At 39.1% G+C, this 60,948-nt stretch overlaps 2 protein-coding genes across 3 annotated transcripts in view; both read right to left on the bottom strand.

Annotated features, from left to right (window-relative positions):
• Positions 1-2,366: 2,366 nt before the first annotated feature.
• Positions 2,367-45,038, bottom strand: LOC119737353 (rho GTPase-activating protein 44-like). 2 transcript variants are annotated; one of them, XM_038211644.1, is made up of 15 exons: positions 44,417-45,038; positions 36,059-36,098; positions 33,803-33,904; positions 25,681-25,757; positions 25,062-25,173; positions 22,808-22,884; positions 21,802-21,907; positions 19,709-19,777; positions 18,169-18,426; positions 16,632-16,692; positions 14,835-14,916; positions 14,322-14,519; positions 13,515-13,594; positions 11,759-12,011; positions 2,367-3,621 (listed from the first exon to the last, which is right to left on the bottom strand). In XM_038211644.1, the coding sequence occupies exons 1-15, from the start codon at positions 44,470-44,472 to the stop codon at positions 3,093-3,095; spliced, it is 2,100 nt and encodes a 699-aa protein (XP_038067572.1). In that variant the 5' UTR covers positions 44,473-45,038; the 3' UTR covers positions 2,367-3,092. The 2 variants fall into 2 exon arrangements, with proteins under 2 accessions (XP_038067572.1, XP_038067573.1); XM_038211645.1 differs by lacking the exon at positions 2,367-3,621 and adding an exon at positions 9,110-9,528.
• Positions 45,039-51,298: 6,260 nt separating this feature from the next.
• The window catches only part of LOC119738862 (CMP-N-acetylneuraminate-poly-alpha-2,8-sialyltransferase-like), a 15,490-nt gene continuing 5,840 nt past the window's right edge, over positions 51,299-60,948 (bottom strand). The window contains exons 2-7 of the mRNA XM_038213835.1: positions 59,769-59,891; positions 58,227-58,377; positions 55,821-55,936; positions 54,428-54,517; positions 52,880-53,130; positions 51,299-51,726 (exon numbers count right to left, since the gene is read on the bottom strand). Of these exons, the coding sequence (XP_038069763.1) occupies positions 51,509-51,726; positions 52,880-53,130; positions 54,428-54,517; positions 55,821-55,936; positions 58,227-58,377; positions 59,769-59,891 (949 nt within the window). The 3' untranslated portion in view covers positions 51,299-51,508. The remainder of the gene's footprint in view (positions 51,727-52,879; positions 53,131-54,427; positions 54,518-55,820; positions 55,937-58,226; positions 58,378-59,768; positions 59,892-60,948) is intronic.

The raw sequence follows: 60,948 nt of genomic DNA, 5'->3' as shown, positions 1-60,948 counted from the left end.
TTTTATGACCAAAGAAAAAAAAAATCAGGAATACTCTTAATTCTCAAATTTAGATAGGGAACTACAGCAATCAAAATTGACAATTAATTTCTTGGCAAATCAGGCACATTGGGGGGGGGGGGGAGGGGATAAGTTTACAGTTTTACAACCCAAATATAAGGGTCTTTTTTGTTAAACACCGCAGTTCCTGCCTGCATTGTGAATTAACCTTATTGATTTCCATAGTCTTACTATATATGAAGGAATATTATCAAAGAATGTCTATAGTTGGGCGTGCCCAACTGTGTTACTGCAGTTTGGACTGACCCAGCTATAGTTACAATAATTGAGATGTAACATTTGTAAGTTAAAAAGGGTAATCATGATATACACATGGATCTATTTTTGCACATTGTGTTCTAACAGCTAATACCGAAGGTTGCAGCTGCTTCGTTTGACACCAAACATCTGACTGATACTTTCCTGAAAATAAAACTTTTGAGAGAGTGGTGTATTTGTGCTATTGTGGGAATTGTTTGTTTGAATCTTTGAACAGGGTGTTCCCCCCAACATAGTTGTGCAAGCAGATATCCTTTAATTTCTCAAAAACTACTTAACATGAGTATTTCATCTTGATGGAGCATATTAATTATACTCTTGTGCATAATCAGTGAAAGTGCCATGGAAATCCGTTTTGCGCAAACCAGAGATCTAACAGGCTATGGGTTTTTCACCCATTCCAGTGGGATTTTACACAGTTAGTGATATCAGTGCATCAGATTGTCATGGGCCTTTTCACTCCAATGTAAATTAAGTTGTAAATCCCATCCCATTGGAATGGGTGAAAAACACACAGCCTTTTATAATCTGTTAGATCTCTGGTTTGCATGAACGGATTTCCAGGACATTTTTACTGAATACACACAAGAGTATAGTTAATATGCTCCATTAAGGTGAAATACTCATATTAAGTAGTTTTTGAGAAAATGAAGGATATCTGCTCGCACAACTTTTTTTTTTTTAGGACACCCTGTATTTATAACAAAATTAATAATTTAGAACTATCAAGTAAAATGGGAATGAAATTGGTACATGATTGAGATTATAACATAATTGGGTGCAACGGTGTTCGACTCGTGTGCTGTGATACATGGGTTCGGATCCTGACGGGGAACATGGTGCTTGTGCACTTGGGCAAGGCACTTTACTACGATTGCCTCTCTCCACCCGGGTGTAGTAAATGGGTACCTGGTAGGAAGAAATTCCTTCAATGCTTCAGTGCCGTAATGGCAGCCGTGCTAAAGCCAGGGTAATATTGGAGAGCCAGGAGCGTCACTTCGTGACGGACATTAGTGAAACACAAGAAGCCAATATTATTATAATAATTGCATTTCACACAGCGAATGCCTCAATACAACACTTTCTTTGGAATTTTATATGAAGTTGATGGAATTACCTTTACCAGGGGCTAACGTTTTATTTGTCTACAGTTATAAATCAAATCTACACAGGTCAATCGTACGTCATCCAGTCACGTGACAATCTCTGATGACGACTTTCCTTTTTCAATGTTCATCCCTTGTTACTTGTCACACGACTAGTCATTTGACCTGTGACTGATAAAATAGCGATTAAATCGATTACAACTTTGCATTTTTCCATGGAATTTAAGGAATGCTTATAATACTTAACCCTTTGTGTCATCAGCAGTATAACTCACATCAAGATTTTCAACAATATTTCATTCTTTAACTTTAAACTCGCATGAGTCTGCACATTTGGTACAAAAGGTATGTGCGATGGGAAACTTTTTTATCAACAACCATGCTCTTTTCATGACGCACAAATACTGTTCCAATTTTGTTTAAGTTTACATAATATGCTCATTAATTTACATTTAGTACATAAGGTGTTTTTCTATATCTCCCAAGCTAATCACTTAATTCAAAACTAATATAAAAAAATATGCCCATACAAGATATACAGTGTTTCCAGTACAACGCCACAGTAAATAATGGCCTATATACAAATCTAGATGCATAAACGCAGTACCAATTTTAAGTTCAAATTCCCACAGCCCAAATCTATTAATACACAAAAAAAAAGAAACAATCTCTAAGTACATTTGAAACAAATGGCGTCATTTATAAAGGCAATTGTATTATACTTTTGCACCAAAATGAACAATTTCATGGCATCTCAAAAATCATCATTTATGCACTGTGCCAAAAAATATCATCTTTCAAAAATTGGGGGAAAATGGAAATATTCTTGCTTTTACTTTATACAGCTTCTTTTTCCAAATTAACTGATACTCTCAAAGACGACATTAAACTTCCATTTTTTTTTTTCATTTTGCCACTCGGTGCGGAGTTAAATTTTTAAAAAAATGTAATTAAAAAATCATTCACAATTAAAGCCTATTTTGTGGACTTTTTTTTTTGAAAGGCTTGCCATACACACTGACTTTAAAATATTCAGATGATTATCAAAGCAGCAATCTTTATTGAATTTTTGGTCAAATCCGCCAACCACAATTTACAGGTCATTGTTGAGATGCTACCATGATTGTGGACAGGTTGCACGTACCAAAAGAGTAAGGTTTGCAACTCAAACTTAAAGGCATATAGGATCGTTTGCATTATCTCAAAAATAACCTACCAAATTATTATCATAAAACTTACTTAGCTTAAAGATCGTACTGGTATTAAACACCCCGTGAAATTATTCCGTCTGACTTGCTGTCATTCAGAAGAAGAAATGTGGGTGACTTCCTGAGATCAGTCAATTGACAGATGTTTGGAAATAATGAGTTCTATTGATGAAAGAGTGTTTAGTGATCAAACGATTGTTTTCTCGTGCGTAAAAAGTGTAATATGCCCTGAGCCTACACTTCAACAAGTTATGCTTTGACCATCATTCTTTGGATTTTGAATGGCGTTGTTAATGGAAATGAATAACATGCATGAAAAACAACTGATCCTATGTGCCTTTAAGAATGTGAGATGACACACATAATCCCACGCCAACATCTCAATTATGTTTCCAAATTGTGGTTGATAGATTAGCACATATCAGATATATTACAAAATGCGATATATATATATACATTTTTAAAACTGTGTGACTTCCTCCGGTATATCTTCGCTGTCGACACTCCCAATACGCTTTGGACTTTTCTGTGGTGGTGGGGGTGGTGGGGGCGATATAGTCGGCCGTGAAAGACTTGTGGATTTGGGTCGTAACGTTGGCGACGGCGGCACGTTATCGGTCGCCGACGAGATGGGCGGGGGCGAGCTCGTTGGACGAATCTCCCGTCCCTGGCTATTCTTTTTGGCGGGAACCGGCGGCCGGGCCGGCTTCTCCAAAATCGCCGGCTTCTCCGCTTTGACCGGTCTGTCCGGTTTCACAGGGGGTTTCTCCAGTTTGGAGGGTCTGTCTGGTCGCTCGGGGGTGACCCTCTCCGTGGAGTTGGTCGGCGTGTTGCCGTTGACGTTATTGACGCCGGGGTTGGATGTGGAAGGGGCTGGGGTATCTCTCGGTAGGGACGAGTAAGGTGAGGGAGTTGGCGACATGCTTGGAACCGGAGGAGCTGGGTTCTTCTTCACAGATTTGGGTCTGGGCAATGACGCTGACCTTATCCTGCAATATTAATAACCGACCAATGAATTTATCGATAGATTAATCAATATACCCAATTGTAAGCAAAGTTTTGTGCAATTTGCAACTCAATTACCCGGTCCTATCTGAAAATTGTTTCCCTTTTTTTTTCATCATCAGAGTTGCACTCAAGAAAACAGCAAGTCGAATCACAAGTCAGTCACTGGTCAAATCAACGGCAACACGGCATGAACATGCTTTTGTCGCGGTACACTTAGTATAGTACACGGCACTATTAAGCGCGTTGTATGACATACGATAAACATGGTAAAAATCTGTTTCACAAAGTGATGAAATAACTTTGGAACTGAATTTCTCAAAAACTAAGTAACTCAGATGCACACGGATTGCATACAATAAAGTTTAATCTCTAATTTAATAGCAAAAACGAAACAGCTTGAATTCTTACACAGGGAGTATATAGAATGAGCCTACAAAATAATGACCAACTTTAAATCGTTTTTTCTCGAAACACACAAAAATGTGATACGTCGGTTCAACCGATGAAATGATTGACTTATGATGACTTAAATGCAACTCTGCTCATACGAATCAATCACAGAACTCTGAAACAAAGCCAGCACATGTATACATGTTTTTCTTCACATGCCGAATTCACACAAGTGATAATTCATTCCTTGTTTTTTTCCTTTTCTTCTTTGAACCTCATTTGCATTACCAACATGGCCGAACGGACGATGGTATTAATATAGCCCTTGATCAATCGCCTTTAGCTGCCAAGCGACATGTCATTTGTTAATTAAACTTCCACAAGCAATTGCAGATGCATAACATATACCTTTCGCAATATGAAGCACTCATGAAATGCTGAAAAGATAGATTTTTACGCTGAAGACATCTTGCTTGTTAATAAACCACCACATATTGGCATGAGAAGCAGAAGGTAAAAAAGATGATTCAAAACAACGCCACCACATAGATCATTTGTTCTAATCAATCAATGGTGGCACATTATACTGTGATTTCAGGATAATATAATCTTGTTTTTCACAGCAAACCCACTGCAAAATGTTAGCCCTTACTCAAGCAAGCTTTCGTAAATCCTAAAAGACAAACCTCCTGTGAAGGAAACAACGGTAAATATTTTGAACATTAACAACTTTAAGTCCTTCACAGAGTAACTGTGGCAAGGCTTAATCTCCTTCAATCCTGCAAATTCCCCCGAAAACCTCCAGCAGCCAATTTCAGAAACCTTTACCCTATTGCAAAAGTCCACTTGCGCCACAACTTACTGCGTATTTTGCTGCAACATTTCAGTTATGACAATTTTACGAAAGTGTCACAGCGTTTAAGTCCACCACTTGCGCAACAAACTATGGCGTAACTTGCGCAATCACTTTAGGTGGCGTAAGTTGTGGCGTAGCGACTGAAAATGACCTATATTACCAGCAAATCATGATCGTCGTGGAGCCTGTTATTGTGCAACTTAGCAACGTTGATACAGCTTTGTGCTTGTAGTAAATGAATTGCGTATTTATTGTTGAGAGAGTTTTTAGAGTTGCCGCATGATTCTGAAGAAAGTCGGACAAAACTATGTTCAAAATGGCGGGCAGTTTGATGAGGTGATTCAATGAATGTTTCATGACAGAACAAAATCACACCCAAACAACCAAAGGAAATGCTGTTATTATCTGCGTCCAAAGATATTTAAATTATTTAAAACGTTGCACAGCTATGCCACGTTTCATGAAATCAGTCCTAAGTTTATTGCGCAGCTGCTCAAGTCCTGCACATGGCGTAAGTTGCGCACTGTTTTGTGAAATAGGCTGCCGGTGAATTTAGAAGGATCTAAAGCTAAAACTACAAAGTTTAGAGATTGTGATTGTACACGTGGGAAAGAATAAAAGTAAACAACTAATGCAGTCTTCAAACTGTCTGTACAAAAACAATTAACCAAAACAAAAACAATCATGAATTTAAAATGTGAAAATAATCCATATAAACTTATAAAGTGAATCCAAGTTCAACCTCAAGGCCACTTGGACAATCAATACTTGGACAATCTTAGCATAAGGCTGATGCTTGCTGAATGGGGAATGTGGCTGTCCAATGGTCTTACATGTAGATGAATCCTAAAAGGGGGTGTGTCATTTTCTGTGGTTGCTGATTGGCCGCTTCAGAAATCCAAAACAAACCCAAGAAAGAGTAAAGATAGAACAACGTATTTTTGGTGTGTAGTAAATCTTATATTGCATGGTGTTTTTGAAACTTTCCAGTAATGTGTCATGCACCAGTTGCCAGGCAGTTCCCAATGGTTCTAGAAATTATGAGTTAGTGCGTGTACAGAAAACCATATGTGGTTATGGAAACAAGCGGAACACACATGACAGCTACAATTTCTCCAAAATTCCAAGAAGTAATTATCAAACTAATGTAGCCCGAGCCTGTAATTTCAAAAGAAAATGCAAAGTTAGTCGCAGAATGCGAGAGTGCAATGTTAATTAAGCCAGCGGGTTCCTGTAATAGAACCCTGTGATAAAAATTATTTTTTTAGTAAAACCAGATATGTGCTAAAAATTAGATATGTGTCAGTATAGACCCAGTAACTGGGGCGCTAGAACTCCTGTTTTCACATTTTGTCTTTGGTCCGTACCAAAGACAAAATTCGAAAAAAAGGAGTCCTAGTGCCCCAGTTACTGTCTAGTGTCAGTACCGTGTGAGAAAAGAAGATAGATACAAAGCTGACAATAAAGACTTTTTAAAAGCCCAAATTTGATATCAATCGTGAAAAAAAACACACACAACACATCGTGTCTTTTGGGCTTAACTGATCTTTTGTAATGAGAACAAAAGAACACGCTGATGTTCTTGTAGTGATTGTTAGCGGTGGCACAGAAACTGATGAAGTGGTACATTGGTTAGTGTGTGAAGTACAGTGTTTGAGTCAAGTCCTTTTCCAAGTCCAGCAAGTAAATCAAAATCAAACACGGTACAAAAGTAATTATAAATCCTGGGGGGAACAAAAACAAGACTGTGGGACCTGCGAACTTGGGCTTTTTATTGGTAGTAAACCGAGAGTTCAGAGAAAATAAAACAGAAGGCCGTAAATGTCGATGATTTTTCAAAGGGCAATTCTTGCGTGAAGTCATGTCAGTAACAGCGCTCTCATGAGCTCAGCTAATAAACCTGAACATGTATTTTTACAATCTTATACATCCAGTGGCGCACCCAAGGGGGGGGGGGGGGACACCCCCCCCCCCCCCCGAGGTTTTCATTTTTTTTCTTTTTTTGTCAAATTTTTTTTTAATCCCACGATTTGACTGCGGTGTTATGTATGTGGCCTTTTTTCGAGTAGTATAATAAGGGTGTAAATGGCGCCACCAACGTCAAAATAGTCCCCCCCAAAAAAAAAATTTTTTTTTTTTTGCGGCCAAAAATGTTGGGCAACTTTTTTTGAAAAAATACAAATTTCAAAAAAAAAATTGTGCCCCACCAAGCTAAATCCTGGGTGCGCCACTGTATACATCTAGTAATGGTCAAGGAGATTACAGACTAGGAGTTTTGGATCATTTCTGTGAATCATTAATTAGATACATGGTTAATTGGCTCTGTCACGGACATTACACTTCCCTTAATGAAGCTGGAATTGCCAATAGGGACTTTTGCAAATATTTCTTCATTTATTCCAAAAGTTGAGTGTCTTAACACTCATTTTCCTACTCATTCAAAGTACCGAGCAATCAGCGCAGCTGAAATCCTCTTATAGTCACTGCCTCATACTTAGGGACTTGGAAAAGGACCGGACCACCGTTACTGCTGGACTACCTTGTTCATGCATCATCCTTAAGCTTATGGAAGCTACTATGCACTCTCCGCAGGCTAGTTTTAGGGGGGACTTTCGGAGGTGCCCGGACACCCCTTTCCACTCTCTATGGACAACAATACTTGGACAATCTTAGCATAAGGCTGATGCTTGCTGAATGGGGAATGTGGCTGTCCAATGGTCTTACATGTAGATGAATCCTAAAAGGGGGTGTGTCATTTTCTGTGGTTGCTGATTGGCTGCTTCAGAAATCCAAAACAAACCCAAGAAAGAGTAAAGATAGAACAACGTATTTTTGGTGTGTATTAAATCTTATATTGCATGTTGTTTTTGAAACTTTCCAGTGATGTGTCATGCCCCAGTCGCCAGGCAGTTCCCAATGGTTCTAGAAATTATGAGTTAGTGTGTGTACAGAAAACCATATGTGGTTATGGAAACAAGCGGAACACACATGACAGCTACAATTTCTCCAAAATTCCAAGAAGTAATTATCAAACTAATGTAGCCCGAGCCTGTAATTTCAAAAGAAAATGCAAAGTTAGTCGCAGAATGCGAGAGTGCAACGTTAATTAAGCCAGCAGGTTCCTGTAATAGTGTCATGTGATAAAAATTCTTTTTTTAGTAAAGCCAGATATGTTATAAAAATTAGATATGTGTCAGTATAGTCCCAGTAACTGGGGCGCTAGAACTCCTGTTTTCACATTTTGTCTTTGGTCCGTACCAAAGACAAAATTCGAAAAAAAGGAGTCCTAGTGCCCCAGTTACTGTCTAGTGTCAGTACCGTGTGAGAAAAGAAGATAGATACAAAGCTGACAATAAAGACTTTTTAAAAGCCCAAATTTGATATCAATCGTGAAAAAAAACACACACACAACACATCGTGTCTTTTAGGCTCAAGTGCTCTTTTGTAATGAGAACAAAAGAACATGTTCATGTTCTTGTAGTGATTGTTAGCGGTGGCACAGAAACTGATGAAGTGGTACATTGGTTAGTGTGTGAAGTACAGTGTTCGAGTCAAGTCCTTTTCCAAGTCCAGCAAGTAAATGAAAATCAAACACGGTACAAAAGTAATTATAAATTCTGGGGGGAACAAAAATCAAGACTGTGGGATCTGCGAACTTGGGCTTTTTATCGGTAGTAAACCGAGAGTTCAGAGAAAATAAAACAGAAGGCTGTAAATGTCGATGATTATTCAAAGGGCAATTCTTGTGTGAAGTCATGTCAGTAACAGCGCTCTCATGAGCTCAGTGAATAAACCTGAACATGTATTTTTAAAATCGTATACATCCAGTGGCGCACCCAAGGGGGACACACCCCCCCCCCCCCCAGGTTGTCATTTTTTTTATTTTTTTGTCAATTTTTTGTTTAATCCCACGATTTGTCTGCGGTGTTATGTATGTGGCCTTTTTCTCGAGTAGTGTAATAGGGGTGTAAATGGTGCCACCAACGTCAAAATAGTCCGTTCTCCCCCCCCCCCCCCCAAAAAAAAAACACTTTTTTTTTTTTTTGCGGCCAAAGATTTTGGGCAACTTTTTTTGAAAAAATACATATTTCTAAAAAAAAATTGTGCCCCCCCCCAAGCTAAATCCTGGGTGCGCCACTGTATACATCTAGTGATGGTCAAGGAGATTACAGACTAGGAGTTTTGGATCATTTCTGTGAATCATTAATTAGATATCATGATTAATTGGCTCTGTCACGGACATTACACTTCCCTTCACGAAGCTGGAATTGCCAATAGGGACTTTTGCAAATATGTCTTCATTTCTTCCAAAAGTTGAGTGTCTTAACACTCATTTTCCTACTCATGCAAAGTACCGAGCAATCAGCGCAGCTGAAATCCTCTTATAGTCACTGCCTCATACTTAGGGACTTGGAAAAGGACCGGACCACCGTTACTGCTGGACTACCTTGTTCATGCATCATCCTTAAGCTTATGGAAGCTACTATGCACTCTCCGCAGGCTAGTTTTAGGGGGGACTTTCGGAGGTACCCGGACACCCCTTTCCAGGGACCGAGTCCTTTCTAATCCCCCCAGCTCAATGCCTGGCGGGGCCGGGGCTCGCCGTTTCATGTGCTTCTGGCTCAGGGGCGAGGGCGATTTGCTACAGGCGTGAGGGGAAAAGACCACAAAATATTATGTGCCAAAGAATTTCTCCAGCTGCTTCCGAAACCAGTGTTCAGAGCTATGGCTACGTCTATCGTCAGCATGTGCCCATCTAAATGTAACTGTTGAAGACCCATGGCTCTAGACGAGCGACTGGACGGGGCCTAAGATTAATTTGTAGATTTTTTGGCAATAATGCAGCAATAATGAGATCACATTTCGACAATTAATTATGTGTAGCACATGTCGGCCTTAAATGGTTTTCACTAGTGACTACAAGCTGATATATTAGAATCAACACTACTAATACGCAACGTTTTACTTAGGGGTAAAAAAAAATTGTGTGTTTACGGTAACACAATCTACCTTGGGGGTTTTTAAGGCCGAACTGCTGACCTCAATATTTTTGGCCAAAAAATTTAAATGATGTATTTTTATTTTTTTTTAAATGTCTTCTCTGTGCAAGAATTTTGTGCCTTACTTGTCAATTAAACAATTCAACAGGTTCGTTGATCAAAATACTGTTAAACGTACGTATAAAGTAAGTAAAAAAGACGAACAAACATTAAAAAAAGTACAAAATGAAATTATTTCCTAACTACCTACCTGGATAATTTTTAGGGCGTTACCGTAAACACACAATTTGTTTTTCTCAGCTTTATCTACATTTGCATTTGCAATGTATTATGAAAAATTCTAAACTAGTTTTTACAACTTTCTTAAAAAATAGCTCTGAGCTTATGCCTTTCACTTGTGAGACTAAGACATATTGATTGTATTCGCTGTACAATTTTTTTTGCAGAAAGAAATAGGAAAGAGGTACGTAGCGCAGAACATTTCACCTGCATTTCAATCAAAGCATTTTAAGAACCTACGTTTGTCTCTGCAAAAAAAATCTAATTCTTAGCCGGAGTGGCACAAGTCTGTGTTAAATCTTGTATTTTATTTGGTGTTTTGGGGGGTTTTTCAACAAAAATCACAGCTGATTGAGGACTTCGTCCAAACATTGATGAAAATCTGTCCTCTACATACATGTTTGATGCAATCTAATCCCACATAACCAAAATAATTAGAACTAATTTTTGAAAAAGAGGTTAGCATTTTTCCCCCCAATTTTGAAGACAAAATTCTCCATCTCATCAATTTTTCCGCTGTTTAAAATCTGAAATAACACAATAAGGGCTGTTCAACGATAAGGCATCATTGTTGATTTGACTGAACCCCCCCCCCCCCCCCCCCCCCCCAGTTATAGAGTTCTCAATAAAACATATTTAATCACAGATCTTTTGAGATAAAAAAGTAAATTCAATGTTTTCACTATGGAAATGAAAATAAAATGAATACAAAATTTAGTGAAATTTTTTTTGAAATTGTAACTTCAGTCGCGTCAGATGCCTCTTAAAAACAACATAACAATACATTTCAATGTCACAAATTTCAAAATTCTCAAACATAGATTTTTTTCTTGGCGTTCAGATAAAAAGAGATATGCTTTCAATGTAAACCTGGCTGTAACTTTTGTAGTTTGCTCAGTTTAATTCAAAGCAGTGATAACCCTTCCAAGAACATGGTAGCAACATTCAATGCCAAAATAAAGGTTTTTGTAAGCAACTGCACACAACAGTACAATGGTTTATACAACATGGCTCTCATCTTTCTACAAACTATTGCCGCAGCATGCAAATTGCCATTTGTATGAAGTTAAAAGTCTGCAGGTAAGAACAATAAAAAAATGTAGTTATAAAAATGGTGTTAATAATCCTAACATTGAATTACAAACGTGCCCAAAAGTGTGCATGGGTTAGTCAGTCGAAGTTCAAGGGAGCTGAAAGACATCTGGGAGCCTCATTTTTACGAAAGTTTTTATTCCGCAACAATAACATGCCTCGGCCATAACCCTTTGGCATATGTTTGAAAGGAACCTTCCTGTTCCCTCCCAAATCCTTCAATGTGTAGCAAACAGTAGCACTTTCTTGCACTTTACCTTTCAAGGGGCATCAAGCACCATGTAATGTAATTGTGACTGGACTTGACCCTTCCCAATCCTTCAAAATCCTCCAAAACCATTTGGTGGATTTTGTAGGGTCTGTGGGGGTTAGGTGTACACAGAGGCATGCACTATATCAAGATGTCTTTAAGTTTCCCTTTTCATCCATCACTTTTGTTAAGAACAAATCCGAGGAGAAAATTACAAAAAGAAAGCACCAAAGAAATGACTGCATACTAACTTGTCGGTTAAGTGGTGCGTTAGCGGTGCCACGGTGGTTTCAGACTGCGGCGAGGTCGGCCCCGGCGCTGGACTGTGCTGGACAGGACTGGATTGCACCTGTGTGTCCGTGACGTCCGGACTGGGCTGGGAATTAGTGTCAGCCGGTGCGGGGGTAACGGAGACAGCGGGGAAACCGTCGGTCGCGTCCACGCCCGACTGAGTTGTCTCCGAGAATGAGTTGTTTTTTGAGCTTGTGATTGCGAAAGTAATTTCTGAAGGAACGAGAGGAGAAAGTTCGGGGTCAAATGTAGAAGGGTGCCTTTTTCGAAAAGTGGTTGAGTTATGGGTTCCGTGCACAAGTACCCCCTCAACCGTTACAAAGGGAGAGTTGGGGGAGACCACTGGGAGAGACATTGGAACGTATTACCGACAACGCTCGACGCTCACGCGAAGACGCTTCTGCTTTGTGCACATTCAGGATAAAACTAGTCATGCGTACTTTGCGTTATACGGTGCAAAACTGTGCGCGGTGTGTCCTGTCCACTGGGCTCTCAATACTGGTAAAAAAGCGCCCTCTCTTGTTTGTGCGCGGATTCGATACTGTCAAAATGTAAATGTGCATATGCAGTATTGCAGTATAAAGATAGGACTTGACACCTCAAGAGGTATTCTTTCATTTTTTTAAAAGAAATTCACCAATCAAAAGATAAGAAGTGAAAATTGTTTAGTTGGCTTAGTTTTCCTGTTGCCACGATGATGGTGAAAACATGCAGTGTGTCAGTGCCAGATATGTCACTCACATAGGGGAGAACGCCTAATTAAGCAGACGGTAACTGGAGGTTTAACCTGAGGTTTTACAAAGTTTTACTGGGTTCAACCTCGAGTTACTGCTGGTTTAATTTTGCATTCTTTCCTTACTGACGTTCAGAGCTTAACCTAATAACAAAGTCCATCACAACTCATCCAGTCTCAAGTCAAGTGACAAGCTACTTCAATGAACTGTGCCAAGGGCGCTGCTTTGCTGTTATGACTTGACATGTGACTGACTTGTGACTGACTTTTAATTTCAATAGTGATTGACTTGTGACTGACTTCTGACTGACCTCTGATTGATTTCTGACTGACTTGTGACTGACATCTGATTGACTTCTGACTAACTTGTTATTAACTTCTGACTGACTAGTGATTTGACTTTTGATTGACTTCGACTGACTTGTGACCGACTTCTGATTGACTTGTGACTGACTTCTGATTGATTTCTGATTGACTTGTGACTAACTTCTGACTGACTTCTGATTGACTTCTGATTGACTTGTGACTGACTTGTGACTGACTTGTGACTGACTTGTGACCGACTTGTGACTGACTAGTGACTGACTTCTGACTTACTTCTGACTGACTTCTGATTGACTTCTGATTGACTTGTGACTGACTTGTGACCGACTTGTGACTGACTTGTGACCGACTTGTGACTGACTAGTGACTGACTTATGACTTACTTCTGACTGACTTCTGACTGACTTCTGACTGACTTGTTATTGACTTGTGACTGAATTGTGTTTTAACTTTTGATTGACTTCCACTGACTTCTGATCGACTTCTGACTGATCTATGACTAACTTGTGACTGACTCATGATTTGACCAGTGATTTACTTGGTTAAGACTCTGCTTGACAACTGCAGTGTCGACCACAAGGTTTTCTCCTGAAACACACTTATCAACAGTCAGGAACTCCACAACTTTAAACAGTCAAAATTTTGGAAACGATTCTTACCTTCTGGGAAGAACCAGTCTGCATAATTGATGAAATACTCGATGATGGTGGCAGACACGCCTGTGCTTGTCATCGACAAACTGAAAGAAAAAAAGGAACCACACCGGAAATTGATTAAGTGTACTGATCAACTTTTGGAGAGAACAAAGTTGTATTTGAGCTGAAGTGATTTTAACCTCTAACCACATCAGACTATTACATAAACCATAAGGATCCTTAGGCCAAAAAAAAAGGTTCTGGCTTCTGGTATGCGCACGCGTCGCCATAGCCATGCGCGTCGGCAAAATTTTTAAAAAAAAATTTTCAATGTAAGATGATGTCTCAAACCCGCCAAACTCACTGGTTCAACTGGAATCCTGCTGCTGCACAATTTTAACGTGTTTTTAGATAGGGTTACAATTGAGTATAAGCTTTATGAGGCCTTTCTGGGCTCCCACAGAATAGTCGGGCACCATTTGCAGACAGTGTTGTATTTTTGTGATTGTGTGTGTGGAAGCCAGACATGTGTGTTGAAGCGATGGTCGTGTATCTTGAACCTGTAAACGCTTTTTAATTAGCGCAATATGTAAGAGAGCAGACTAATGACCAGCCTGGCAGCACAGGCACGATGTCGATGTCGCTGTATGGTCTGACGTTACCTTTTTCTCTGATTTTTGTCTTGACTATCCAAATTTCCCGAAGAATGTTCGTGTCGGTCAGTGTTCGTGTGAAGCCGCAGAAGAAGGGTTAATTAATCAGTCAAGGAAAAATCAGAGACACCTGTTGATTTTAATTTTAAAATTTTTTATTTTAGAAGCATTCACTCACCCTCCATCTTCCTCAGACCATAAGAGGTTGGGCCCGACCACCAGCGAAAGATTGCTTGCGTTCATCTTGTTGTACTCGCTCCTCTTGGCAACATTGCTCAGGAACTTGATGAGGTACCTGAAGTTGTTGTAGTTGGGTTTCGGGATTTTCTTGGCCACGGTCCACAGAGCTTGCAGCTTCTGGTCCTTGTCTTTGATTCTGGAATTAAACCAACAAAAATTTTCAAGATACTATAGGTTTCCACGGCTATTTTTTCAAAAGATTATCATTCAAATTGCCTGATTCGAATATTCAAATTAAAACGGAAAACATTCCAATATGAAAAGAATTAAAAAGAATTAATTCCAAACTACGAATCGCAGATTTGACTCGCTGAGGAATCTTAAATTCAACAACTTCAAGATGATTTTCCTCACAGGTTTAAAATTACAACTGTGAGAGGTAGACCACAAGGAAACTAAAACTACTCGCCACATAAACAGTTTAAAAAACATCTCATGTCTAGTTGCTTACGACATTGTCTGGATAAATTCCGGATACAGAGCAAATGTGAGCAAGGGTTCTGGGAGCTCCCTCAGATACTGCTTCAAGACACCTGCAACAATCAAGAGACAATCGTCAATGATTGAACCAAATTTAACATTACATTAGTATGAAAACGACACCTTTATGCAAAGAGTGATGAGTGTGAATGAGAAGAAATTGATGTACCGGTAGGTTTGAGGGGAAGTAGTGAGAATTACTACCTCCCAACGCGAAGCAGAGGGAGGTAGTCAAGCTGACCTACACCGAGGGACCAGTAATTCCAACTATTTTTCCAGAAATAAACCATGCCGTATTTGTTTTACTACACCTCATAAATAATTTAGTAGCCTCACTACCTTTTTAGTAGCTTCACTGCCTTATCGATAACGGCCTTCCTAGATTTTGCATCTTTATTCAGCACCAAAAAAAAATATTCAAGGTCTTCGTCAGTCATTGAAATAGGATGGCGCGTATTATTTTTACTTCCCGGACGCACGGCGGAATCGGCCAATGACATACTCCAAGTTGATCATGAATATTGATGAGGTGTAGTAATTCAAACTAATGTCTGCCAAGGGCAAAACGAATACCAATTGAAAATTGCTACAAACTTTCCCAATGATAAACTGTAAGTCAAAAAGACTGGTGCTGTACTTGTTAAAATTGTATACTTAATACCCCAGCTTGGTCAGTTACATATAGACGAATCCAGGCACCTGTTGGCCAATTTCATGGATCTGCTAAGCACAAAAATTTGCTTAGCACAAAAAAACCTCTGGCTCAGTAAAAGCAGGTTACCAGCCAAAACTTTATGTGATTTTCATGCTAAGCAAACAACAGTTGAGTACCAATCACAAGCAATATACATCACATGGAAATTTGGTTGGTAATCCTGTTTTTGCCAAGACAGACTTTTCATGCTAAGCAAATTTTTGTGCTTAGCAGCTCCAGGAAATTGCTTAGCACAAAAAAAACTCTGGCTCAGTAAAAGCAGGTTACCAGCCAAAACTCCATGTGATTTTCATGCTAAGCAAACAACAGCTGAATACCAATCACAAGCAATATACATCACATGACCATTTGGTGGGTAATCCTGTTTTTGCCAAGGAAGACTTTTCATGCTAAGCAAAATTTTTGTGCTTAGCAGCTCCAGGAAATTGCTTAGCACAAAAAAAACTCTGGCTCAGTAAAAGCAGGTTACCAGCCAAAACTCCACGTGATTTTCATGCTAAGCAAACAACAGCTGAATACCAATCACAAGCAATATACATCACATGGACATTTGGTTGGTAATCCTGTTTTTGCCAAGACAGACTTTTCATGCTAAGCAAATTTCTGTGCTTAGCGGCTCCAGGAAATTGGCCTCTGATCACTGTAGACTCACAGAGGCCCCCTTCAATGGTGGAACCATTGTGCTAGCTATTGTACAAAAGCAACTGCTCCATGACTGATTATCTGAACAATGGGCTCCGTGCGCTAAGAAAAGAGGGAGCCCTTTTACCTAGCAACGACGTCCCATGGGCGGGACATTTAGCTGGTTGACGCACGTACACCAGGGGATTTGTACTATGTACACGCAGTGGTACATGATACGGCCGCGCGTCGCGGCAAAATTGCAGTCAGGCAAGATGGCGTCGGTCGGTCCCCCCCCCCCCCCAACTGTGCTTTCTTTGCCGGTGAGGGGGTACCTGTGAACCGAGCGGATAGCTGGCATGATAGTCTCGCCACTGTAGGGGACCGTGGTGATAGAAGCGATGGCATGCCCCAAGGTACAAATGCACTAACCTGCTGCTGCGTGTTCTACACCAAATTCCATGTCTAGTTCAACATTTGTATCTAGTGCTGCCTGCAAAAAAAGAGACAAACAGAATACTGCTATGAAATTTACACAAATGCAAGTATCATTAACACACAACCCTTGGACCTTTTGGCTAGGATGCATCCTCAATCCTACAAATTCCTCCAACTGCCTCCATGCATCAATCCTCAAAAATCATCTACTACTTCTCCAATTTGTTCAGTGGGTGGGTGACCTCAGTCCTTCAAAATCCACCAACTCACTTTTTAACACATTAAAGCAGTGATGTCAGATCCTTTAAAACTACGCGATCCTATTTCTATGCACTCGCATTGAATTTTCGTTTGAGAACGCGCGCGGGTTGCAAGCGCTACCTGCATGGATTATGGAGGATTGAGGATACAGATGTTATCAAGCAGCAGTGCGGATGGCATCCAGTATAATATAATCCTCAATTACATGTATGCATGGCTCAACATAAACGAAGCAGGGTACAGTTTAAGACCGGGACACAATGCAAATAAATGGCACACAGCCTCAATCCTCTAAAATCCTCTTAAACGGTCCTCCGCAATCCTTCACAATGCATAAAATAAAACGGGACATTCAGGGTAGTTTAAATTTCAAGAAGTATCACGCATCGACAACATTTCCATCAGATTTGTATACGAATTGCTGTAGAAGTCGCTTGTAAGAAAAACAAATTCACGAGCTTGCTTGGTTGGAACTCAAACTCACAATCTTCTGTTTACTTTTTCAGATATCTAAACCCCGAGACAAGATAGGTTTGCGGTAGCACCATGTGAATAAATCTCTTTTGTGAGTATGTGTGGTTCTGAAAAGAACCGGAGCAGAACCACTCATACTCACAAAAGAGATTTATTCACATGGTGCTACCGCAAACTTATCTTGTCTCAGTATCTTTCCACCATGCAAACCTTCAAATCTCATATCTAAACCCCTCAACAATAGGCCTGGGCGAATAGTGGATTTTTCAACTTGAGATATCGCAAAGAAATTACTCGCGAGCAATCAAGTACTTGCGAGCAGTTAACCGAATTCCCATAAAAGGACAAATGACATACACGTTAGTACGACATGAAGTAATTTACAAGCAAATAGCGTGCAAGTCACGCCACATTCTTCAGCGCTGAGATATCCTTACTGTGCGACTTTTTGGGTAACTTCCTTTTGGCTTTGGTTTGAGGTTTTTTGGACGAAAAGAAATCCTAGGGAGAGAGAGGTGGAGGAGTGATTCCCTGTTTGCAGGGGACGTACTAAGTCATGAACCCTAAACCCTAAATTGCTACTCGCGAGTACCTGCTGCTACTCGCGCCAGGATGAGTACTCGAGTAGATGAAAAACCACAAGTAGACCGAGTAGCATAAACTACTCGTGAGTACTCGAGTGATCAAAATACTCGCCCAGCGGTACTCAACAACCTTACTTGTTGGGACGGATATCCCCTTATTCCCCCCCCCCCCCAACAAAAAAATACTCAATCAGAAGTGTTTGTCAACTTACCCTGATCATCTTGACCTTGGAGGCGCTACCAGCAATCCTGAATATCCCCTCCTCGTCCATGCCCAGCTCCATGATCCAACAGATGCAGATCTCCAGCGGCGAGGCGATCTCCCTGCCCTGAATCCTCAGGTGGTCCTCCAGGGCCAGGCCGAAGACACCCTGGGTGGGGGCCTCCGACAGGTTGTCCTTGAGTTCGGGGATCAGCTTCTCCAGACGGCATAGGACGCTGCGGTGGTACTGGGCTTGACATTCTACCATCTAATAATAATAATAATGATAACTAGATTTATATAGCGCCAAATTACCAAAGGATGCAAGGCGCTAGAAGGGAACAATACATGTATATGAAAGGATGAGGAAAACCAGCTACTGTTTGGGGAAGAGGTGGGTCTTGAGTCCTTTCTTGAAGGATAGAACAGAATCAGTGTTTCTGATGGAGACAGGCAGTGCATTCCATAAGCGGGAGGCAGCAACGGAAAATGCTCTCTATCACCGGATTTTTTTCAAGACTTGTCAACCACAAGGGATAAAGCATCAAAACTACGAAGAGAGTATGAACATTCATGGATTGTAAGGAGAGATGATAGGTAGTTAGGAGCACGGTGATTTAGAGAATTGTAGGCATGGACAAGTGTGCGGAATTCAATGCGCTAGCCACAAAATAAAAAACACTGTGGGTTAGGCAAAGTGAAAACAAAAACAAAAACAAAGCGGCCCTTTGTTTTCCCCCTGGATGGCAGATTTTCAAAGATGGAGGATGGAATCTTCCATTTTCTAGACTCTTTTGCTGATACTTTTGTGTCGAAAGGAGCCGCCACCCTTTCCATCTGATTTGAACTTGTATTCATAGCTATCATTTTGCTGGGAACAAATATATATTGCAAATGTAAAAATATTTTTAAATTTTTTTTAAATGAGGCGGCGGCTGAAGAAAAGGACATGAGCACAGACGAGACTTGGCCTTATCAACCCTTACGGAGGGGGCCTACCGTGTTTATCACATTGGACTTGTGTGCAAACACTGTTTGGGTTCAATCACTGATAAGAACATAATGTGTTTGTGTTCTTAGGCAAGACACTTTACTATGATTGCAACTCTTGACACAGCAACGGAAATGGGTGCTTGTGAGGGTAAAGAACCCCCCTCTCCCAACTCTTTTAGGGTTAAATACAAATGTGTATTAACCCTAACTCCCTAGCGTCTTTTACTAGGAACTGGACCAAGTCCATCAATCACTGTGTGTCCAATACGAAACTGTTTATGGCATAATGGAATCCACCACTGATGCACTGGTTGACATTCATGGACTTGCTACACATGGCTTTTATCACAATAGCAGTACAGGAAGCTAGGCAAAATCAATCGGATACTCCTAGCATTGCTTCAGGCCATTAGGCCCAAGTCCATCATACTCCATCAATATTTAGTCACGCCAGGCCTCCTGGACCAAGTCCCCCAAAATCCACCAAAATGGGGTGATGGATTTTGATGGAGTTGGGGTGGTTAGGGTTAATTGATGGACAAAGCTGATGAACTCACGTCAACAAGGCATCTTGCCAGCATGCTGTCCTTGGACACTAAACTCATCATCTCGGTAGCCAAGGAATCCTGCCAAGAAGGAAATAAAGAGGTTTATTTATTTCGTTGCATTTTTCTTAAATCATTTTCATAGTGTATGATGTAAGCACACCAAGATCATGCAAGTGCAACACATGAAGTTTCACAAAAAAGTATTCGCAAAGTTGGAAAACCAACATTAAAAAAAGATTTATGCACCAAAAATAGAACACGTAAGGGTAATGATTTTTACAAGTATTGAATATTTGGGGTTTTTTTTTCGTAGATAGATAAATTAAACCTGCAATGCTAAAGATTCTTTTGTATATCGCACATCAACAGATGGTGATGGACAGCATACATGTATGGGCAATTTAAGAGCTTTTAAGAACTCAGTGAATAAAAAAAAAATGTATTTCTCAACTTTTATACATCAGTCATCCAGTTATGGTCAAGGGAGATTACAGACTAGGAGTTTGGGATCATTTCTCTTTGAAACATTAATTAGATATCCTGGTTAATTGGCTCTGTCACAGACATTGCCCATATACGTGATGGAATACTGACCATAATTTTTGATCAAAAAATAGTCAATATCAATTTCAAATTAGAACACACCTTTAAGTTAAATAAATAAGTCATTTTGGGACGTGTGTTTAAAACAAGCACGCTCTGTCCTATCAGTTTACATGTACATTCAGTTTCATTTTGCATTTATCACTCCGACCATCTGCCATGGTTTGTACTGGTCTATGTCCCGATAAGCCTGTAACAAAACATGTCCATGTTTACTTCATACTTCCATTAATACATCGATATATTTAAGCCATAGATAAGTACACATGTAAGATTGCAATGTTGATCTTGGTTTTGTTTCCTTATATTGGAGTAATCCTTAATGTGGTATGTACGAATATGTACCAAGAGCAAGAACCGTACAAAGTGACATTAAAATAACCAGTGAACATCAGGAAAACTGGTCAGACAGAAAACTGTGAAATCAACACACCCCCCAAAATAACAATTTAAAAAAAAATTTAAAATTTAAAATACTGCAAGTTAAACTTGCACACTCCCCCGGCATGCTAGCAGTATTTACACAGTCAGTAAGCACACTTTTATGTTGACCTAACATTCAACAATGTTACAATTCAACAATGACCTCATTTGACCCCTACATGACCTTTGACCTCAAATGTATCAGGTCATCTGAAGTCCCCCCCACCCAAAGATTATCGTCACCAAGTTTAGTTGAGATTGAAGTCTCGACTTTTCATATGACAGCACTAAACAGTTAACCTAACCAAAATGGTAACACACGGACACACACCCAGGAATATACAGGGTGAGTCCACAAAAGCGGAACCCAAACCCCAAATAATATATTTCATATATATAAAAATATGTAGCACCAAAAATAATAATGACTGGAAAGCCAATTTCGTAAGCTACTTTTAGATGAAAAAATTACTGAAATTGCTCAATCCGTTCAAAGAATATCACCATTTAAACGCAATGACCCTAAAACCTGTCTTGTCAACAACAAAAAATTATTGTGTGTTTTGACTGTTTGGAACAACAAAGAAAATGACACAGAATACTTGTTTCAACAACTGTCACCAACTGTAGTACACAATATTTTGATTAACAACCCTAGTTAGGCAAACAATATGATTTATAAAATCTACTTTTTGAAAAGACGGGCCTTCAAAAGGATTTTGTTGCATATTGTTAAGATTTTATTGCAGGTGATGTTTGAAGGCAATTGTGACAACGATTCTTGAAATCGCATTTTTTTGGACAAGACAGGTTTTAGGGTCATTGTGTTTAAATGGTGATATTCTTTAAACGGATTGACCAATTTCAGTTATTTTTTCATCTAAAAGTAGCTTATGTAATTTGCTTTCCAGTCATTATATTTTTTGTGCTTCATATATTTTTAAATATGAAATATACTTTTTGGGGTTTGGGTTCCGCTTTTTTTGACTCACCCTGTACTGGTACTATCTCAAGATCCCCCTTTCTTGACTTAAAAGCCAGGGGGATAAAAATGGGGAAATTCAAAGCTGCCAGACCTTGCAAGCGTCCACCTTCCACTGGCACTGTTCCATCTCTTCTCTGATCGCCTCCACTTTGGTGATGTGTTCCCTGTCGGTGCCCTTGCTTGCCGCTGTCTGATATCTGTCAATGTTCATCAATTCAGATCAGTCCACAAGAAGATTCTCAGTGAAACAACAATACAAGCTTTTTTTTGTATTTCTGCTCGATCAAATTCTTTTAACCCTAACTCCCTTGACAATTTTGTTGGACGGAACCTCAATCCTGCAAAATCCTCCAACTGCCTCCATGTAAAAATTGCATACGGCCTCAATCCTCCAAAATCATCTGTTATTTTTTAAATGTGGTCATTGGAGGGGTGACCACTGCTCAATCCTGCAAAATCCTCCAGCAATCACTGTTAATGAGGCAGAGCCAGTGACATCCTGGAGCAGTGCACAGGATTTCAAGTATTAATCTACAATGTAGGCCTTAATTTATGCACAGCTGAGCATAAACAACACAAGGTCCGGCCTAAGACCTTGACACAGTGCGTCCTCTGAAATCAGCCACACATTTTTGATATAGCCTGAATCCTGCAAAATCCTCCATTTTGCAAAGAGGATTTGGGAAGTTTGGGGTTGATACAGCATCCGCTGTGCATGTAATATGGAGAATGTAACACCCCAGATAAAAGCAGACCATGGGGAACTTCTATGATAAAATACAAATAGAAAATAATGTACAACAAGTTTGATATTTTTCTTCCCTATCCCTAACTCCCTTGTACTTCCTCAGGACTACCCTGCTAAATCCAACAGAGTCCAACCGGACTTTCCTGTTCAATCCACTGTGCCTCATTTTCAGTTGTCCGCTGAATCCACCGGAGTCCAACATGGCGTTATAATGTGGTTCAGTTGCCTGCTGAATCCAACATTTTGCATGAGGAATGTACACAAGGGGTTAACTGCTCAATCCAACAGGCTCCATCAGGTATGTGACATAGTTGGATCCTGTTGGATTCAGCAGGGTTAGGGATCTTACCTGCCCTTGGCCGAATCCAGATCCAGAGTCAGCTTGTTCAACTTCCTCTTCAGAGCCATTACACTGGGGATTTCATTCTGAGCACAAAAATATTGCGACATATTATTTCAAATCTACCGGTACATGTATGTTATAAAGACCAGTTTCTGGTATTTGTTCATGGCTTACATCAATGCCATTTATCTTGTTTTTTGTAAGTTTGTTTTGTTTTCTTGTTCCATTAATTTCAACGTGAGTGTTTTATGTTTAAAGTGTTTTTCCTTTTAATTTCACTTCGTCTGTGACTGCATGTTGTTTAAGTCAAATAAATATTCATAATAATAATAACCCAGAGTACCTGTGTATAAACACAGTTTGAACATTTGTAAGTGCCAAATTATTATCTGTGATAAATATGAAAACAAAAAATCCATACATGTGGGGCACTTTCGGGTAGATCATTTGTCATTTGTGCATTTTTTTTCGCTTGAAGCAACAAAGTGCTCAAAATCTATAGACAGGTGCTTAACAACTAACCATATAAAGTTTTAGCTCTGTGAATGCTGTATATTCCAAGAAAACAATATTCCATGTACAAAACAAGGTGTGTACATGTACAAACTATTCAAGTCAGTGCATCACTTAAAACTTCCTTTCTATCAAGATAACCTTGGCCCCATACATGTATGACTTTACCATACCGGTAATAGGTCCAGTTTTACAGGCATGGAACTAACCCCAATACTCACTCCTTTGGTATTTTACAGATAGGTTAAGAGTGAATCAACCAGCTGGAATGTTAACAGATTCCATTCCTCATTTTACATCTTAAGATACCGTGGGTTACAAAGACATTCAGAAGTCCAGAAAACAAATTACTTGAGAATTTGCGCTAGTCACAATACAGGGTGAGTCAAAAAGTGACCTAGATATTTTTTCTTTTCTTAAAAAGCAATCAAATTTGATACGCCAACCAATCATGTGTTAAAAGACTATGTTCTTCCACTCATCTGAAAAAAAAACAATTACTGAAATTGATCCAAGTTATCATAAGTTCCCATCTTTTAATAAAAGAACCTAGTTTTTAGCTGTCCATGGAATATGCCATTGGAAGCTACTGAGCCGAGTGACCATCACAGATTACACACAGGCAATCAAATACAAATGAGATTTTAATCATTTGGGTCAAGAATGAAACATTCTTTTTACAATCAGATTTTGTGTTTTGAATATGAGGAACAAGTCAACTTTTTTCCCCTGAAATATTGATGGCGATTTTGTCTGTTTTCCCTTGCATGTTTTCGTTCATTCATGGAGGTGGGAAAACGTCCATGTTTCATTGTATTAAATAGGTATTCATCAGTTCGTAGAACGGTAAATGATCAGTGGTGGAAAGCTGAAGTTTGTGATCTTTTTATTGAAATAAACATCGCCTGGGAATAGAGTACACAAAAATTACATGACATTTTCACCGCTACTAGTCAATAACATGTCATTTATCCTTATGTTGTTTTTATGAAATGGGCGAGCCGCATATTTTTTAAAATATATATTTTCAAATTCGGTCACTTTCTTTTTGACTAACCTTGTATGGAGATTTCACTGTTGGAAGTACAAATCCTGAATTACCCCACTAGCCATACAAAGGTTAAATTGTAAAATCATGGGCAAATTTTTATGCAGCTAGCTTAATACAAAAAATTAGTAAGCACAAACAAATACATGCTAAACAAAAACAGGCTACCAGCCAAAATGTCATGTGATGTACATTGATTGTGAACGGTAACCAGCTGATTTGTGCTTATCATATAAATTTGCTAAGCATTTTTATCCTGCTTATCAGCTCCACGAAAAGTGGGCCTTGTTTGTTGATATTACGAAATGAAATGCGCTGGGATAAGGCCACATTTTTTTGTCATATTTCCTAGAAACATGGAATTTGTAAAAAGTAAGCAGAAAAAGGTTTTTGTTTACCAGGCTTTCAAAATGTACTTGAGTATCTACCGTGTAAAACATGGATTGTAAACTGCAGGGCAATGAATGCAGTCTCAGTGCCTATCAATCATGTCAATAGACCATTATCATGTTGCGGCCATCTTGATTTGTTTCCCATTCAAATCAACGTAACCAAAGCGAGGCTGGAAGGAAAAATAGTCTGGTTCCTTTTTGCACAAAAATCATTATCATTCAGTACTGTTATTGGATACAGGGAACATGACTGAAATGGTGGCAGCATGATAAAGGCCTATTGATGTGTGTTCATGCTCGCACTCACTTCTAGGAGCCCACTGAATGGGCTGACGACGAGGTCCTCCAGCCCCATCTCTTGGCTGGTCAGCTGTTGGCCGATGCTTGTCCAGATCTCGGCCGTCTTACCGAGGGTCAACCTAGGAGTGTCGGGACAAGATATCTGGGTTACTCTACAAATTTAGTGTCCAAAGTGTGACATTTTTGCTGTCCTGGTTACCCTGGTAACTTGCCATTCAAGTATCATTTAGAATGCTTTCTAACAATTTTTTGATTTGTTGGGTAGGTAGTCATGGTAGTTTGATATTCATATTCACCCTTGGAGGATGACTGCATTAAAGAGTGCATCTAGAATTACAAAAAAAATTGCTTATGTCAGACGTAACAAAGACAGAGGGGAAGAATTGGACCCCACAAGAATGACCCATCTATTTGTATCCCTGAAATTACATTGTGTACCCACTCTTGCTGAAAAATATCACCTACTAAATTGCATGTACGGTATAGCTTTTAAACAGCAATTGCTTTTGTATGAGTAAAAACTAAAGTACACTATCTTTTATGTTTTCCATACATACATGTACATGTACATTCTTTCTGGAGTTGGTGTACATGTACAACTGGTTTCTGAGCATTCTGATGCTTACCCAAAGATGGAATTGTCGCCCAAGGCTTGGCTGGAGTCCAGCATGCTCTGTCCCAAGACCGTTTGAGGAAGTTTTCTCTGAAAAAAAATATACATGTAAAGTCAATATCAGGACATTTAGATATGCCTGACTGTGGTATGATGCGATAAAGTTTATACAAGAAATCTGGTCTATTTAATGTTGGAATTCACCCTTCACCAACATAATTTTGATGAGTACTACTTGTAATAAGTCAAAACCGCCCGAAAGTGCACTGCCTTTTACTCCCTGTACCGCCCAAAACCACAAATGCACTCTATAACTGATTTGTCTGTAATATTAATACACTGTAATAAAATGTGGTACAAGTGTTAATGGGTAAATATAAGAATCAGGTCTGCAATTTTAAAAGTGCATTAAAAAAAAACACCACCAACATGTACTTCTTTTCCCAAATTCTTTTGAATGTCTATGCTGGGGCTGAGTACTTTCGAATAAATTTAATAAATTCCAACTTGGACTTCATCAAATATGTATTGATTTTCAAATGCAGCGATCCAGTTAAACATGCTAAACTGACCACCGATCGGGATTTGCGTGCACCTGCACTAGTCAAAAGATTTCAAACGAGCTTTTTAAAATTCTATACAGAATAGGTAGCAGAATGGCCGACATTTGACCGATTTTAGGAAGAAATATTTCTCATGGACGCTCTCCAATCATGCGCGAAAGTGGCATTCAACAAAAGTGTGGCATCTGACAAACAATCAAACCACACAACTTATACTACGTGTCAAAGAAAAACATATCCTGTTTCTGATCCAAAATAAATCTGTTGCATACCAATTGAATTAAACCACAATTTCAGATCATGTGAACAAGGCATGACCAATTTTTATGGAGTGAGTTTCCTCTGCTTTGTGCAAGACGGTGGGATTTAAATGCCATACGAGAAAAAAAAACAGTCACTTTCAGAATCTGCCACTTTCGACTTGGCATCCTCTAATACAGCGCTGGAGACGGTGGCGGAAGGCGCGTGCTGCAGCTGAAAGCTTCTGAAGGAATGCAGGATCACCCCTGATGTCATTGCACACCTCCTATTTAATGTATTTGGTTTGCTTTTGGTACTTACAGTTTTACGGATGATTTAGGGGATTTTTTGGTCAATTTTTGGGGGGAGACCGACAGATTGACACCAAAGTGACATGTAGAAGATCTGTTGCCAGAGCTTAAAAATATGCTATTCGGATATATCGGTTGATGATCAAATATTCGAAAATTCGGTATACTTGGCTCAGCACTAGTCAAATAAATGCTTGATGTAAACTCTTTGTCCAACTACAGTACAAAATATTCATTTCCTGCAAATTAACTTTGTCCTGGGAAAACCACCAAAAAAAACGCCAACATTTTGGATGTCTTCATTGCATGTTCATGAAGTTGACAATTATTCTGAATAATGCAAGCAAACAACTCTTTGTCCAACTACAGTAAAAAATATTCATTTCCTGCAAATTAACTTTGTCCTGGGAAAACCACACACAAAAAAACGCCAACATTTCGGTTGTCTTCAGTGAATGTTCATGAAGTTGACAATTATTCTGAATAATGCAAGCAACTTCCTTCTCACATGATACGCCCATGGTTGACATGGTTAAGGTTACTGACGGTACGTGTACATTTTGTAGGTTGATAGTTTTGTTTTCTATTTCATAGGAAGATGACTTGCTGAAACCGTGACTGTGTCTCAAACAAAACAATGGGGTCATAAACAGAGTCAGAATGCAAAGAGGAAGTTGGCATGATACAAGAAATGCTCGTAGCTGTACATGACTTTCAAGGCATGATTGAATGCACAGGCCTGCACCCATGTAATGTATACTGTACATGTACAAATGTATGCTTTGCTTTTCCTGAAGAAAACAAAAATTCAAACCCTAACTATCCCAAAAGCTTTTAAATTGCAGGACCAGATTTTGCAGTATACTGTATATATTTGGTAATATTCAGGACTAAACCCTGCAAGCAGTGTAAGGCTAATCGCAAATGTTAAGGACACATACATGCACATGTATAGAGAGTGTTTGAGGCTAAATACGTTTCTTTCATTGTTGATTTTTCAGGAGATTTCCTTGTAAAAAAATACCCAGGGAGTTGAGCTTTTTGTTTGGTATTCAATTCAAGGCATGTAGGATCGTTTGCTTTTCATGCGTTTTGTTCGTTTTCAATAACATCAAAAATCCAAAGAAGAATGTTCGAAACCAAACCTGTTGCAGTTCCAGCTCAGTGGATACTAGACTTTTTGAGAGAAAAAAGTAAAAAAATAAACATGTGCAACCTTTTGATTGTCTACAGAACTCTTTATTCCCAAAATTCAGTCAATTGACTGATCATTGGAAATCACCTACATTTCTTGATTTCTTCTAAATGACAGCAAGCCAGACAGAACAATTTCACAGGGTTTAGTTTAGTACCAGTATGGTCAATAATGCAAGTATTGCTTGTTGATAATACTTAGGTACATTGGAACAAATATTTTGGGATAAATGCAATTGATCCTACATATATGCCTTTATTTAGATACAGACACAAATTTTTCTGGTTTACAATGGGATACATTTTGTAAATTTTGAAACTAAAAGCAGGGCAAATTATCTTAAGTGCTGTTGATATCAAAAAAATTGATGCACAAGTGCACGTACATATGAATGTTTTGATACAGATGTAGTCAGAACTGTCAGAAAACTTGTTGCAAGACAACTGTAAAGTTCAATGTACAATGTAGATGCCTCTCAATGTGTGTATAGGATTTTGATACTTTCAAATATTGTGAATAAAGGTTTGCATACACATTAAATTACTAGAGCGCTCATTCTTACATGCGGAGATACTTTGAATCCTCTCTGCGCACAGACATTTTGAATTCATGTGTGTGTGTATGTAGAACATAGTGAAATTAGATGGAGTGAATTTTGAAAGTGTACTCTAAATGCAACGCGCATGTACAATTTAAGCGCGTCATGACGGTTCAAAACGTCATGGCAAAAATCGCCTGCAGTAGATACGCGCACGGGTTTGCGTTGTTTGCGCAGAGCAAAATTAAACGCTCATTTACTGATCGTGCGTTTCGGTTTTGGGGGGTATTGGCTTCGATAACGCACCTGTATAGAATACAAACGCAGATTTGCAAATAGCCGTACAAAAGCCGTTCCAGTTTTCCATAGGTTTGTGCGCGAACATGGATGCGCCCAGCAGGCATCACTTTGTACATCAAGTCAGCGCTCTAGTAATTTAATATAGCTCTATGGGTACAATGCATACTACATACACGTACGGGTCCGGGTATGTACATCTATCCAAATAAGTACATGTACAGAACTGTAGTAGCAATCAGCTTTTTCCCCCACACTTTTCAGAGTAACAATACCTAGTCACGGAACACTAACTCACAAATGGACAGGACTGAAATATATGAACTCCAACACGGAAATCACGCTTGAATAAAAACACACAAATTGTACACACTCCCTCCACTGTACATGTACATGGTTCTCTTTGCAAGTGCTAAAGTCATAAAGGAAACTTCATCCATGGTTAATCCAATGAGGATGATCAATTTTCACAAAAGGCAGTCTTCTTTTTCCTCCCCCCCCCCCCCCCCCTGTACATTTAAATTTATATCAAAGTGCCATAGTTCTACCACAGAGAAACTGCATGGAGGGTTGTAATGTAAATTTAAAGGGCCATGTAAAAAAAAAAAGTTTTAATGCAATCCTTGAAAAGGCACCTTTGTGTTTTATTTAGCTTAATTTTCATTTTCATTTTGATATTTTCAAGGGTATTTCGGTGCCTTTTGGTTTTATGCTTGCAAATTTCCGTATTCATGAGCAACAGTGTGATGTCATTTTAGGCAGAAAACTCAATGTTATTTTATACAGCAATTTCAGCACCAAAAGTTGCCAGAATTTTGGATATTTTGCTGTTGTGAATTTCTCTTTTCTTTGGGGTTTCATTGAGTCAGTAAGCCAATGAGCAAACTTTTCTCACAAATGTTTTCAATGAGCAAATTTCTGATTTCACAACTTGAACAGAAAACCCCTAAACTGAACAGTGTCTTCCTGAAATGACATCACAGTAACAGCGCCCTCAGTTGTCAAGAAAAGCAAGGAAAACTTTCAACGTTTAAAGAATTGCACTTTTCAATAAAATTAACCCAAAAGGGTGTCAAGTAAATTTCTTACAAAGTTGCACAAAATGTGTTCCTTCGTAAAAATTTATGTCATGCATGTCGTGTATAAAACCTCATGAACGCCTAAAGCCAATATTTCCTCAGAATTGCACCTAAACATTACATGTAGGTACATACACAATGTTTACACAATATACTCTACATGTGTGTACTTTTTTGCAGTTTGGTTTTGTTCCGTACCCCAAAATAAACTTAACGAAACCTTTAGTGCGTGGGACGGTTGGGAATTGGTGGTGTGGGAAACACCGACAGGGAAATCCAAGGAAACACGTCCAGGAAATAGGAGCTCAAGTGGGAAATACTGGGGAAGTACTTGTGAGCCGAAGTTAAACTTTTAGGTCCATTTTTAGCTGGAAGAGGTGTCATGTGCTTAAAGGTAATATGTGCAACATTTGCAAACATCAAGAAAACAAAACTCCCAAATTAGTATGAACTGCCTTACACATGTACTTGAATGTAAGTGAATAACAGTCTCAAGCATCCTGTGAATTCATGGCACCTGGTATGCAGTTATTTTCAAGAAAAGTGGATTTTTTGTATCATTTTCCAACGATGGTCGGCCGATCCTTGTTGAAACAGAACCTAACTTTTTTCAAATTATGCCCCCAATTTTCCAAATTTAGTTAGTCCATGTTTTGTTTGCACTCCGTTACACATCTGAGAACAGGTGCAAGCCAGCTAGTCTGGTTCCCTGACCTGAAAATGCCCTAATGTCTATAAATTAGTTCACTTCGTCAGAAGCAACTAGGGAACCAGACTACAAGGACAACATTTTTTCTTGGCTTTTTCACATCTTTGAACATAAAACAAGTCAGTGTAACAATATTTGCTATGAAATACCAACCCCCAAAGCCATCCATTTCTGAAAATTACAATAAAAGCAAATGTTGTATATTACAGTACAGGCTTGAAAGTGTGTCTGTACATGTAGGTTTGTATTTAAAGCAAACACAAGGCAGAATTATATGCACACATATAAGCTCTATTCACGGGGGAGTAACTTCACAACTTTACAAAGTTGAAAGGTTAAACACATTGCCACTTGGTTAAACACACAAACTTGATACGTTATCTACCAATCTACAGTATCTACATATTTTATCTACAACTGGTTGCTTCCTTTACATTGCAGATACAAACTTTTTGTATACAAACGTACACGTACATGTACAATGTACATGTAAGTGTGCAGTTCACCATGTTTGTTAAAAAAAAAACTTCGGAAATACTCTTTATACCTGTAGAAAAATGGGACATGTTGATCTTTTGCCAAGATACTTTATGCAAAACCTAACTGAACTTCCTTGCATCTGTGTAAAGAAGTTGGTTTATTTGGTCAGACAATTACCGGGTAATTTTGGCATTTCCTGGCAGTTTACCATAATGTGGAGCGTTTTCGCAAAATGAGACAAAACTCGGCAGAGGTCGAAATGAAGGTTTGTAGTTATTAGAAAGAGAATAAAATCCTCATTACAATACTGTTTGTTGCACTTCAATCGGGCATTCCGTTGACAAGTTGTTTAAACTTTGCATTTATCAACATGTCTAAAAAGTAAAATCCTGAGAAAAAGGCGTAGTCGTGAAAAATGAAAGATGCCAATTGATTTTCCTTGAAAGCACTTTTATTCTACAATTTTTTTTTTTTTTACTATAAATTTCTTAAAAATATGTGTAGTAGGCATAGCAAAGACTACAAATAAAAATAAATCTGAAAATCAAAAAAAAAAAAAAAATTCAATTTTTTTTCATTTTTCTCCACTACTGCCTGTGGCCAGTTCCATCAAATGTTGCCAGAACGCCTCACATGTTTGTCTGAACAATAATGGACACCAGTCACATTAATTCTTTAACTGTAAGTTACTGCAAAGGAAATGGATACGCTGCATGCAGCAGCTGAACAGTGATTGAAACCGTTTCATTTTGCCAGAGTAGTTATCAGGTTATCAAGTGTAATTGAAGCACCTGGTATAGGCATCAGTTCTATGTGAAAACTTGACCTTGCACTTCAGTTGAAGTACACCCAGGCATGTACACCTACACATGTACAATGTGCATGTACTCTATGACAACAGCTTCATTGTACATGTTAGTACAAGCCTTTCTGATATAACTTGTATGCCAGATTGAACTTTCAGGGATTGAACTTTCAGTGATAACCTTTTAACGCCTACATGAACATGAATTCCTGAACAGGGGGACCAAAAATGACAAAGAAAGGAGGAAGTTTGAGTTGTTTGGACTGCATTTGTTATCACACAAGCGTGAGTGGAACACAGAATAATGAAGTGTGTTTGTAGCATATTAGGAACACAGACGCACTACATTTTCCGTCTTCCACATGTGAGAGTGGGACAATGAGTTAATGGCGAACTTGGCACACAATAACGATTGGAATGCTTTTCAGCAGTTATGCAGCAGGTAGCACTCGCATCTTAGAACAGCAACAGGGTGGTATATGCACTGTGGTAAACGGGATTTTTTGTTTCGGATGGCATGCGCTCAGAGGGATAAAAAACAACATACATGTATATCCCACATCATAGCAGTCAACAATTGTTTCGTGATATTATGCCAGTAAGTCAAAACGATAAATGAAATCACGGCGATGTAACCTTTGATAACTGCAGGCTTTCCTCTCGGACATGAGACCGAGCAGTTGGAGTTCTCAGTCTCGACCGCAACGAATGCAATGTGATATGCATTTCATACACTGGATACGTGGCCATTCTAGACAAATGAAATTACTGTATCCAAGCACACGATATAACAAAACGAATTGTTGCCATGGATCGACCAATCAGTATCGAGGACTCAAGTTTGCTTGAAAATAAACTGGTGGGCAGTAGATGGCGCTTCGCAATAACCCACGCGAGCTTCCACATGCCAGACACACTGCGCGCATACAGTCGTGTTTTACTATACTCTCGAGGACAATGCTTTGTGTTTCCCTTTGTCCCTGTAATATACATGTAACACTCTCCCATAACACTCTCCCAAGCACATAATTGTACGAAAGAGGACCTTTTTCAACACAAGACCCAACTCCGAGGACTGAAAGGATCTGTTGTTCTCCCTTTGTGTGTTGGTCCTCGGGGGTTATGTAGAACACGTACACACACACTGGTTTAAATACACCTGGCGCGAATCATCCAGGATTGAGTGCCAAGCACACGCTTGTGGACTCTGCATCGACATGAACGCATAGGTGCGCAGTTGCAGCAGCAATGGCATTCAAGTGCCTTCAATATTGGCACTATTACAAGATTTGAATTTTTTTTTAATTCCCCCCCCCCCCCCAACTTTCACTCCTGAGTATACACTGAGTATACAGTGTATAAACGTCGGTGAAGGGCAAAACCTAATTTGATTTATATCACCCCGACGCAAAAATTCAAATCTTGTAATAGTTTATGCGGTACCCGCTGCTATGTACATCAGATTCGAACCAGCCAACTGATCCCGTTAGCTCTGCACTAGAAAGCAGGAGGTCGTGGGTTCGAGTCCCACCCGAGTAATTTTTTCCAACTTTCACTCGGGTGGTAACACACTGAGTATACAGTGAGTATACAGTGTATAAACGTCGGTGAAGGGCAAAACCTAATTTGATTTATATCACCCCGACGCAAAAATTCAAATCTTGTAATAGTTTATGCGGTGCCAATTTGAATATTGGCACTCGTATCATTTTTATAGTTAAGTTGATACTTGTGAACAAAGTTCATAGGGCTTCAGTTACAAAGATACAGACAATGAGACCATGTTTGAAATTACCTGGCTACAGCTTGCTAATTACACATGTGCCCAAGGAAGCGGCTGAAGCCTCTTCCCATAGGCTCATGTGTTACAGCCAGCCATAGCCATTAATTCAGATACGGCCTAAGATATAATTTATACCGTTCTCTTCTCCACGTCTTGGCCACTTCCTTGTAGACATGCTGACAGCTTTTTGACTGTTTTCTGGCAGGCATCCTTGATGATGTCAACTTTCTTCTCACACTGAAAAAAAAAAAAAAAAGATTTTTAAGTTGAGCAAAGAATTTGACTGGAGCAGGGTATGAATCTGCAACCTCCAGATTGCTGTTCCGGTGCTCTACCAACTGAGCTAGCCAGCCCTGTGTTGGCGGTTCCCCATTTTGTCAACATCGTTGTTCAAGGGGCGTTAGTCAGAAGCCATGAACCCACACATGCAATGTAGCCAGGGATCACGCCAGAAGTCACAATGCTAGCAACATTAGCAATGTTGCACCTGGTCAGTTACCCTGTTTGGTTTATTTGGGGGGGGGAGGGTGAAGTTCAACAAATTTCTTCTCCATTTATGACTTCGAGAAATTATTTTTAAAAAGTCAAGCAGCTGATTTCACGAAACTTTACGCAATGGCGCAAATCTACTGGCATCACAATTTATTGTGTAAGTTGCACAACATTTCATGCTGCGCAACGTTTCCCTTATGACACATTTCACAAAAATCTCATAATGCATTAGTCCGCGACTTGCACAATCAATTACGGCGTAACTTGCGCAATCATTTTTGTGGGCATAAGGTGTGGTGTAGCGACTGAAAATGACCTATTTTACAAGTAAATCGTGATCGTTGTGGAGCCTGTCATTGCACAACTTATCAAGGTTGATACAAGACACCACAACTTTGTGTTTGAAGTAAATGAATTGCTCTTTTACAAGTGACAGAAATTTTAAAGTTGCCGCACGAATCCCGAAGAAAGTCACACAAAATTATTTTCAAAATGGCGGGCTGAGGTGATTCAACATCGGTTTCAAGAACAAAACAAATCATACACTATCCTCGTCCAAGATGTTTAGATTATTTAAAACGTTGCGCAGCTACGCCAAGTCTCGTGAAATCGATCATAAGCTTATTGCGCAGCTGCGCAACACATTTGTTGCGTAAGTCCTATGCATGGCACAAGCTACAAGTACGTACTTTTTCGTGAAATCGTCTGCAGGATTATCAAGCTTGTACGTGAGTAGTGTTTACATGAAAATGGATCTTTACAATTTACATACAACTGGTACTTGAAATAATTTGTTTACTTTTTTGACTGATTATCATTCCTTTCGAACACTTTGCTTTCCGCATGTTTGTTGCGAAAGAATAGTTCCTTTGTTCCACTTGATAGCTGGGCTGAAGTCCAATTTTAACATGAAATACTGGTCTAAATATTTCATGTGTTACAAGTCCACTGCACCAAAGAAATCATTTGGTACAGAAATCATTCGACGAAATAATTTTGCACTAATCTAAGCATGGAGATTCTAAAGTACCGCGTCTGGCAATTAAGATTAGGTTTGGGTACAATGAACTGGTACCCTTGAACATACAACTCTTTCACTGAAGAGAGTTTCAAAAGTCCCGGTTATGTTTGCTTAATATTACTTGGAAGTCAAGGTAAGGAAAAACCCTTACACAGCATCAAAATAATTGAACCTTTTTTGTTTAACTTGTCTTGGAATTGTCCCATGGAAATTCTGTGAAACAGCCATTTTTCTCCCTACATGTGTTTAAAGGGTACATGCTATTTATAACAGCTTTCTTGCTATGTAACTATCGGTATGACTTTCCATCTGCTTTGTAGCAGCAACAGGGAGAAATTTCAACATTTTAGTTTTTATGCTAATGAAAATTTTCATACTCATGAGCCAAAGCGTGATGTCATTTAAGGCAGAACAGCAGTGTCTCCATAGCTTTGTGTACAAATATATATTAACATTTTCTTCATTTTCTTGGAGTATGTTCGACCTTTAACTTGTTTATCATGTTAAACAGCTTGTTTGGACAAAAGTAGTGGACAATATTTCTTCAAAACTTTTTTTTTGAGTAAATGTGAAGGACTTATTTTTGTACTGTTCATATGCAATTTTGACAAGGAGTACCTTGTGTGACAAAAGCAAAATAACGCCCTCTTACATGTACATGTATTGATGAAAGGATTTGCTAATAATTGAAAACTTACCACTTTCTTGTCACTTCGAATGAAAACAAGTATTAAGATCACGTATGTATTTTCGCAACACACAGTAATGTGCATGTTTTCTTTAAGTGTGTCAAAGTGAACCTCAAATTAACTTACAGCGCGACGGGTTTTCTACTGACATAAATTGTCTAAGAAACGAGAAAGATTTTGGTGACCTACCTGTTGAAGATCATCATTCAATACTTCTGTTTTCTCTGCCCTGTGAACAAACAAAAAAGATTACTTGTCAATCACAATCTCCAATATTTGTCACAGTTACCAATGTTTATATAATTTGTATGCTACTTGAAACCATAGTTTTTATTGTGATATGTGAGGAAACCGCAAGGTGGGGCTGAGGTGATGTGATGGGCTCATATCCCTGGTTTGTAACATGATTCCCATATCAACATCATCTTTTATTTCACTGAACGTGAAAATATGAATTCTGCAGCTTGCTATGACAATGCCAGTTGTGATGCCAAAACAAAAAAAATTGTGTTTACGGTAACCTGACCTACATGTACAATGGTATGGATTTTTTTAGGCCAACCTCAAACTTTGTATTGTCATGCTTGGCCAAAGGGTTGTTTTTTTTAATAAAAAAGTCTTAAAGAGTTTTTGTGTTCTTTTGGTTAATTAAATACCGTATTTAAAAAAGTTAATTAAACAGAATAATGTTCAAGGTACCGGTACTCCGAAGTAAACACCGTACAATGTAAGTATTAAAATAGCAAGAAACACACCAAAAAGTTACAAATAATCTTATTTGCCTACCTACGGTACCTACCTGGATAATTTTTAGGGCATTACTGTAATGGTAAACACACAATTGTTTTTCTCGGCCTAATTACGGTACATGTACTTTGGCCTGAAATGAGAAATTTACTTAAGGGCAATTCCAATGTTACGAAAGGAAGCGTAATGTCCAGGACAGAGCCAGTTAACCATTATGTCTAATTAATGATTCAGAGAAATGAACCGAAACTCCTAGTCTGTAATCTCCTTGACCATTACTAGATGGTGGATACATACATTTTTTTTGTTACTTGTATGTACATGTACAAGATTTGAAAATACATTTTCGGATTTATTCGCTGAACTCTGAATTTCTTATTAGGCCAACAAAAAAAAGTCTCCGGTTTCTGGTATGGAGCTTGCCCAAAAAGTGGTGCGGCGACGCGGCTTTTTTTTTTTTTTTAACCTGTTTTTTTTGCTTCAAATGTCGGCTGATGACTGCAAATGGTGCCCGACTAAACTTAGTGCAAATATTATGGGAGACCAGAGAGGCCACATAAAGCTTATTCTCGATCATAACCCCATCTAAAAACACGTTAACATTTTGCAGCAGCAGAATTCCAGTCAAACACGTGAGTTTGGCGGTTTTGAGACATCATCTTTCATTGAAAAAAAACTTTTTCATTTTGCCGACGCGCATGGCTACGGTGACGCGAGCGCATACCAGAAACCGGAGACTATTTTTTTTTGGCCTTAGCTCTGTCACAGACGTTACATCACACTGGAATTACCCTTGACCGTCCTGTGCCCTCCGATGACTGCAACATTTACTGCCGCAGGAAATTTTGGAAAAAGGGCAAACCGTGTGTGAATCACTCACAGAGGATGTACCGGTAGCTTTACATTACAAATCATAACTGGAAAAACCACAATGGGAAATAGACTCAGCTCATTTGTACTCAATATTAGTCTGATGATTTGTAATAACAAGCCACATCCTCAATGAGCGAAACCCTGATTGCTACACAAAACTGTATTTCCCAAGTTTTGCAACATTTTCCTGGACATCACAAGTTCAAATCCTACTGCACATTATTGCTTCGCTCAGACTTACAATATTGACTGCAAGTGAACCTCATTAGATTCCCAAATAGTTCATAAGATGTTACTTTATAGCAGAAAAAAATGTTGCTTAGCAAAGTTGGTTTACCAGCCAAATACCATACATTTATATTAATATTGACTGGTCCTCTGATGTTTGCTTAGCACATACATGTATAACATTACTAATTTTGCTAATATAGCACTATATACTCTGTTTGGAAGCTCCGTGAAGCTGGGCCACAGTTAGAAACTCACATTAATTGATACTCAACAACCAGTGATAGCGGTCTTTTCTGATCAGTCCTAAGCAACTTTGCTTCTGTCAAAGTACAAAATTAAATGTATACAATGTAGCCGGACATTGCTTTAAACTTTCAAACTAATCAATGCAAACATGTATACATGTGTATGTACATGTATGTACGGGTATGTGCGCAACAATGCCAAAATGGGCACATGTGGTCTAGCGGTGGAGCACAGGATTCATGATCATGAGGTTGTGGGTTCGAGCCCCACCGTGGCCATGCGTGTTGTGCCCTTGAGTAAGGCGCTTTACCTCAATTACTCCACTCAACCCAGGTGTTAAATGGGTACCGGCATTATTCAATGCTGGGAAGGCAACAGACTCGCTGTGGAGGAGGTGTGGCAATCCCCCCCCCCCCCCCCCCCCCCCACAGCAGCATATGAGTCTGGCCCAATCGCTAACGAAAGAGAGTGGGCATTCCGTTCCTGTAACACAGGTTTGTACAAATGTGTACATAAATTTACATATAGAGGGAAGAAGTTTTTTAATTTTTTCTAAATTTATTTCTGTGTGGAACTCGTCACTGAGTGGGGGGGGGGGGGGGGGTTTCACCCCCTCCCCCCCCTCCCCCCCCCCCCCCAACAGGCCTGACATGTACAGTGTATGTATAAATTTTCCAAGTTGTTTTCTTATCAAAAGTTTGCATCTGTACTGGTTTATGTCAACCATATACTGGTATAGATGTACACTGAATGTACATGTACTTGTGCTCCCTGGAAGAAAAATAATAGGGGCCTGGCTAACACTACTAAGTCACTTCCTTTCCTAACCTTACACTTTCAGCCAGCGGTGCAACTGTCTAGTGACACTGTGCATGCTGGATTAAATGAAAGTGAAATTTCAGCCAAGATAATTTAGCAAGGAGGAAATATCATCTGAATCAGGGAACACCAAGTCCCCTGTAAAAGTAGTACCTCATGTTTGGGTCCTTCTATAATTTTGGGGTCCACTTTTTTCCTGTTCCGTGAAATCTGATGTAATATTTTGAAGTCATTCTTAAAAGCTTTATGCAATGTAAATGTGTTAATGCAATCCTTGAAAACGAACCTTTGTGTCCCATTAATCTTATTTTTTATGTTCAATTTTTGTTTTCCCATTTTCAAGGGTATGTTGGTGCCTTTTTGGCTTTAAAGGGAATGTACATCATTGGCAATTGTTGTAATTTTCAGAAATGAACTATTTGAGGGGTTAGTATAATAGATCAAATATTGTTACACTGACATGTTTGAAGTTTTGTGTTCGAAAATGCTGGAAAAACTAAGAAAAACAAAAATGTTCGAGGAGTCTGGTTCCCTGACTCCACTAAAGATGAAATGGATCAATTTATAGATGCCAGAAAATTGTAAGGTAATGGAACCACTCTAGCTGGCCTGCACCCATTCACGAACATGTAACCAATAGCAAACAAAATTTGGACTGAACAAAAATGGTAAATTGGAGCAGTAGTTGAGAAATAGTCAGGTTTTTCCTACGGTGGTCGGCCGACCACTGTTCGAAATTTATACAAAATACCAATTTTCTTGAAAATGACTTCACACCTGGTGCCATAATTGTACAGGATGCTATAAACTGTCATTTACCAACATCCTAGTAAGGTTTTTCGTAAAAAAAGGGTAGTTTTGTTTTCCGATGTTTGCAAATGTTGTAAATTCCCTTTAATGCTCATTATGTGAACTTCCATCTTTGGAAATTACCTTTTATTGTTTTCTTCAAAATGACAGCATGCCAGACGGAATAACTTCACAGGGAGTTTAGTGTCATTAACCCTAACTCCCTAGCATGATTTACTAGGAACCATACCAATCCTGGCAAATTCCCACACCATATTGGAAACTGCACACACATAATTTCTGACTTAAAATTAAAAGACTTTCAGTTTAGGGGTAGTGTACCCAGCCATCCCGACAGATTCCAACAAAACAATGCTGTTGGGGTTTGATGGGTTGAGTTCTGTTTAATAGGGTTAATATCTTCCAAACATGTAAGCTTTCCAACAATAATTTGGTCGGTTACTTTGTGGATAACTGCAAATGTTCTACGCTAACTGAGCCGGTTGACTAATTGGCTTCCATGCCCCTACGTTTGTCTAGACTTGCACTATGCATCAGTGTACATGCACTTGAATAGAAGGTGTGTGACTGTCTTAAAGGGAATGTACAACATTTGCTTTTGCTGCAATTTTCAGAAATAAATGGATTTGGAGGATTAGTATGTTATAGAAAATATTGTTACACTGACTTGTTTCACGTTTTGGGTTCGTAGATGCTGGAAAAACCAAGAAAACCAATCATATTATTGTAGTCTGGTTCCCTGACCCCACTTAAGATAAAACGGACAAATTTATAGACTTTGGGGAATTGTAAGATCAGAGAATCAGTCTAGCAGGGTTTTAGTTTTCACATGTGTGTAATCAATTGCAAAGAAAATGCAGACGAACGAAATATAAAAAAGTAGGAGCACTTTTTGAAAAAGGCCAGTTTTCTCCAACGCTGGTCGGCCGACCAGCGTTGGAAAAATACAACTTTTCTTGAAAATGTCAGCACACCAGGAGCCACAATTTCACAGGATGCTTTAAGACGGTCATTCCCTAACAATCCAGTAAGGTATTTCGTGATAATTTGATCATTTCGTTTTTTGATGTTTGCAAATGTTGTATCTTCCCTTTAAACTGTACAAAGTGTGAAGGTTTTTATACTTCACAGATTTGTGTGTATTTGACTACAAGGCCCACCTGAAGGCAATGCAAACATCCAAAGGTGCATTATCTGATGTACAAACCCACTGATCACTCATCAATGCAATCCAAGTTCACAATACCGGGTATCAAGCGCTATCACCCTCGACCCTTTAAATGTCAATAGAGTTGGGGGGCAGGGCAGCTAGTCCTTGTTACAACACTGTACATACATGCACAATGTATACTCAACTTCAAGGCATCGCATTTCAAACTACAATTATTTACATTATCATGAACTACGTGTGGCCGTTTCATGAGCAATTTGTATGATGGCGGACAATCATGACGAATTACACACGTACATGTGCATTATAGTTATCCTATAAGAGTTGGTAACTAAACATGTTGTATTCTCCTTTCTTTACATCCAACACATTTCTTAAGTAAGATTTGAGGCTTTGCTTGGTGGAGATACTAAACAATGAAAGGTTTGCGGAAACACCATGTGCGAATAATTTCTCAACTAAGAGAATGGTTCTGAAAAGAACCAGAGGTATAAACTCTAGTTTATAATTAGGCCTATATACATTATACGACTTTATACCTCTGGTTCTTTTCAGAACCATTCTCTTAGTTGAGAAATTATTCGCACATGGTGTTTCCGCAAACCTTTCATTATTTAACATTTTTCTTAACATTTTCCATACAGCAAAGATAAAGAATGGAGTATTCACCAAGTCTCAATTCAGTTTTATTTAATGGGATATTTCTTCAATCATTTGGCACCAGACTGACCAGAGACACCACCAAAGTGTTTTATACATATGGAGCATTACAAAACTAGCCTGGCAAATGTCCTTTTCTTTAATAAAAATTGACAATTCAGTACTTAATGGCATGACTGTGTAAATAATATGAACTTTGAAGCTTGGTTCCATTTTTTAGAACAGTTTACTTGTGCAATGTGAATGAAGTGATGGACTGGGTTTTTTTTTCATTGGCCAACTGGTCTAGGTTTTTTTCTTCAAGTTTTCACTATCTCAGTTTTGGGAATCTCAATGTCCCAAAAGTTCAGGCAAGCTCTTTGACTAACTTCAAAAGTCGAAAATAAAATGTCTTTAAATTTTAAAGACGGGGCATATTTGTGAACACTTTTTGTAATGTTGAAAACAGGTGCGATAACCATGTAAACTTCCCCGACTTAATCATCATTGCTAGTCCAAGAAATGATGCAAAGATAAATCAATCATATTGTTGTTAGTACAGTGTTCATTGCTCAAGATTTATATTCGTATAAAGACAACAAGGGAATCTCCAACATCAAGGGTTAAGATTAAAAAAAACAAATTCCCTTGAAACTTTGTATATTTTACACTGCATCAAAAGTCTGTAGATTTCATTTTATTTGCAGTATGTTCACAAACAATTTTTTTGTGGGTGCTATCCAACATTTTACGTATACAGGTATGGGACAAAGTTAACGTTAAGAATCTGTCCAGCTATAGGCCTACTGGAAAAATATTAAAAGGATATTCATAAATACCTAAGACAGTTTACGCATTCCTATTGGTCGAGAGCCCGTCACGTGGCCGGTCTTAAACGGATGATAAAGACATGGCTACCTTGTCTTAAACACTTTTCCAGTGTCACAATAAAATGTGGACTCCTAAAATCCAGTGCCTCTTATCCGTTATCGTTTCATTGGTTGAACGTTCACAATCCTCACGTAGGCATGCGCAACACTACCAGGGAGTCAGAATTTTATAGTTCTAAATTCAAAACGCAACGCGCCAGGTGCGTTCTGCGCGACATCGCGCAGAACATGATACGCGCGCGTCAATCTCCATAAAAGGGTTGTTTACATCTTACTCGCCAGCTGAACACTCCATTATTTTGCAAGACGGATGTTTCAAAAAGCATAGAGTGAATTTGTTGAACGAAATCGGGATGTTTTGAACGAATTCTATTTTTTTTTTTTACCGAAAAGGTATTTATGAATGGGAATAAATATGTGCTCCGTCGGTATTTATCACTCTGTTTAGGACCTTTTAGAGTCTGGGTGCTGATAATTACCCTCGCCTCTGGCTCGGGTAATTATCAGCACCCAGACTCTAAGTGGTCTTAAACAGAGTGATAAAAACCTCCGGAGCACACATTTATTCCCTTAATAAATGTCCATACAAGTTTAAATCAATACTCAAACAACACTTGAGAGTATTCTATACATGTTTACATGTACATATGTATAATAAAAGCGCTCAATTAATTTCTGTTTAAAAAATTTCACCAAGATTTTATATATAAGTTATGGCGCTTAAGCACATTTTAAAGGGAATTATGGCCTGGAATGCGCCCCACTGTGCTACAAAATGTGTTTCAAACAAAATCATATGAATTGGACAGATCATTTAAAGGTAGGATGTAAACGTCAACACAACCATCCTTTAAAAACTAGGGCGGAGGGGGGGGGGTTGTGTTATTCTTGCGAGAACCATGCAAGAACGAATTTTGGGGTCACAATTTTGTGTATTACGTGAAACACACACAACCGACAACATGTACAGTTCATTGAATATTGAGACTGCTTGAAATATGCTTATACCACAAAATTTCAACCGCGTCCGATGTAAACAACAAGGTTGTTTTCGTCTTTTCTCGGGAACGATGAAACATTAGGTTAGTTTCCTATCAAGCAGACATTTGAAATAGGATAAGTATCATAAGTAGACAATCCAAAACATGACATTTTCGGGGGTTTCAGGCCAGAATACCCCTTAAAAGGTTACATGGAAATGGTTGTTTTCTTTTCAACCGATTTTACTTTGCTTGTCAACTGAAACATTGTTTCTGTTTCTTTTCTTTTCTGTTCTGTTCTTTTCTTTTCATGCTTTTAATCAAATCGTCTTTTTATTTCAGTGGATTTCATTTTCTTCTTCGTAATCAGTGGCTTTGGAGGATTTGTTGTTAAAGGGAAATAAAGTCCGAGAACATGGAGAACAAGTCGGTTGAATGATAATCTGGTTTCAACAACCAAAGATAATGACGTTGAATAATACAGGTCAGGGAACCAGACGATTCCATAACAATAGCAGTTGAATATTGCATTACAGCTACCATAACAATAGCCAGTGCATTTTTTTTTATTGACATTAACTTTAAAAACATGCAAATGACAAATGATTTATACAATGAAATCATCATCATCTAGCAGTCACAACTGCGATCTCGTTCACGCCACAAGTCATTATCCATCAATATGAACGGAAGGTCTTCAATTTCAACTCTTTAGTTGGGCCGTCAATACTTTGCACAAAGCTTGTTGGATTGTCGTACATGTACATGATGGCTATAGCTTTGACAATCTCATCTGGGACACTGTAAGTGTAATTCAAGAGGATTATGATTCTGTTTGTGTGTAGTTTTCCTTTTGGACAGATCTAACGGAGCTAGGCCTATGGAGGGTTCAAACTTTTCCAATAGGGCAAGATTACCATATGCGAAGTTCACTAATTTTCCTCTGTATTGACTAACAAGCCCTCAGATAGCAATTTCATGTCATCAAAGTCAATTTGAGCAGTGAGAAAATACAAGCATTTTCTTAGAAAACACTTGGAATTTTTCAGTTCAATCTCATAGGGTTTGTACACAGGGTGTTGAGTGAACTTCGTATGGAAATCTTTCCACCTATTGTAACATTTTTTTTTAAATGTCTCACCTCAGAATATTCTGCTTAGCCAGCTGCTTCATACGATTATACTGTTTGCCCATCATCTTGAAGTTGTTTTGATGCACTGTGTGGCACTGGCAGATGCAAAAAAAATGTAGGCCTACTACATCCACAAAGACAGTCCAAGTCTCACTCTTACTCTTACTAGAAAAGTATCTGCTTTAATGCCTGACGTCCTTTCTAATTGTAAAGTACTCTCTGCACGGACATGATGATTGTTGTCAACGTACAATCACTATGTTCCTGGTCCTGCAGGATACAGGGAAGCAAGGCCAACAATCCTAACAATGTGTCGCGTTAAGGTGCGTACTCGACTCGACTCCCGTATTGTTGGAATGGGATGCTATTAAAATACACTGTTCGCTTCGTGACAATCGGCTTTTGGTGAAGTGCAGTTGTTGGGTTTTTTTCATGTAAGCCTACACTGACTAGACTAACTACGGCTCTGGCTTGTTGTGACAAAAGACAGTACTATTTTGGGAATGTTAGCATGACAGGCGTGCTGGTTGGCGCAATGAATATCAGCAAGACATCAAACAAATGCCGCAGAACCGAAACAAGGAAGTGAACCTACAAATCTGAGCACCGACTGTACTGAAATGAAGGCAGTGCGGTTTCCTGACATCAACACAGCCCTTTAACATGCATCCCGGGTAGGGTGAACCCGACTATTGCTATTACAGTATTAGACTGGAACTCAGACCTCGTGGAATGAGGATCATAATGGCGAAGAATATTTCTGAGGATTGAGGGCTCCGTGTTGCTAGGCACTTGTTTCCTGCAGGCGGATTGGCAGAGAGCGCTATAAGCGCTTTCAACATGTAAGTCAACTTGACCACGTGGCACGTGGCAATATTATCAAAGGGTGCATTTGGGTAGCCAGTCATGAGGTAAATTATTGCTCGATCGTCTCTCAGTGAATTGCACATCTGCATTGCATGCAGTGTGTCAAGGGATAGACTTGATTAGCGAGTGTGCTAATTTCTAGCCTTTTTACCCAATGTAGACAGTGGGGGCGCACAGGGGAACGTGCCCCTCCCCCCTCCCCCAGCGAAGGTCCGTACCCCCTGGGTTCCCCCATTTAAAATCTTGAATTGAACAAAAACAATATATCGGTTGCCTTCAGTGCCATGCCTACCTTGAAAAAAATTGGTGCACCCGCAAGATGCCCTCTAAACCCTACATGTAAAGTTACACTGCTGATTGTTAGATCTTTTTTTGTTAAATTTCGCAATGAGTTTTATTGTGCATGTTATTTCTGTCAATTGGGTAATAAACCAAACCAAACCAAACTTTGCTCACCCGGGTCGACTCGGTTAGCCAACGGTATGCCGTCATACTCGAGGCTCACCCTGCAGTGTCGTGCGCGTGGAGCAGAACCAGCGGTAATTACGTCACATGCATGCCGGTTGTTCATTCCAAGAAACAGACAAATTTATTTTGTCGGCCGAGAGCGGTAAAGCTCAAGTGGAAGTCTAAACATAAAATGTATTTGAAGTCTAAACATAAACATTTATTGAGCTCTTTGCGACTTAAGAGGCTATAATTCCTGTCTGACTTTGTTACTTCTCTCGATTGACGGAAAAGCAGTCAATCTCAAAAGTAAGATTCGGTCCGAATGAGAGTGTTTTGTCAAATGCGGTCACGGCTACGGACGTCACTGAGGATCGTAATGGCCCGCGTTTGAGCGTTCGACTCGATTGAGCCCGGCTTTCGTGTGGCTAGTCCGTCTGCCTTTACCCGAGTCGATCGGCCGAATGAGCTACTCGAACGTACTCCAAGTACATTGTTGCTTTTGTGTGTGTTTTCTTCAGCTCTTAGCATCTATGCGACATTAAACACCTCCGACGTAAAGGCTGGTTCAATATGGTAAATTTAGAACTTCAAGAGCCAGAAATTTGTTACAGAAAGATAGTTTAGCCTAATTAATTTCTAAGTTTTTCGAACAAGGTCGAATGCACTCGTTTTCAATACAGGCCCAAAGTTATGCAGAAGTCAGCTTCGGCTCTTTTGGACTGGGATGTCAGTGAGTAACCAAGGTGGCTATGATGGGCGCGTTCCTCAAGCCATTTTCTCGACCCCTGTTCCGTTGAGGCCCCCAAAATGGCCTGCAACCGATTTCACGAAGCCCTGCGACGCGTCGCAACTCGAGTTACGACGTGTAACACGTCGCAACTCGCGACGCATCGTATCTTCCATTTCACGAAAGTTGCGATGTGTTGAACGCGTCGTAAGTTCCTTGACAACGGCTTAAAACACGTCGCAAGTTACGACGTGTCTAGTGGTCATCGCAAAATAAGAAGAGTCATTTCTAAGCCAGTTTTATGCCACAAACATTACATTAACGAGATCATAATACCGAGGCAATGTGTGTAAAGTTGTAAATAGAAAATTCATTGAATAATTATGAATTAGACCGGAAATTAGAGTTGAAATTTCAAAGTAGCTATACAGTCCGATGAGAGCTTGTTTTCCTTCAAAATTGCATCGCACGGCCGCCATTTTGTTTTACGTTTTAACAAATTTTGAGCTGAGATCCGACGACTCTTTGTTGAATATCAGACGACTATTTACTGTACGCTGACTAAAGACATAAAACAGTCACCGAGTTGTGCTATAAATACACATACGACGCGTCGCACTTACGACGTGTTTCGTGAAATGGATCGCCGGACGTGTCGCAGCTGCGACGCATCGTAGGGATACGACGCGTCGCAGCGCTGCGATGCATCGTAAGTTACGAAGAGTTTGATGAAATCGGGTGCTGCCTCAGTTTTCGTTTGACCGACACAACATAATATATTATTTTGCAATTTATTTTCTTGATTTTTGTTGTTGTTTTTTGATTTCTCTGAAATGTTCTTCAGATTTTGGATTTTCCTCAAATTTCGTTAGATTGTTCATTTCCTTAGAAATTTCCTTAGGACTTTAAAACTTCCTTAAAAGTGGAAGCACTGGCCTAAACTCGTACCCACCACCCTGCTGGTACGTACGAGGCACTGGCCGGGCGGCCAATTATTTTTTCCCAAATGAGATCCGACAATATCAAAAGAGGTCGCTCTCTCTCCCTCTCTGCGCGATGCAGATGATGTCTATAGGGCCCAGCGGCGTGGCCCCCGTGAAAAAAATTGTGCCCCCCCCCCCCCCCCCCACTAAATTTGGCAAACGGAGAATATCAGAGTCCTCTAAGTTACAATGCTTAGCTCGTTTTAATAAGATAAAATGCCTTTTTTTCACGTTTACTTTGTATTTTTCACGAAAACCCCTTTTTTCACGATTGGTTGTTTATTTGAACGTCCCGTGGACGGATGGAATAGCGTCATCTATTGTCTGAGTATTGACCAGAGAAATCTGTTCGTTTTTAACAGCGCCCTCAAAATTGTATCACTAGAGGGCGCTATATATCAGCCACAGTCATAAAGCATGAACTTTTCAACTTTCAACCTATTCCCCCATGGTGTCGATTAGAACGATACAACCATGCTCTCTCGCCCCGGTACTGGCTCATTTGCATGTTCGAAATCTCTCACATTATATAATTAAGCTAGGTGTGGAATAGTCTGGTGCCTAGCCATGCTTTTAAAAGTCACTGTTTGTTCTTGTAAAAGATGTCTCAAAATAAAGAATATCAATTTTTAAATGTAGATTGTCAGAAATGTACTGAATATTTCAGAAATGGGTAACATCACTGTATCCGGATGAATGAGCTAGGAAGGTCTATATGAAAGAGGTCAAAATCAGCTCTGTGACCAGTAAGTGCACAATGGAGAAGTGATCAATGCGAATAGGTGCTTCATTGATAAGTGAGACAATCTTACCGTCACTGATCACTCAATTCTTTTCATTTGTCTGGTAGTTACATAATAAATTTATGATCCTGTGCCCTCAACATGACCGCCTAGTTCATGCTCCGACAGCACGTCCCACCATTCCTTACGCTGATTCATCTCAATCCACTATCTCGGTTTTCAACTCCTCAATGTTTAATAGCTACTTAGTGGCGTGATGAAAACCTTGTCTTTGAAGTGACTCGTCAAGAAAAAGTCACGAGGGATCTGGTGATCTTGTGGCCATTCAACTCGATGGAATAAAGCAATCACCCTGTCAAAAGCTTTGCCCAACGATGCATGCCCCAGCCCACAGCAGCAAGTCTGTGTGGCAGTGCCCGGGCCCACCACATCAATTTGAAAACTCCACATCGCTGTCTTGGGAAGATCAACTTCAATATGTAGTACCATAAAATCATTATCACATCCAGACATTAGGCTGGCCTCTGCTACCTTAAACAGCAAAAGAATAACATGTCTGCCCTTCCACTCAGGTAAAAACTTCGCACAGTGCAGATTTAGATCTCTTTCACAGAAGCCTTGTTTGCTCAGTCATCCATGGCAATGACATAATGAAATTAATACCATTGGACAGAGGACATCCTGGCATTTTCCCTTGTTGCCTCTTTCTGAAATATTCTTTACATTTCTGATAATTTACGTCCAAAAAATGGGTATACCTTATTTTGAGACGGAATTTACATGACTAGGCCATCAGCCTAGGTTCAAAACTTTGGCCACCGGTATCAAATGAGGGGAATAATCGTCATTGCGATTTTTGGCAAGGTTTACACCTCCGGAGTTGGAAAATATGTGATAGCATTGCAGCGGTGGTAGCTTTTTGGGTGTTATCACCCTTTTTTTTCAAAATGTCCATCAAAATGCTTGTTACCGCTCTAGGGGCGGTATACCTTGCGCATGCTCACTATAATCATTAACGCCCTGATTTGATACTGACCAAACCCCAGGCTGATGGCCTACACGGTATTTGGTTGACAAGTGTACACAGGTAATCAGTTACATCGTCGACAAACACGTGGTATTTTTTTTTTCAATGTTGTAATGTTATACATTACATATTATATGTAGTAGTTTGTTTTTTACATGTAATTACTGGATTTATAAGTTTTAATATATCTTTTTAATTAATGATTGTATTTTTTATAACCCGTTCTTTGTCAAGGCCATTTTAATTTCACTCCTGAGGGATAATAAAGTTCAATCTTATCTTATCTTATCTTATCTTATCTTATCTTATCTTATAATCTTACCCATCCAGCATTAAATAGGATTACACAATAGATATCATTATACGCACAATGGAAAAGGTAAGATGGTTTCAGAGAAGGCTTGGACGTAAATTTCACAATGGACGTTAAAGAAGGTAATACAAGTTGGAAATGAAAATAATCAAGTATACATAGGCAATATAAATCCATTTACGGGATCGAATCTGAACAGGAAGCCAGTTTCCCTCTCAGGCGGTCAGGCCAGATCTACTTGTGGAGCGCTGCGGTCCAATTGTTCCGGTGTCCGACTCGCGTGTCGTGGTACGTGGGTTCGAACCCCGACGGGGAACATGGTGCTTGTGTTCTTGGGCAAGACACTTTACTACAATTGCCTCTCTCAACCCAGGAGTATAAAAGGGTACCAGTGAAGGTAGAGGCCAGAATGCGCTGATCTCAAGCTGCTGCAGAAACTGGTCTCAAGACCTGATGAACAGGGGTAATAAGAATTGTGAAGCGCTTTGAGACCTTTGGTATAAAGCGTATTTAAGCGCCACAATATTTTTATATTATTGTAATGAATGTACTTATTATTCAAATAATGGGCATTCTCTGCGGCTCAGTTCTAGTGGCGACCGGGCCTCTAATCCTCATTGTATCACACATTATTTTAAAAAAATAATAACATTTACCAACGAACCAAGAGAACAATAAGATCGAAAGAATGAATGCAAATCTATCGAAAAAAAATTCAAGCACCGATATGGCAAAAAAAAACCCTGAGAGTCAGGAACATTAAATTAACCTTCTTTTTCAAATTAAATCTTGATACTTATATACTATATATGATAATATATAGGCCTAATAGCACTTTGACTTCTGAATTTATTGCTTTAGAACTGTACAATATATCGCAAAATCAATCATAGATTACCCCAAGCAGAATTTGTTTATGAATTGAAATGTATGATCACATGCATTGTGGTGTTTCAGAAAATAAGCGGCCATCTTTTTCTTAAATACTAAATCTGGTAGTGTTCATCTCGTGAACATATACATGTAATGCTCTGTGAGGTAAGATCGTCTCAGATGTGTACGCATCACGAGGACTGAGCTCACTGACAGGAGCTAGCAGACTATAGCCATGAAGATCTGGCAAGAAACCATAGATTAGAAGCTATCACACAGTCCCTGGACTGGTGGACACGGCTTTAGGTATGGTCAATGTTCTTTAGTCCCAGAATATGAAATTGATGAAACCATAGTTCCCCCCCCCCCCAAATATTTACACGAGAGAAGATGAGGTGCTGTGGTCCAATGGTTACGATGTTCGACTCGTGTGCCGTGGTACATGAGTTCGAATCCTGACCGTGGGAACATGGTGCTTGTGCTCTTAAGCAAGACACTTTACCATTATTGCTTTGTCCTTCGGATGGGATGCAAAGCCGTAGTGCCGTGTGTTGTGTAATGCACGTTAAAGAACCCAGTTACACTTACCGCTAAGAGAAGAGGTTTGCCCCGGTGTTTCTAGCAGTGGCTGCAATATGCACCGCAGCACCTTGTAAATCCTTATAAAGGTGCTAGAATAATGGGTCTCATAGTTCTCATTATAACCTTGAGGGTTTGGGGAAAGCAGTGCCTTTACCCTCATTAAAGATGACGTAAAAAAAACAAAAAAACATTGACTTTATAATTTTTCCCTCAAAGTAAGAATTTCCTCTGAAAGTAACTAAACCATAAGCAAAGCAAAAAACACAAATATTAAGGTAAAATGACAAAACCAACTGCTCTCGAAGAATTACCCCAAGAGAAACAGATTTTGACAAGAGGTCCTTTAACACAAGTTGGCTTCCGTAAAACATTAATAAAAATATTTATATGTTTAAAAAATATTTAATTTTTTTTACAGATAAAACGAGTTGTAAAGTAAAATCATTGATAAAAAGCAAAACTGACATTATAACGGGAATGCCAAGTTGCTATATGTAGCTCTATATTAAATTTTGATATCCTATAATGGATATCTTCTATAAACAGTCTGAGTATTGCAATTTGATGATGCCCGAATTGTGCATTTTGAGCATATACCAGAACTCGCCGTGGAAGTTGTGTTTTGTAGACTGTGTGACGTTGTCGTGATAGTGATACGATACATTCCTGTTCGCCGGAGATTTCTCGAAAGGCCAGGCCCCGAACAGGTTGATGTGCTCACAAAACTCAAACGCTGCTGTCAACAAGTACAACCCTGCACGGAAAAACAAAGTAAAGATGGCAGCTTATCAACAGTGTATAGGGGTGCCCATCCGCCGAGCTCATGAATAAAAGTTATACCTTCAAAATATTCTATATTAGAGAGTGCTGAGAGCCATAAATTGAGGAATTGAGGAGATTATGGTAATGAACCTCTGGCCCGGACTTGGGGCTTCCAATTCTGGGCCTTTTGGATACAATTGGGCTCGAAAGTGGTGCTATTTAACCATGTTGTGGAGGCATCGTTTGTCATGATTGCTTCTTTTCCGCTTTGGGAAAAAAGGATCGTCTTCTTTGGGTGAGAATCCCTCGAAAAGTCAATGGTCAACCCACCAAAAAATGAAAAGAAAATTAAAGATGACATGTTGATCAACATTTTTTCTGTGCAGCTTAAATACCTTTGAAGTTCTGAGTATTCTAAAAAGAATTCTGAATATGAGCATTTAGCACTAGTGTCTATGGGAATTTTAATACAGGGGTGCACCCATACTAGGCCCACTGATCCAAATTTGGATGGCTCGTCGGCCATTACGAGATGTACAAGAGTGCAGACCAGGAAATCGGTCCAAAAGTACCTACGCCGGCCAAATCACGATTTGCATGCCTTCGAATTCTTCCGAATAAGAGCATTTTCTGGGCCATGAACTTGAGGGTTTGTAAAAAAAAAAAGAAGGGTGGAAGCCGTGTACAGGACTGTGAGCTTGTATTTCTGTGAAATTTGGATCATGATTAGGCCCTAAAAAGGCTCTTTTCAATTGTGGCTTTTGTTGTGTCAATTGTCACAGTGTGAAAAGCTATCAGGTGGGGGGAAGACATTTCACCATGAAAAGTGGCGCAAGTCTCCAAATAGACCCTTTCATAAAATTGGTCACTGCTCAGTGAATGTAAGGACATGATCAGGATGTCATTTTAAAGAGGAGATTCAACCCTAACAGAGGTTATCGCCCTGTGATTCACATGTGCCCTACTTCTGTTCCAATTAGCAATAACATCTCGGTTTCGGGTTTTTTTTTTATCCACTCTGTAGAACGGAATCGGGCATGTGTGTGTGCGGTAAACGTTGCGGTCTCCGCAACTGTGAAAAAAAACGTTCTGGTGATCTGGTGAACCGCGGTAAACTCGGAAAGGCGTGCGGCGGGAAATGTTACCTGTGGTTGGTAATTTCCTCGTGTTCAGAATCGGTTGCCATAGCGACTTGACAGCCAAGAAGTGCCTCGGGTCTCCGTAGACCGGTGTCATCAAATCCCCTCCACTTAATGTCTCGGCTACCCTCAGCGATATCTTCTGAAACCCACTGATCCCGAACGCAGGGAGCATGAGGAGGCTCCCCTGGCCCCGGAACTGCTCCATCTTCGCCTTGAAGGCTTTGATGTTTGCTTTGGACTGCAGGGACCCAAACCTGGCGAATCAATAATTGACATGGTTATTTTCGTTATGAACTTCTCTATAACAAATTATTATTAGAAATACTTTTTAATGCACCGGGATAAGAACACCATATCATAAAGATCACTCTGTAGATGTTTGGAGTGGGTCACGACAAGTTCTGAAAATAATATGACAATCACCAATCACCGATGCAAGTTATTCATATGAAACTTTGGATTTTTTTTTAGGGTGGGGGGACGGCAGATTCTAAAATAAAGTAGGCCTTTACTAATCTCCTTGATCTAAACCCATACAAGATGTATGTGTATAAATCTTGAGGCGTTTCTTTTACAAAAAAAAGTACACTGCAAAGCCTTTTCACATACCCAATGGGTGTAGGCCTATTTTAAACAAGTTATAAACGCCATTTACTACAGTACAAAAAAACTAGGTTAACTTTTGAGTCAGATTCGTTGTTCAGATATCCATGAAGGCCTACCAAGCCAGTAGAAGGTTTTGCAGCTTCCTTTAACTGAAATTTGACTTTTGAGGAATAACAAATGTTATACAGGGTGAGTAAAAAAAAAAGCGGAACCCAAACCCCAAAAATTACATTTCATATTAAAAAAACAAAACATGTAGCACCAAACATAATAACGACTGGAAAGCCAATTTCATAAGCTACTTTTAGAAGAAAAATAATATTGAAATTGCTCAATCCGTTCAAAGAATATCACCATTTAAACGCAATGACCCTGTTTCGTCCCAAAAAAACCTCAGTTTAGTGTGTATTCTGACTGTTTTGAACAACAAAGAAAATGACACAGAATACTTGTTGCAACAACTGTCAACAACTGAAGTGCACAATATCTTTATTAACAAACCTGGTTAGGCAAACAATATGATTTATAAAATCTAACTTTTTTTTTTAAAGACGGGCCTCCAAACGGACTTTGTTGAATATTTTTAACTTTTAAACTGAGGTTTTATTGCTGGTGATGTTTAAAGACAATTGTGACGACGATTCTTGAATTCGCATTTTTGGACGAAAGAGGTTTCAAGGTCATTGTATTTAAAGGGTGATCCCCCTATTCTTTGAACGGATTGAGCAATTTCAGCATTTTTTTCATCTAAAAGTAGCTTATGAAATTGGCTTTCCAGTCATTATACATATTTTTTAAATATATGAAATATAATTTTGGGGCTTTGGGTTCCGCCTTTTGACTCACCCTGTATGTAGGCCTACATTCCGTTTTAAGTTGTATAAATACCTGTTTACGAGATGTTTTCAACGTAAACGGAATGTATAAAATGAATAAAATGTGTACCTATTTCGGACGTAAGTAGGGTTTAGCGTGGTGAGATTCGTCTTGCGACCAACGTCTGCTTTGAAACCGCTAACCGTAGCCACGTTGAATCTGGCAACAAAATAAGAACGTTTTTGAAACTGATTGCTAATCAAACGTATTATAAAACGTCCCGACCTTAAAAAAAATAACCAAACTTAACCACTGTCAGGACTGTTTCACTCTTTTTCTTGACCAGCTGAATAATCAACGGTAATATAATTATTGTCAATGAAATGTTGTTCTAGTTTTCAAAATGTAGAAAATGTAAAGCTTGCCTATAAGACAAGTCGCCATAATAATGGTACGAACCCCCACCCCCCCCCCGGCGAACAATTGCCCCCATCCCCCACCCCCATCGGCAAAGACCATAAAATAACTACAATCGTGTTTTTTTTCTTTGTGGTGTGCCCCCTAGAAGCCACTTCCCCCCCCCCCATACCCATAGCTGGCGACGGTGCTGGGCCTTGCACACAAAATGCTTTTGCCATCGGTTACTACATTACTGTTTTTATTGGACATCCCTTATCATATTCAAAGCAATAATGTAATAAATGGGAGATGATGTTAGCGTAATATAAGTATCTGATAAGATTTGAAGGTTTGCATGGTGAAGATAGCAACAAGGTAAAGTTTACGGTTGCATCATGCAACGTAGGTTGTGAGGTTCTGAAAGGAACCAGGGAAACTCAACGTCTCCTGACGAGGGGCAGACTATGGTCGAGTTCCCCAGGCCGGCTCTTTCTCGAACCTAACAAAATAGATTTGTTATGGTGCTACTGTAAACTTTATCTTGTCTGTTGACCAATGTATCTACAGGGTGAGTAAAAAAAAAACCCGAAACCCAAATGTCGGGAACATTGTTTCAGTGAAGTTTTGCATATAGCATTTTCAAAATCTAGGATATGAAAGCCCAATTCATAAGCTTTCTTTTAGTACAAGAATCATTCAAATCACTTATGTACTTTTCCAGTTACGGAATTTCAAACACAACCACCGTTTTATTGTTCCGTCCACGGATCACACACAAGGTGTGCGTTCTTTCAGAAAATTGAGAACAATTTACATGCAACCTATATGTGATTGTTTTCATTTTGCTGAAAGAACACTTTACCTTTTTGTGATCCGTGGACAGAATTGTAAAACGGTGGTTGTTTTTAAAATTCCGTAACATGAAAAGTACATTAGTGATTTGAATGATTCTTGTACTAAAAGAAAGCTTATGAATTGGGCTTTAATATCCTAGATTTTGAAAGTGCTACATGCAGAACTTCACTAAAACAATGGTCCCGACATTTGGGTTTCGTTTTTTTTACTCACCCTGTAGAGTGCGTTGAGACATTTTTTTCTGGTCAGAATAATTTCGATAACCTACCTAATGACAAATTCTGCTTTGTCGATCTCGTGGCCACAGCCTGACCCAAGTAGAATCCCACTGGACCCGACAATCGAGCACGTTTGGAACCGTCTGTCAGACCGTACAATGGGTGTCTAAAACAGCAATACACACAGAACAAAAAAAGGCATTCAATTTGCCCTTTCATCACTTGTGTGCAGGGTCAAAGACGCCCAAAATAGGAAAACAGTAGGCTTTTTTCGTAAAAAAAAATACCTACAAATTGGACATTCGTTAGGGAAAAGAGTTTTGTTTAAGAGCATGCACGAAAACGCATCTTTAATCGGATCATTATTGTCCAATCGTAGTCTTTTTTACCAGTTTTACCCTAAAATAAACGCTACAGATAAGCACACACCGTGCGGAGAAATATGATAATCCCGACTGTAAAGATTTAAAGAACAAGTTGTCTTCGAAGATAGTTTTATGTGAAAGAAATCACTAATTATAGGAATATACCGCGTTTTTTCCCCTTCCACATTTTACCATTCTATTTTTATTCTGAATCTGATGAGAATGCCTCATCGACTAGGGAATTGATATTTTGCACAGCCACGAACATTATGTTCGGTCCAACTGTCCGTGTGTACTTGTTTTTTTTCTGTTTTGTGTTTGTCCGTCCAAGGCATCTTGCCACAAGCCTAGGCTTCCAGAAGATGCTCCACACATATATTTCGCCGTTTTCACCTTTTTGACAAACTCCATTAATTTATTTATGTACTTAATCGGTTTTCTCATGCTGGTATTGAAATAAATGTGAGTTTGAATTGAATTTCACTGAATTGACAAATTATGTTGCCATAAGCAACAAGGTCTGTTCAAGCTAACGGTCACACTCATCCATTCAAGGTATGAGTGAGGTGTGCTAATGAATGATCGATCGCTGAGTACGTGCGCTATATAATGCATACTGCATGTACGGTAATAATGACCTTTTTTTTGCAATTTCTTGTCTATTCGCCATTTTGTGCTTGATTTCGCCTTTATTATAATGTGCCTGCGTTATCACAGCACTTTCCATGTAAGCCTCGAATCCTTATTCTGGCATCCTGACTCGTGCGCAAAAAAAACACAAACATTCTTGTTTACCTGTGAAATACGCTATAGCTACCTGTGTTTTATGTTTTCAGGGCATATTATGATCATTTGCTTTTCATGCCTTTTGTTCTTTTCCCAATAATAACTCCACTCGAAATCCAAAGAAGAATGTTCAAAAACCTAAACTGTTGAAGTTTCAGCTCAGTGGATATTGTACACCTTTCGAGAAAACAATGCCATGATGCCTACAACATTTTGATCACGAAACACAATTTCGTCGATAGAACTCTTTATTTCACAAAAGAAAAAACAAACAATTGACTGATTGGAAATCACCCACATTAATTCATTTTTTCTCGATTTCTTCTAAATGACAGCAAGCCAGACGAAATAATTCCACAGGTTGTTTAGTTTCAGTAATCTCAGTAAGCTTTTTGATACGATCCACGAGCGAGTTATATTTTGGATGAATGGATATGATCCTGTATTCCACTCTTGTTTCTCTCTTGTTTTATCTTATATTAATTATGGGATATTAGCTCAACAGATTGTTGATTTTACAGAAAAAAAACCTTAGAATTATCCATTTTGCTGATTTTCGCACTCATTCCGACCCTCTTTTCTTGCAACACAATACTTTAAAAATTCAAGATATTTACAATCTCCAAACCGGCTCTTTCATGTTTCAATTCATTAATAAGGACCTCCCTAGTGTCTTTGATTTTTTATTTTTTTTTAATGTAGAGGTCCACACCCATACCCATCAAACTAGACAAGCCTCTCAGTTTCATATCCCCGATACTCGCACATATTTTGCCCAAAAATCAATCAGATACTGTAGCCCTAAATACTGGAACTCCCTCCTAGCCCCTAATCTTAGCTGTTCCGAAACTGTGTTTGCTTTCAAGAAAAAGCTCAAAATGCCCTTTGTTCTAAGTATTCTTGGCCTAGTTATTATCTAATTAAAATTATTTGTCTACCTCCCCTTTGTATTTAATTCCATGTTGAATTTGTTTTCTCCGTCTTTGTGTTCTGTCTCTCTGTGTATTACATTGTAAACGTTCTTGTATTGTGTGTTATGTAACTTTACTATGTAACAATAGGGGACCCATACCTCACAAGCCCTGCTTCGAAATGTGGTCCCCTCCGCTACGTCACCAGTTTTCTTTAAAAGAGAGTCTTTCTTTAGTCTTTAGTATCCTTATATTATTATTGCTCTCGCTCAATGTATTTATTTACTTATTGTTGTGTCAAAGTGGAAACAAACCAAACTTGAACTTGAACTTGAAATTAAAATCACAACACATATTTATTAAATCGCTAGTAATTCACAGTCGCAACACTCACCTCCGGCAGACTGCTCCAGAGTGATTCTGATACATTCTGTGGTCGGCCGCTTCCGTAAAACGGCAGACTGTCTCCAACTTTAATATATGCTTTTGTCAGGTAAAAGGGATACGTTTTACCTTCTCTCCACAGCGCTGATACTAGGTACTGTCTGCAATTATTCAAAACAAACACTGAATTTAAAGGCAAACAGGATCATTTTGCATTTATCCCCAAAGTTAAACGTACCGAATTATTAGCAAAGACCTTACTTGCATTAAAGATCGTATACTGGTACTAATCACCCCGTGAAATTATTTCGTCTGGCTTGCTGTCATTTAGAAGACATCAAGAAAGTGTGTATTGGTGATTTCCAAAGAAATGAAGAGTTGTGCAGACGACATCGTGTTTTGTGATCAAAAGGTTGCGTATTATGGTTTTCACTGTTTTCTTGAAAAGTGTAACATCCACTCACAGAGAGCTGAAACTTCAACAGGTTATAGGCTTTGAACGTTCTTCTACGGATTTTGAGTGGTGTTGTCATAGGAAACGAACAAAATGCATGAACAGCAAATGATCATAATAATTATATGGCTGTAATATTGCACGCTATGCTGTAATATTGCACGCAAAATTATGTCAGAACACTGAACAAAAAGTTGGGTGAAACACTACAGGCAGTGTTATTTGCCAAACATTTTGTGTGGCTGTAATATTGCACGCTATGCTGTAATATTGCACGCAAAATTATGTCAGAACACTGAACAAAAAGTTGGGTGAAACACTACAGGCAGTGTTATTTGCCAAACATTTTGTGTGAATTATATGGCTGTAATATTGCACGCTATGCTGTAATATTGCACGCAAAATTATGTCAGAACACTGAACAAAAAGTTGGGTGAAACACTACAGGCAGTGTTATTTGCCAAACATTTTGTGTGAATTTTTCCTTTCACTAAAGTTTCAGAGGGTTCCATGCATATTGGATTTTTTTTGAAATGCACTTATACATGTTCCTCTTAACATATTTTCAATCTTCATTTTGACATTTTCAAGTAGTCTTTGAGTCTTTTGTTATAGTTTTTATGCTAATGAAATTTCCATATTCATTAGCAAAAAAAATCATGATGTCATTCAAGGCAGAAAGTTCACTTTTATACAACTGCTTTACAGAATCAGAGATGGGTAGGATGTTTAAATTTTTGCTGCGGCAATTTTCATGCTTGTTGTAGTGAATCATTGTTGTTCCAGTACATGCCAACTGATCAATGATTAAGCGTTATTAACAAAATGTTTTCGTTGGGCAAATTTTCCAGTTCACAATTTTAACAGAAAAGCAATTGAAGAGTGTGTGCCTAAAGTGAAATCACGGCAACAGCGCCCTCTGTTGTCTGGAAAACCAAGAAAAGTGTGTGTTTAAAAAAGGGCACTTTTCCCTCCCAAAAGCACGGGAATTTCTCATAGTTTTCATACATTTCAGGGGAATAGAAATATGCATAAATATACATTCCAGTGTAAATTCAATGCATGTGGTGTTTTTTTTAAGTTAACCGTAATACGCACCTAAATGTGTCGAGCTCCTGTTGATTGCCTGACCATGACTTTAAAAGCGTTGCATTCAGTTTACCAACTGCCGCCATTAACTCAGGAGTAGTAAATCTAGACCCATATCTCGCTTGAAATAAGCTGAAAGATACAATAATTGTTTTATTGATTACATTTCTTTACCCAAGGTATGCCCATAATGCCCAAACCGCAAAGAAAGGGTTTCCATGCATTTGGGCCCTATATAGGCCTACATAACAAAGTTGTCAAGCTGCTAAAGCAAGAAATTCATATAGGAAAAAAGTGCTTTGGTGGCAAAGACTATAGGACCATTATAACAGATACTTTGAAAATATTTACAAGAAAAACAGCTTTAAAGATGGGGCAGGCTGACGTCTATTAATTTGCACATCAGTTTTCATCGGCCATGAGTTACCATCCAGCACTCCAGGACCAGAGTTGCTGACTCGAGTCATGTGACTTGGACTCGAGTCGGACTGGAGTCGCTATTTTTGTGATTTGTGACTTGACTTGTAAATACCAACTTTGACTTGTGACTTGACTTGGACTTGTAAACAATGACTTGTGACTTGACTTGGGATTGCAAAAAATGACTTGTTACCAACCCAAGTCAGACGCTACTCGAGCGACCCAATACACTTTAATTAAGCTATTATACTTTTAATTAGCTATCGGTTTACGCCTTACGTGCATTAAAAAACGGACTTTGGCTTGCGAGGTTTCTACTTCGCCCAGCTGCAGCTGTAGATCATATCAGTGAGCTGAGCTGTTACGTTGCGTAATGCCTGCCTGCACTTCTGGTTGGTAAATAAGAACAGCCTCCCCAGACTCTTTCCTCTTGCTATGAGGGTGCTGTCTGTTCCTGCTACTATAGCTCCCCCATCGAACGTGTATTCAGTCATGGAGGAATACTTATGAGGCCACACACCAAAGTTGAGTGATACTATGCTATCAAATCTTGTTTATTTGAAGTGTAACAGTTTGTACATGAAAAAATAGATTTTTTTCAATTGAAGTCGCCCAACACAAGGCCCAAAAAGGCCACTCAAGGTGTTTATAAATGCAGTTTATAGTTGCAGCGAGAAGGTTTCATTCCAGAAAATAGACCTCAGTGACTGAATCCAGTAAAATGAATAGTTCCCACTAGTTTCAAAAGTTTTCAATAAGACTGTCACAA

Source organism: Patiria miniata, unplaced genomic scaffold (assembly GCF_015706575.1).
Source record: "Patiria miniata isolate m_02_andy unplaced genomic scaffold, ASM1570657v1 HiC_scaffold_3, whole genome shotgun sequence".
Classification (NCBI taxonomy): Eukaryota; Metazoa; Echinodermata; class Asteroidea; order Valvatida; family Asterinidae; genus Patiria; species Patiria miniata.
Note: the sequence above shows the minus strand (reverse complement) of the source record. Positions and strands in the feature narration are given on the sequence as shown.

Bases quoted from the DNA above. Each gene is read 5' to 3' on its own strand.
- LOC119737353 (XM_038211644.1), bottom strand. From the start codon at position 44,472: ATGATGGGCAAACAGTATAATCGTATGAAGCAGCTGGCTAAGCAGAAT. The intron at 18,427-19,708 runs GTGAGTTCATCA...TATTATTATTAG, and splicing joins TGGCAAGATGCCTTGTTGAC to ATGGTAGAATGTCAAGCCCA. The intron at 14,520-14,834 runs GTAAGCAACTAG...GTTTAATTCCAG, and splicing joins GAATTTATCCAGACAATGTC to AATCAAAGACAAGGACCAGA.